Genomic DNA, 66,532 nt, shown 5'->3' on the forward strand with positions numbered 1-66,532 from the left:
GACTGAGTGAGTGGGTTCGGAAAGATCCAAACTCCAAAGTCAATTTTATTTCTACATATTAGCAGTGAACTAGGCCAGAAATAAAATTAAGGACAAAATTCCATTCATAATTTCATCAAAGAATAAAATATTTATTTAAGAATCAATTTAACAAAATAAATGCAAAACCTGTGCATTAAAATCTACAAAACGTTGCTGAGTAAATGGACCCAAAGTCTCGGTACCATGAAGCTTAAGTTTCCCAGAAGTTAATCTCTAAAGTCAGTGCGGTCTTCATCAGGTCGTAGCAGAAACCGACACGTGGATCTTAACATTTATATGTGGGGGCGCCTGGGTGGCTCAGTGGGTTGAGCCTCTGCCTTCAGCTCAGGTCATGATCTCAGGGTCCTGGGATCGAGCCCCGTGTCGGGCTCTCTGCTCCGCAGGGAGCCTGCTTCCCTCCACTTCTGCCTGCCTCTCTGCCTACTTGTGATCTCTCTCTCTCTCGTCAAATAAATAAAATCTTAAAAAAAAAAAAAGGCACAATCAAACCACAATTTAAAAAAAAGTTTTGATGAAGTCCAGGCGTACGTGGCGTGCTCAGTCCGTTAAGCATTTGCCTTTCAGCTCCGGTCATGATCCCAGGGTCCTGGAACTGAGCCCCGTGTCCACGCTGGGTGCCCTGCTCAGCAGGGAGTCTGCTTGTCCCTCACCCTCTGCCCCTCTCCCTGCTCATGCACGCTCTCTCAAATGGATAAATAAGATCTTTTTAAAAAGCTCTGATAAAGTCTAATTATCAAGGGGCTCAGCTCTTGCATCTAGGTCTAGGACACATTTTGAGTTCAATTTCTTGTGGTGTAGTATGAGACAAAGTCTAAATTTATCTGTCTGAACGTGAATATCCAACTGGCCCAGCGCCGTTTGTTAAAACAAAAAAGCTACTTTGCGGGCGCCTGGGTGGCTCAGTGGGTTAAGCCTCTGCTTTCGGCTCAGGTTATGATCCCAGGGTTCTGGGATCGAGTCCTGAATTGGGCTCTCTGCTCAGCAGGGACCCTGCTTCCTCCTCTCTCTGCCTGCTTGTGATCTCTTGTCAAATAAATAAAAATTTTTAAAAAAACCTATTTTGCTGTTGAATTGCCTGTCTGCCTTTAAAACATCAGGTGGCCTGGGCCACCTAGGGGGGCTCAGTCGGTTGAGTGTCTGGCTCTTGGTTTCAGCTTGGGTCTGATCTCAGGGTCCTGAGGTGGAGCCCCGCACACAGCAGGAGTCTGCTGGAGACTCTCCCTCTGTCGTCCTTGCCCCCCGCTCTCTCTCTCAAATAAATACATATTAGAAAGAAAAAAGAGAGACAGGAAGGAAAGGAGGGAGGCAGGCAGGGAGGAAATCAACAGGCCTGAGTGAAAAGGTTATTTCTAGAACCTCGATTCTGGAGCACTGACCTGTGTGTTCATGCCCAGACCGCAGTGTCCTCATCACACAGCTTCACTAAGTTTTGAAATCCACTAGGGTGAGGCTTCTAACAACATTCTTTTCCAAGTTTGTTTTGGGTCCTTTGTAGTCACATACCATTTTTTTTTTTAAGATTTTATTTATTTATTTGACAGAGATCACAAGTAGGCAGAGAGGCAGGCAGAGAGAGGGGGGGAGGCAGGCTCCCCGCCAAGCAGAGAGCCCGATGCCGGACTCGATCCCCGGACCCTGGGACCATGACCTGAGTGGAAGGCAGAGGCTTTAACCCACTGAGCCACAAGGCACCCCTTCACCAAAACATTTAAAACTCCTGCACTTTGGAGATGATGCTAAGAAATGAAAACACAAGAGGCTTGGAGAAAACACTTGCAAAACGTATCTAATACAAGACTTATGCAGAATGTGCGAAGAGCTCCTACAGCTCAGTACTAAGAAGAAAATTAACCCAGTTCAGAGGGGCAAAAGGCCTGAACGGACACTTCCCCAGAGAAAACCCATGTGAGGCCAGCAAGTGTGTGAGAAGGCTCAGCAGCGTGAGTGACCTGGGAGACCTAATCAGAACCCCAGTGAGACATGATTACATTTATTAGAACACTCACCCCACACAGGAAACGATCGAAGGCACACAGTTCCCACTAGTCTGTATAGAACAGTCACCAAGGGGCGCCTGGGTGGCTCAGTGGGTTAAGCCGCTGCCTTCGGCTCAGGTCATGATCCCAGGGTCCTGGGATCGAGTCCCGCATCGGGCTCTCTGCTCAGCAGGGAGCCTGCTTCCTCCTCTCTCTGCCTGCGTCTCTGCCTACTTGCGATCTCTGTCTGTCCAATAAATAAAATCTTAAAAAAAAAAAAAAGAACAGTCACCAGGAAAAACCATATTATGGACCAGAAGACAAGTCTCAGTGTGTTTGTGCTCTGGCCGCACTGAAATTACAGCAAAAATCGATACCAGGAAAATATCCAAATATTTGAAAATGAAATGACAGGCTCCCACATACGCAGTAAATCAAAGAAGAAATTGCGAGGGAAATGAGAATGGAAAAACGTCTAACTGAATGAAAATAAAAATAGCCTATCAAAATTTGGAGACTCTCTAGCAGTGCTTAGTGGAAACTTTGTAAAAATATTAAAGTCTTGATTCCTACTTCAGAGGACCTATGGACCTGCCCCTTTCCATTCTCAGTCAGCAGTACCACCATGGACAAGAACCTCATGGCCCATCCGCCTCCTCGTTCCGTGGCTGTCACCGACCCATGGGTGATCCCGTAATGTACTGGCTGGTCGCTAGTTCTCCACATAGCAGCCAAGGGATCCTTTCTAAAAAACAAGCTGAGGGGCGCCTGGGTGGCTCAGTGGGTTAAGCCTCTGCCTTTGGCTCAGGTCATGATCCCAGGGTCCTGGGATCCAGCCCCGAGTCGGGCTCCCTGCTCAGTGAGGAGCCTGCTTACCCCCTCCCCGCTCTGCCTGCCTCTCTGCCTACTTGTGATCTGTCTGTCAAATAAATAAAATCTTAAAAAAAAAAAAAAAACTGAGTTGTGTTACTCTCCTGATCTAATCTCTCCAATGGCATCTCAGCTCGCTTAAAGTAAGGCTGAAGGCTTCCTCATGGCCTACTCGGTCCCCCAGGATCTGGCCGATTGCCTGTCTGGCTCCCCACTGACTGGTGTCCCCCCCCCCCGCCATGTTTCCACCCCAGAGCCTTTGCACTTGCCATTCCCTATCCCAGGATCACTTTCCTCAGACAGTGGCCTCCATTCTCATCTCATTCAGACGTCTTCTCAGACATCTTTTAGGGGAGGAGTAACCTAGAAAAACAACCACTATTGACTAGTCATCTGTTGCTGCATAACGAATTATCCTAAAACTTGGCATCTGAAACTACAATAAACATTCATTGTTCCTTACAGTTTCTGTGGTCAGGGATTCTCGAGCAGCTGGACAGGGTAGTTCAGGCTCAAGATCTCCCGTGACATGACCGTCAGTAAGTTAACCAGGACCGTGGTCATGTGAACGCTCGGCTGGGGCCAGAGGGCCTTTGGAGTCTCCAAGTCGGGGCTGGCCATGGGCAGGAGGCTCCTGGCATGGGGTTACACTGCACGCTGGCATCTCCCAGGACTGCTGACTGTCCTCCCAGCATGCCAGTCAGCTGGCTTGCCCCGGAGCAGATGGCCAGAGACAGACAGTGCCAGATGGAAGCTCCCCTTTCTAACCCTAACCTCAGACGTCGCACACCATCCCTCCTGCCACATTCCATTCAGCAGGAAAGTCGTCAAGTCCAGTCCATAGTCAAGGGGAGAAGCATCGGGCCCCCTTGAAGGGATGCATATCAGCATGATCACAGACATGTGAAAACCAGCACATGGCACCATCACTCTCTACCTCCCCCTCTGATTTCTCCTCCTCCTCCTGCATCTCACGACCTAAGGTACCTGTCTAAGTCCTCCACTGTGGTACCCCTAGTCCTTGGGGCAGTGCCCAGAATGTAGCAGCTGCTCAGCAGACATCTGCTGCGTGAACTAAGTGCTCGGTCTCGTCCACAGTGGGGTCTGTGGGGGACTTAGTGATGTTGGGAAGGTGGTCTTTGGGGAAAGTGGGACTTGGCAAGTCAGAGAGGATGGGAACAGGGACAGGAGGGACCTTGTGGTGCCGGAGGCAGGCAGTAGAACCAGGTGGGTCAAGGTGGGCGAGGGGAAATCAGCACGAGAGCAAACAAGCTCGCATCACTGGTGTCTGAAGCAGGACTCTGTGAAGGTCCTCAGGCCTCCCCGGTCAGGGCACAGAGAGCCGGACTCCATCCGGTCCATGTCTGACAGCCGGTCCTGTTTCCCCAGTCCTAATGTGGAGGCAGGCCTTCACCGCGGGTGAACACCAGAGGCAGGCCCGTCCTCTGGGCTCTGAGTTGGCCATGGCCAAGGGGCCTGCAGAGCTTCTGCACCCTACCCCCTTGGCGTTATCGTCCTCCTCTCGGACGGGTCGCCTCTTGGCAGAATGTGTCCACAAGTGGCTCTTGACCCCAGTTCTCAGAGTGGCATCTGCAGAGAGGATGGAGATCCAGCTTCCGATCCAGCCGGAATCCCAGGCAAGAGCCTTGAGTGGTCTGCTTGGGTTTTGTGACCACCCCTCGGCCAGCCTGCCAATCGACTGAGGCTTAGGAGGACCGGGCCTGTGACTGACAGTGCCTTCTGGAGCATGGTTGGGGGGTTGGCAGTGGGGTGCAGCTCCCTCCACAGGAGCACCTCCCCAGGGGGAGGCCTGGAGGACACCCAGGCCTCCCTCTCCACCCAGGCCAGTGGCACCGCCCCAGGCCCCTGAGTCCTCCCGACAGAATTGGCTAAAGTGGATTCAGAGGGGTCCAAGTCCAGGCAGGTTCATCTGTCCTATCGGGGCACAGCAAGGCCCAGGCCCTCTATGGCTGCACCCCTCCCTTGGGAGAAGGCCACAGAGTAAAATGGAGGGCAGGTCCCAGGAGAGACACACTCAGGGGAGGGGGCCAACGTCTGGCGGGAGTCACAGCCTCCCCCCACCATCCCTGGATGCTTGGAAGGTGCACCAGGGGCTCAGGACAAAAGCAAGGGCATCGGCCACCTAGGGGAGGGGTGGTGTGCTGGCAGACTCACTCTCCACGGGGCAGAAGCAGCGCAGGTTTGCAGGCTTTGATGATGTCCTGGGCGCAGCTGCTTCCGCCGTAGCCAGCTTGAAGTTCCTAGCCTGTGAAACTAGCTCTTGGAGCTCTGAATATTTAGAAACTGCCCCTCCAGGGCTTGCAGGAGCTGCTGCAGCACCCACCTAGCGAATGGAGGGAGATGGGAGGGGCCAGGCTTTCGGGCTGCAGCCCCTGCTGAATTCTTTCCTTCCAAAGTGTTCTGGAGCTGTCTGGGCCACACGGAGCTGGCGGCCAGTCCTCATTCACCCACACAGCCTCCAAGCTCTGACCGGACACAGGCCACAGGCCACAGGCCACAGGCCACAGAAGTTTGGAGACCAGACATAGACCCTGTGGAGTGGGGCTGGCTCTGGACTCCCAAGCACCCACCAACAGATCCTTCTGCGAGCCCAGAGGGGAGTAAGCGTGTCTAAGATTGGTGCTCCTTCCACGGTGGACCTCAATCCTGGAGCGGGGTGGGGGGCCATGACAGGCTGCGGATCGGTTAGCCCCGCAGCAATGATTCCCTCACATTGAGAGAGAAGGGGTTGAGAAAGGAAGCATTCCAAGAGCCAAGCCCCTGCCTCTCAGAACCAGGGATGTCCCTGGGTGTCTGTGTTTCGCTCGGGGAAGGGGGGCGTCAGCCTGCTGGTGAGAACCACAGGGAGGCAGGGAAGGGCGTCTCCGCTTTCTACTGCTCAGAACATCACTTAGGTGTGGGGATGGCCCTGCTTTATCCCTATTGGGGGCTTTTCAGTTGGGTTTGCAGAATCCTCAGTTGCTATTGGAAACAGTGATGTCACTGGCAGGGGGCGGAGCTTCAGCCATCCTTTGAGTTAGGGAAGTGAAGCACTCTCCAGGGGTGTAGGGACAAAGAATTAGGATCCTGAGGGTGAGAGGGATGAGGGAGGTTCTGGAAAGGGGCAAGAGGAGTGGGGGCTGGGAGTGAATGAGGAGAGGTGGGGTGGGGGAAGAGTAGAAGCAGGGGTATGGGACATCTACCCTGGCACACACCTCACCAGAGCAAGCACTTTCTGATGTCTAACCTTGGTCATATCCACTACAAACACAACTCCCTCTGGCCTTGGCTTCTCCGTAACTGATTTGGGTCCAGACCCCCAGACTCTCCTGGAAGATCCAGGTCAACGTGGGGAGGCAGCCACTGTCACCCTTTCTATTCTTCTCAACCCTCTGGCGGGGGGGGAGGGTCCAAATCACATGGCCAGGCAGATGGGGTTTCTCCCTCATTTTGAGCCTTTTGGAGAGGGGAGTCTAATGGTCCCTCCCCCAGAGGCATGGCTTAGGGCCTCTCCACACCCCCAGGTCTCCAGCCAGCAGAATCAGGCCCCGAAATATGGTTGACTATGCGTGAAGTCTCGTGCACGCGCGTGGGCACACACACACACACAAACTGCCAGGACACATTTGGTCATGTTAAAAGACATGCCAGGCAGCTGCAGTGACACGAACCCCACGAACCTCTGTGAACTCATCTCCCTGCGGCCCACGTCCAGCGACCCCTCCAAACACACCTGCGCGCACACGCACGCTCGCGCCCAGCCCCCCCTCGCGTGCTCTGTTAAATGCTCGCACCAACGCAGGCGCACACTCTGGCGCGGGAGGCGCCCCTCCGTATTGGGAAGCGGGGGCGGCGGGAGGAGCAGGAGACGCCGGCCCCGCTCGCGGCTCCGCAGCTGCCGCGGTCGCCGCAGCGCCGGGACCAGGACCAGGACCAGCGAAGCCCGCGGAGGAGCCGCGGCTGCGGCGTCTTCTCCGCGCCGGGCGCCTGGAGCAGCGCCGGGACCCGCTTCAGCACCGCGGACAGCGCCAGCCGCTCCGCCCAGCGTGGGACCCACGCGCGCCCGGCACCCGGCCCCGCGGCCGCCGGCTCGGTGGCCCTCTTCCCTCCCGCAGACCCCGGGGCACTACGGCTCCGCGGGAAGACGTGGCGTCGTCCCCAGCCCGCGGGACCGGGCGCGCGCAGGACGGCCGGGACACCCCGCTGGGGATGCACACAGGGCCCCGTGTTCGCGCTGCCCAGAGCTAGGGCTCTCCCCGGAGCCCATGAGCACCATGCGTCTGCTGACACTCGCCCTGCTTTTCTCCTGCTCCTTCGCCCGCGCCGCCTGCGACCCCAAGATCGTCAACATTGGAGCTGTGCTGAGCACGCGGAAGCACGAGCAGATGTTCCGTGAGGCCGTGAACCAGGCCAACAAGCGGCATGGCTCCTGGAAGATCCAACTCAATGCCACCTCTGTCACCCACAAGCCCAACGCCATCCAGATGGCCCTGTCGGTGTGCGAGGACCTCATCTCCAGCCAGGTGCCCACCATCCCCCACCAGGGCTCCCCCCCAACCCCGCTTACCCCTCCCCCCACACCTTCCCACCTTCCTCCCTCCTCCCCCCTCCATCCCTCCTACTGTCCCAGTTTCATCCCACTCTTTCCTAGCCCTCTTAAGAGAGGACCCCTATGCCAGCTGGCTCCTGCTGGAAAGGGCTGGTCTCACTAGCAGCCAAACACCAGTGCCCCATCTTGCTCCCCGCCCCCCCCCACTGGTCACCTGCTACGTTGGTCAGTCCTCACAAGGTTCCAGGGCTCCAGGACTCCAGGTCCTGAGCCCTGTGTGCAGATGTGAGGCAAGAATTTCATGGTTTGTTTCATCACTGTGTCTGTGAGGGGTGGGTGTCCTGGGCTTATGGGCAGAAGTGCTCTCCCAGCCACAAGCACGCACTATGCGCAAGTCTTTAAGGAGGACGGGGCCTGGGGCCATCTTTGTCTCTGCTTCTAGACCTCCTTCCCTTCCTCTCCCCTTCCCCCACCCATGGGTTTGACTGAGATGGGAAATGGCCCAGGTGTTGAAGCAGGGTGTTCTGGAGGGTGGGAGTGGGGACTGTGCTTGTGGGAGGTGTCAGGGCACAGCGGGGGAGCTGCTGACAGCCAGCGCTGCGGGGGAGGACATGACTCCTAGGATTTTGCCTGTCGGAGCTGTCCGCCCCTGTGCCGTGCTGCCTGCTGAATCCCAGTGAATCCACGGGAGCACTGCAATGCAGCCTTTATGTAAGCGCCAGGCTGACGCTGGGCCGAACGAGCGCTCACCTGACAGACACCCCACATCTGTGGGCATCGGCGGGCAGGCACACTCACAGGTGCACGCATTCACGCCTGTGCTCGTGCACACAGACGCTTAGACTTGCACTAGCACACGCTCACGTACATCGGCATCACAGTGGACTGCACACGCTCACTCACACCCACCCGCCCAACACACAGGCACACCCACGGACACCCACACTCTGGGGCCACACAGTGCTCAGCACACCCAGGTGCACATGCTCACACACAGATGCCATCATGCACACGCATACACACACGCGCGGACATGTTGGGTGTACGTTTACACACACATGTAGTCCAGCACATACCTGTGAACATCTGCCTGGTCAGACGCCCACGCAGACACAGACTGGGCACTTTTGGGTGCAGACTGGAGGTGAGGGCCCGGGGAGGAAGCGCCAGTCCAGACAGCTCCCGCTGCAGAGGCTAGGGGCTGAGCTTTCTCAGGGATCTCCCCCTCCCCACCTCGCAAGCCACCTCCCTGCTCCCAGCCCCGAGCAGTAGAGATAGGACTGGGGGAAGCCTTTGCGGCCAGCAGCTTAGGTCACGTGTCCCATCTGGGATGAGGGAGAAACGTGAAGAAGTGGAGTTAGAGAATCCAGGCAGAGCCCTTTCTGGGGACCCCTCCTCCCACTCCCAGTTACCCTGTCTGTGAGCATTGTTCCCTCAGAGAACAGCCAGTGCCAGGAGCAAAGGTGAGGGCAGCAGCTGCCCCTCCGTGAGCACACCCGAAGGGCAAGGGCTCTGCTAGCGTGGCAGTGCAGGAAGAGGTAGGCCCTGGGGCTGTGATGGGAAGGCGGAGTTGGGACAGACACGGGTCCTTCTAATGTGAGGCCGGCAGGAAATTGCCAAACCCTTGGCTCCAGCCACCCCCCTTCCCCTGCCTTGGAGGACTGAGCCACTGGCTTCAAACCTGCCCGCAGGAGCTGGCCGTGGCCTGGGCAGGAAGGCTAGGCTGCACCCCTACCCCGGCACCTCCCTTCCCTTCCTTGAGGATTAGTCGGTGCTCAAAGTCAGGACTGGGTCTTGTTCAAACCAGGCTGAGCTCAGCCGGGCCCTGGAAGAAACTGCAAAAGGACTGAGGGCTCCGCGGCTCCTTGCCCGGCTTCTCCCGACAGAGCCCAGTCTACAGCACTAGACAGAGACGTTCCAGGGCAGCTCTCCGTTTCGGGAGCCCTGGCCTCCGCACCCAGGAGGAGGGACAGTGCGTGGCACGGGTGAGCTGGTCAACATGCGGCAGGACCGACCACTCTAGCCACCCCATGGGGCAATGTGCGGCTCCAGGGACATCCCAAGAACAGTCTTTGTCCTTCCTCTCAAGGTCTGAATACACACCCCAAGGCAATCCCTCCAGTGAAAGGAGGTGAAGGCAGGCCCCACCAGGGAAAGTACGGGGAGGTCCATCATCCCCTTGTGTGTCCTGTCTGCTCCCTGGAGTCTTGCTCTGCCTCTGCCTCAGCCTTCAGTCGTCCTCCTCTTTGAGGGTGGTTACAGGGTCTTGTCCCCCTGCCGGGGGTGCGTGCCCCTTGGGCAGCACGTACGCACACACAAGGCCCCTGGACTTCCCCAACCTGGCCTGCTGAGTTCAGCCTCTGCTGCTCCTGGGCAGCCAGCTCCAGGGCAGTGCCCATCCCACCTTCACCCCCACCTTGAGCTGACACTGTCCCCTGTGTCCACAGGTCTACGCCATCCTAGTTAGCCACCCACCTACCCCCAACGACCACTTCACTCCCACCCCCGTCTCCTACACAGCCGGCTTCTACCGCATCCCCGTCCTGGGGCTGACCACCCGTATGTCCATCTACTCAGACAAGGTAAGCCTGACCACTCCATGGGGACCCAGCTGGCTCTGTTCCTGTGTTCAGACCCAGTGGCTGAGTGCTGCCGCCCAGGGCCACTGGCAGCTGCCCTGGGAAGGGGGGCAGGGTGGAGGCACGGACGTGCTCAGACCATGGGCTCTGGGCTCGAGGAGCAGCAGGATGAGACGAGAGCTCATGCACTCACGCATGTTCACACACTCACACGCATACACAGAGCCGAAGACACACGCATGCACACTGATGCGCATTCTCCTAGCAGGCGAACTCGGACTCCCACAGATGCACAGCTACAAACACACCCCTACCTCCACACGAAGCCTGCGTGCACACAAACACATTCCCGGGAACGCTCAGTTGCTCTTACACACGCCCACACACACGCACACTCACACACACTCACAGCATGCACTCTTACATACCTTCACATCAGGTTCCGGCGCACACGCACGTTCCCGGGAAAGCTTGGGTGCTCTTACACATGCTCACACGTGCACACACACCCTACAGTCACAGTGACACTAATGTGTTCACCCTCCCATACTCATGTTCCATCACACACACACACACACACACACACACACACTCATAAGCACAGCCGTGCACTTATACTCATGCCCACACACGGACACACACTCCCTTTGGCAGGTGACAGGCACCAATAACGAGCCCTTGGAAGCAGCAGAGGTCCCCGCAGGCTGGGAGAAGGGACAGACGGGTGGATTTTGGAGAGCTGGAGGGGGCGCTGCCAGGGGAGGAAAAGCCTGGCAGGGGTGTACCACACAGCCATGAGGTTGTGGGTCCCAGCCCTTCCCGCTGCAGGGCACAGGTGGGAAGGATGTCCACATGGGTGCAGGGTGACAGAGGATGCCGCTCATGGCAGGAGAGGCTAGTCTGGGGTCTGCAGGTCCCGGGGCGGCCAGCATCACCACTCAGCAGCATATAGGACACTTGTGGTCCTCAGGGGGGAATGGGGGTCTGGCTGGAGCCATCCAGCCCTGGAGCAGCAGCTGGAAGAGTCAAGAGGTCACCGATTTGGTATCCCATAGAGGCGGGGAACTCGTTCTAGGTCACACAGCTCTCCCACAGCGTCTGTCCATGGTCTGGGCACAAGAGCTGGGGAAGCCGAGAGCCACCAAGAGGCTGGGAGGGCCCCAAAGCCTCCTCCAGACCTTGGGCTCCCTGCAGACAGATCAGGAAGGATCAGACGAGGCGCCATGTGCTGGGGGCTTCCCGGTCTCCCATCCTCTCCAAGTTCATCTTGCCAGGAGCTCACAGTTCTAGATAAAGCTTCCTAAGGCATGGAGGTCATCCCAGCTGGGGCCAGGGAGGTCTGGGGAGGTCAAGGATGGGTCTGTCCAGAGGCAAGGGAAAGTAAGCCCAGAGCCAAAGTTTCTCCAGGAGGCCCCCAGGGGAAGACACCCTCCTCAAGAGCCTCAAGCCTCCCGGTTGGAGGCCGGAGCAGCAGCCCCTTCCTGAGGCTCTGGAAGCCCCAGCATGTAGCTGAGGCGTCCAGACTGTTCTAGTGCACTTAGCCTTTGGCTGAAGACAAGTGGGGATCCTGTCCTGTGCCCTCCAACCTCCTTAGCTCTCTGACACCAGACCCCTCATATGCAAGAGGAAGGAACTGTGCTCTGCCCAGGAAAGCGGCTGGGAGGAGGCGCCCTGTGCCAGGGCAGAACCGTAGCCCAGATTCAGATTGCAGCCCAAGTCCCTGGTCCAGCGTGAGGTCAAACCTAATGACCTAACCTCACAAGTCCGCCCTGGCCCCACTCATGGTCCCAATCCACTGCCAGTCTGTGCCCAGCACACAGATTGCAAAGGCCTGGGTCAGAGCCAGCCCAAGACCCTGACTACAACCCCCTTGCTGCCGCACTGACAAGTGGGTGAGGGCTAGAGGCAAAGGGGCCTTCTTGTGCTCAGGTTCCAAGGCACTGCCCCCAGGCCACAAAGAGGGAGCAGGTGGGAAAATGATGTGGTCATCTCAGATGACCACAAGATCAGCATGGGACTAGCGTTTCCTGGGTAGACATGGAGGAGCAAGACCGAGGAGGGCAGAGCCTGCTGTGCGCTCCTGTCCCATCGTGCCCTGTGCTGGCTGTTTCAGGGACATACAGAGTAGGGAGCGTCAGCAGGCAACCACCTCTGGACTTGCAGACAAGAAGTAGTTAGCCCCAAATCAAGACTTCTGGCAAACACTACGGTTCTGCGGATTTGGGAAGGAGCCCCGTGAAGCCCCAGTGGGGATCTCTGAGAGGGGGAGGCCGCCAGGGAGCAGGGGAGCTCAGCCCAGGGACAGTCCCCAGGACCTCATGTCTGTCCCGGAGCTGCTGGGCAGACTGAGGAGCTGCGGTTTCTCAGACCCGAGGGCGTGGGGGGAGGCAGCAGTGGGGGCGGGGTCCCTGACTCTGACAGGTGTCCCGGGTGCTGTGAGGGTAGAGCTAGGAGGAGGCAGGATCCCCGGGGTGTGGGGTCTGCTTGGTGGGGAGAGCGCCCCCCACCCTGCGCGCTCCCCTCCCCCGCCGCGCGGCCCCTCAGCCCCGCCCCCCGTCCCGCAGAGCCCCTCAGCCCCGCCCCTGTCCCCGCAGAGCATCCACCTGAGCTTTCTCCGCACCGTGCCGCCCTACTCCCACCAGTCCAGCGTGTGGTTCGAGATGATGCGCGTGTACAGCTGGAACCACGTCATCCTCCTGGTCAGCGACGACCACGAGGGCAGGGCCGCGCAGAAGCGCCTGGAGACGCTGCTGGAGGAGCGCGAGTCCAAGGTGAGCCCGGGCGGCGGGCGGGCGGCGCAGCAGGAGCCGCCGAGGCGCCGCGGCGGCAGGAGCAGGAGCCGCCGGCCTGTGTCTGTGGCCCGTGTGTGACACCCTCTCTTTCCATCGTGCATGGTCAGCACCACCACGTCTGGCGAGCGCCCGCCCCGGCCTGTTCTCGGCTCATTTCACTCGCTTTGCCATTAGTCCGAATCTCCTTCGTGTCAGTCCCTGCGGGGCGAGGGCAGGACCACCTGGAGCTCCGCAAACACCCCACCCCGCCCGCCGCCGCACCCCTCCGCACGGGGCTGCGGGGCCCACCCCCCACAAAGTCCCCCGGCGCCGCCCGGTGTGGCCCCGCCCCCCTCCCCCGCGCAGTCCCCCGGTGCCGCCCCGCGTGGCCCCGCCCCCTACCCGCCCCTCTCCCCCCTCCCAGTCCCATTGGCCTTAGGGCCGCAGCAATCGTGCCCCTCCCCCAAAGGAGCCCGTACTCTCCCTCCCTGCATTCCACGACCTCCCCTCCCCGGCCACCCTACCCCCTCAGCCGCCCATTGTCCTCACCAGAGCTCCTTCACGGACATCTGCCGCCCCCTCCCCTCGGCCTGGGCTCTCCCCCCTTCAGGCCTCCACTCCCCCCCACTGAGCCCCGAGGCTGTCGCCCCCCCCACTCCCCTCGTGAGGCTGGGATCCCTCCCGGCTCTGGATACACTCAGCAACAGCCCCAGCCCGGCTCCCACTCCGGGGGAGCGCAGAGAGAGCAGAGGGGCAATTTATGGGGGGTCCAGGTGACCCCTGGCCCCTTCCTTGCCCGCCCCCATGGCCAGCTTGAGGAGGCCCAGGGTCCCGCCTTCACGTAGGCCGGAGCCCTGAGCGCTCAACCCCAGGGCCATGCACGGCCCTCAGTTAGTACGGCGGGGCGGGGGGAGTGGGGGAGGCCTAGGCTGCGGCGGGCGGGGAGGCCAGACCGAGGGGCTGGCGGGGAGCATGTTCTGTCTGTGAAGTCAGAGCTGGCTTCAACCAACTTAGTGCCAACCCCAGGCCCCCATAGGCCCCTGAAGGGAGTAGAGGGCACAGGCTGGGGTGGGTGAAGCCAGAGGGCAGACTCAGAGGGTCCTGGGGGGGCCCCGCGGGGGGGGGGGGGGATGGGCGGGGCCTAAAGGGGGGGGCGGGCGCCCCGGGCCAAGGGCCCCCCCCCCCCCCGCGCCTCCCAAGACACCATCTCCCAGTGCCTGGCACGCTGAGCCCCTCCTGCCAGCCCACCGGTGGCTGCACACACTCACTCACACGCTTACCAGCCATGCCCATGCGCACCCACCCATGTGCACTCGTGCTCACAGGGGTGTGCCATTCCCAAGACGATCCCCTCACACTTCACACCCTCCCCAGCCAGAGACTGCACCTGGACATGCACACAGGCCTGGAGCCCACGGACACACTCACCCACCAACTCACACATGGGCCCACACATGCCCCGGCTCACACATGCACACCCACACCCACACCCACACATGTGCCTGCATACGCGCCCACACACATGCTTGCACATGCTGACACACATGCCCGCATACACGTCTCCCTGCACACACACGTGCCCACACAAGGCCTGCACACGTGCCCCCCCACACAAGGCCTACACACATACTCGCACACCCGCATCCCCATGTACACACACACCTACACACGTGCCCACACATGCACACACACACACTGACACACATGCCTGCACACACATGTCCCTGCACACACGTGCACACACCCACACACAGGCCTACACACGTGCTCACACACCTGTGTTCCCATGCACACGCACCTACACACGTGCCCACACATGCACGCACATACTTATACACGTGCCCACAAACACATGCTTGCACATGTGCCCTCAATGCACACATGTGCCTACACACGTGCTCTCACACACGTCTCCACACACACATGCATACACACACCTACGCACGTGCCTGCACACACGCCTGCACACATGCCTATGTACGTGCCGCCGCACATGCACGCGCACACGAGTGTGCGGATGGCACTGGCCCTCATTTTCCCACCAAAAGCTTGTGTAGACTAACTTTCACACAGATGCCCACAGATGCATACCACCCTGTGCGCACAGGTGCACACACACACACACACACAACCCTGTCACACTCGCTCTCCCGTGCACATGTGGGCCGACAGGTGTACACACGCCCGTCAGTGAGAACAGGCACCCGGGCCTCTAGGGGAGACAGAGGCCAGGAGGCCAAGAGGGGAGGGACCAAGGGGACAGACTGTGAGGGAGGCACTGCTCACCCCCATGCAGCACTGCCTGGGGCTGGCCTGGCACTGCTGGGACCACAAGGCAGGTGCATGGCAGGGGCTGGGGGGGCGGCACGTGGGGCCCCAGAGGGACATGTTGGTATTGGACAGACAGGGTGCCCTTCCTCCCAAGTGTGACCTTTTCTGAGAGCACAGCTCCGCGGCCGGGAGCCCCAGCGGCCCGGCCCCCCGCCCCCAGTGCCCCGGCCCCCCAACCCCGCCCGGGCCGCGGTGTTTGCGAGCTCCAGGTACGTGCCCGTCTGCACACGCGCCGAGGAGGTGGTGTGGTTGCTTTAGCGCCGTCATTTTCAACCGTTTATAATCTTCTTCTGTGTCTGCATATTTTCTCTGTGCACATTATTCATCAGAGTAAAAAAAGGAACTATGAAAACCTCGACCAACTGTCCTATGACAACAAGCGCGGACCCAAGGTATATATGCATGGACGTGCACGCCACCCACCGACTAGGGAGCCCTGGCCTCCGGCGCCTCGGCCACGGGGCCACTGTCGGCCCAGCTGCGCCGCGCCGCGGGCCTGAGCCTTGAGGAGAGTGAGGTCGTGAGGCAGGCAGCCACAGGCAGGACAGGGCAGAAGCAGGCCGCCTGGGTGCCCGCGGCCTGCCCACCGCGGCCTCAGCCCGGGCCTGCCCCGAGAAGCAGGCACGGCCGGCCGCAGGAGGAGCTGCTCTCCGGGAAGTGCATGCGAATCTCCGGGACCCCCAGGGCTTCCTCGAGGAACCCAGGAGGGCGCCTGCCCACCCAGCCGCCCGCCTGCCCCTGTCGGTCCAGCTGCTCCCGCAGGGGCCTGCAGGGTCGGCCGAGAGGACCTCCCGTGGTTTTGGAAAAGTCGGCCCTATCTCTGCTCCCGGTTGCATTCCAAAACTCTTTTCTGTTTCTGTCCGCTGCACGCATCCTGAGTCTCGCCCACCTCCACTTGCATGCTCAGTGCAAAAGTGAGGACAGGAGAGCGCTGGCGCGAGTGCAGGAGAGCGCGCAGGCTGAAGAAGGACAGCACTCGAGGCCAGGCCAGGCCAGGCAGGAGCCGGGCAGGCAGGTGCACAGTGCGGGCGACAGGTGCGGGCCGCGGCGGCCCTAGCTAAGCTGTCTCTGGGCTCCTAGCAGCTACAGCCCGCCTCTCGCCCCTGAGGCACTAGGCCCTGCCCCAACCACCTGCTGACACTCCCGCTCACACCGCAGGCAGAGAAGGTGCTGCAGTTCGACCCGGGGACCAAGAACGTGACGGCCCTGCTGATGGAGGCACGGGAGCTGGAGGCCCGGGTCATCATCCTCTCCGCCAGGTGAGGCTGGGCTGGGCCCCGCCCACTACTTCACCCAGGCCTGGCCCTGGCCAGGGGCACTGTGGGGCTGATGCTGAGTTTCAGCTTCCCGAGTGCCATGGCCGAGGAGAGCCCCCCCGCGCCCCTCCCCCACGTACACCTGGAGACCCAGTCGATGCAATGCCCTCTACTTGTCCATCCTTTCTCTCTCCGGTCACCTGTTGCTGCTTGCTCTGAGATGGGAGATGGACGAGTCCCTGCTCTCGGAACACAAACATGGTCCAAGGGGAGAGAGATGACCCAGGACTCTGGGAGCTGGGCTCAGAGGCAAACGCCGGGGAAGGGCCATGTGGGTGTGCAGGTGAACCCAGGGGAGAAGGCCACAGCAGGGAGAGAGCCAGAGTCCTAGGACGGAAGGATTGGAGCGGCTGGAGTGGCAGTAGGAAAAGGGAACTGGTCAGGGACCTGTGGAAACCAGGCTGCAGCCGGCCAGAACCTGACCCCCAGGTTGACCTTGGAGATGAGACCCCAGCAAAAGTGTCTCTATCTGTAGATGGCTAAGTGCCCCCTGGGAAGGGGACATCCGGGCCCCTGGACTAGAAAAAGGAAGAGCCAGGAGGGCTTACAGGGACACACCACAGTCTGCCCTTTCCCAGAAGCACCACTAGACTCCCAATAGAGTGGAGAGAGAAATGGGGTCACCCGGCCCAGAGGAACATTCCCCAAATGCCGCTGTCCGCCAGGCCACAAGGAGGAAGCAGTCCTCTGAGTTGCAGCAGGTGTCCGTTCGGACATTCAGTCAACAAACCCCTGACACAGAGCCCGGTGCCCCACCTCCTGGTGCTAGGGTGGGGGGCGGGCAACGAAGGCTCCGTGGGCTAGACAGCAGGGAGTTCCATGCTTACCGCAGCTGGGAGCTCATCCCGTCTGCTCCTGGCTGACCCGTGCTCATGCCAACCATCCGACCCTGGGCACTGGGGGGAGGACTCCGGGAGAAAGGTGTAGGGACAGGCCCAGGCAAGGTCAGGGGGCTGCCCCATCCCTCCCAGGGCAAGCCCTGCCCAGAATGAGCCTACAGGGAGAGCCCCAGCAGATCCTCCCTTTTGGTTTCCCAATTGGCTTCTACCCCCTTATTCATCATGGGGTTTGAGAGAAGTTCAGGGGATTTGGCGGGATCAAAGGATGGGTGGGTGAGTGGGCCAGCAGACAGACAGATGGGCGAACGGACAGTCAGCTAACAACCAGCAGGCCCCTTCAATCAGGACAACTGACCCGAGGAGCTCATGCCAAACATAGATTTCCAGCTATTGGGCGCTTGTAAGAAGGGTGAGGTCACGTTGAACTAGACCACTCAGCCCTCCCCTTATCAGCGGAGTGGCTGCCAGGACACGGCCGGAAAGCCATGGGCAACAGCGGTCTGCAGACTCCCTGCCGCACCCAGGTCCCAGCAGCGGGCTGGCCACTTTCTCGGCTGTTTTCCTTGCTCTGTAATGTCCCATGCCACACCGCCAAGCCCCCGAGTGCGGGCTGGGAGGGGCCTGCCCTGCGTCGCCAGCCCCCAGGCTCAAGGACAGCTTTGGCAGGGGTGGACCCAGCGAAAGCTCCGTCTGGGGCAGGCCACGTGGTCCTGTGTGACAGCTGCACACACACCCTGCACACACGGAAACACACACACGGACTCTGCGTGTGCACCACATACACGATTGCACACGAGCACACACGCATCACATGCACACGACACACACACGCATCACACACATGCGGCACATACCTCACTTGCACGCGCGCGCACACGAGCACACACGCATCACATGCACACACATGCCCAAATAAACCTGCGCGCACGTGCCCAGAGGCACACAGCACACTCACACCACTCACACACACACTGCTTGTGTACACACCCACACAGTGCAAACACCATGTACACACACGCACAATACATGCCAAGCGTCCACACATGCGTACACATTGTACCGTACATATACGCACATGAGATATTCACACACACACACACACACACACACACACTATCCGTGCACATAGAGGCACAACATGGCATACACCACACACACTTCTACACAGACCAGTGCACACTTCTATACACGTGCACACACCCCATGCATATGTACATGCACGGCGCACGTGTGTAGTCACGCACACATACACACACCACATGCGCGCCACAGTCTGCGTGCACACACCTGCCCCACACGTGTACCGACATTGCCAGCAAGGCCGAGCACACACAGCAGCCGCACAGCCCCTCTTGGGTCCGCATGAGGCCCCTCCCTGGATGTTAAGACTGGAAGGGACCCTCCCCTCACAGCTGGCTCCTGGGAACAGAGGCGACAGAGGGCCCTGGGCTGCCCAGCGCGCCCAGGTCCCGGGGAGCCAGGGAGGCTAGTGGGCAGCATGCGCAGGTCTCCTTGGCCCTGGTGCTCCCCTGACACACTGGCTCCGCCTTCGTGAGGGCCATTGAGAGCACATTCTGGAGAGACCTCACAAGCCAGTCCTAATTTTTGAGCAATTTTCTACGGAGGGCAGAGAGTTCATCTCTCAAAGTTCATTCTTACCTTCCGGAGATCGTCTTTTCTGGGACTGACTGCTTCCCTCAGACAGTTGGATGGAATGATCAGGGTTTCGCCTACAGCTTTTTACCAGTGATTGCGATTCACACAGACACAAGCCCAGGCGTGCGCTCAGTCCGCTCAGCCAGATGTCGCAGACGTGAAGGTGTCGCGCAGACGGCTTCTCTGCCAGCTTCAGCGGCTGCCTGTGCGCCTGCAGACACAGCGCTGGCTTTGCTGGGCCGCCAGGCCGGAGGCTGTCCTTGGTCACGGGAGTGGTGCTGCCCGGGGCACCTCTCTGTGTGTGGCTTACATCTGACAGGAGCACGTCATGCAGAGTGAGCACGGAAGGTCTGCATTTCCTTGCTGGCTAACCCTTGAGAAAATTGGGAGCAGACCCCTTAGGGAGTCTAGAGCCGCCTCAGTTTCCAGGGTCAGTCATTGTGAAAATAACCCAGCACTCAGATGGTCTGCCCAACCCCTCTGGACCCTGCAGTAGCAAATGTCAGCTGTGTAGGCCCATCTGGGGCCGGTCCAGGCTGGCAGAGAAAGGAAGGTGGGAGCAGGGGCAGGAACCCCAGGGGCCCCCATAGCTCCACCAGACCCAGGATGCTTGTCCTGATGTCCCGACGAGGAGAGCCTACGAGGACCAGGTGCACAGGGAATCCCCTGTAAGGACACCCTGAGAGCTCAGGATCACATTTGCCTCCAAGGCCAGGCCCCGCCCTGCATCCTGCTGGCACCTGGCTCTGGGCAGCCTCCTGAGTGGGGGCAGTGGCTCTCGCTGCCCTGCGGGGGGCAGTTCCCGGGGTCCCGCCCCCATCTGACGAACCTGGAGCATGCCTGGCCCCTTGTCCTGCATGTGTGGGTGTGGGAAATCGGAGGGCGCACAGCTTGCTCAGGGGGGCGCAGGAGCATGGATTCTGGGGTGGCTGTCCACACACAGAACCCCAGGGAGAGCACTGATCATTAAATACGAGAGTCTGTAAAGTGTTCAGAGCAGGGCCTGGCACCTGGTGACTGGTGGGCAAGTGAGCAATCTGCAATGACCCCTGACCCTGCTCCCCAAGGCAGGAGGCCAGCAAGAGAGGCTGGAAACTCTGGGGGTCTGGGACCCACACCCCCTCCTCCCCACCCCCTCCCCTCCCCTTCCTGCTGTTGTGGGCGGGGTTGGGGGGGGTGTCTCCTGGCCCAGGTGTGGGCTGGCGATGCAGGCTGGTACCGGTCCCTCTGCACCATCACTGGACGCAAGGAGGCCTGGAGGTGGCGGTGGTGCTGGGCCTGTCACCTCTGCAGTGTCCCCAGGCCTATTTCCAGGCAAGGGCATAGCTGGGGGAGGGGCTGGGGGGTTGCCCAGACTCCAGAAGAGAACGTGCAAACTGAGAGCAGCCCCAGGCCCGGTGGGGAAAGGCTAGAGTCCTGGCCCGTCACCCCCCTCTGCCCCACAGCGAGGACGATGCTGCCACCGTGTACCGCGCAGCCGCGATGCTGAACATGACAGGCTCGGGGTACGTGTGGCTGGTGGGGGAGCGCGAGATCTCAGGGAACGCTCTGCGCTACGCCCCGGACGGTGAGTGCGGGTCCTCTCGGGGTCGGGTGGGCAGGGCGTCCCCACGGACTCTAAGCCCACCACACCGGCCCCAGGCATCATCGGACTGCAGCTCATCAATGGCAAGAACGAGTCCGCGCACATTAGCGACGCCGTGGGCGTGGTGGCCCAGGCAGTGCACGACCTGCTGGAGAAGGAGAACATCACCGACCCGCCCCGCGGCTGCGTGGGCAACACCAACATCTGGAAGACCGGGCCGCTCTTCAAGAGGTGGGCGGGGCCTCTTCCGGGGTGGGCGGGGCCTCTCCGGAGGCGGGAGCAGTTCTCTTGGGCAGGTGGTCCCCACGCGGACACCCGAGGGAGGCAGTCCTCTTTCTTTCTTTCTTTCTTTCTTTCTTTCTTTCTTTCTTTCTTTCTTTCTTTTGCCTTCGGCTCAGGTCATGATCCCAGGGTCCTGGGATCGAGTCCCGCATCGGGCTCTCTGCTCAGCAGGGAGCCTGCTTCCTCCTCTCTCTGCCTGCGTCTCTGCCTACTTGCGATCTCTGTCTGTCCAATAAATAAAATCTTAAAAAAAAAAAAAAGAACAGTCACCAGGAAAAACCATATTATGGACCAGAAGACAAGTCTCAGTGTGTTTGTGCTCTGGCCGCACTGAAATTACAGCAAAAATCGATACCAGGAAAATATCCAAATATTTGAAAATGAAATGACAGGCTCCCACATACGCAGTAAATCAAAGAAGAAATTGCGAGGGAAATGAGAATGGAAAAACGTCTAACTGAATGAAAATAAAAATAGCCTATCAAAATTTGGAGACTCTCTAGCAGTGCTTAGTGGAAACTTTGTAAAAATATTAAAGTCTTGATTCCTACTTCAGAGGACCTATGGACCTGCCCCTTTCCATTCTCAGTCAGCAGTACCACCATGGACAAGAACCTCATGGCCCATCCGCCTCCTCGTTCCGTGGCTGTCACCGACCCATGGGTGATCCCGTAATGTACTGGCTGGTCGCTAGTTCTCCACATAGCAGCCAAGGGATCCTTTCTAAAAAACAAGCTGAGGGGCGCCTGGGTGGCTCAGTGGGTTAAGCCTCTGCCTTTGGCTCAGGTCATGATCCCAGGGTCCTGGGATCCAGCCCCGAGTCGGGCTCCCTGCTCAGTGAGGAGCCTGCTTACCCCCTCCCCGCTCTGCCTGCCTCTCTGCCTACTTGTGATCTGTCTGTCAAATAAATAAAATCTTAAAAAAAAAAAAAAAACTGAGTTGTGTTACTCTCCTGATCTAATCTCTCCAATGGCATCTCAGCTCGCTTAAAGTAAGGCTGAAGGCTTCCTCATGGCCTACTCGGTCCCCCAGGATCTGGCCGATTGCCTGTCTGGCTCCCCACTGACTGGTGTCCCCCCCCCCCGCCATGTTTCCACCCCAGAGCCTTTGCACTTGCCATTCCCTATCCCAGGATCACTTTCCTCAGACAGTGGCCTCCATTCTCATCTCATTCAGACGTCTTCTCAGACATCTTTTAGGGGAGGAGTAACCTAGAAAAACAACCACTATTGACTAGTCATCTGTTGCTGCATAACGAATTATCCTAAAACTTGGCATCTGAAACTACAATAAACATTCATTGTTCCTTACAGTTTCTGTGGTCAGGGATTCTCGAGCAGCTGGACAGGGTAGTTCAGGCTCAAGATCTCCCGTGACATGACCGTCAGTAAGTTAACCAGGACCGTGGTCATGTGAACGCTCGGCTGGGGCCAGAGGGCCTTTGGAGTCTCCAAGTCGGGGCTGGCCATGGGCAGGAGGCTCCTGGCATGGGGTTACACTGCACGCTGGCATCTCCCAGGACTGCTGACTGTCCTCCCAGCATGCCAGTCAGCTGGCTTGCCCCGGAGCAGATGGCCAGAGACAGACAGTGCCAGATGGAAGCTCCCCTTTCTAACCCTAACCTCAGACGTCGCACACCATCCCTCCTGCCACATTCCATTCAGCAGGAAAGTCGTCAAGTCCAGTCCATAGTCAAGGGGAGAAGCATCGGGCCCCCTTGAAGGGATGCATATCAGCATGATCACAGACATGTGAAAACCAGCACATGGCACCATCACTCTCTACCTCCCCCTCTGATTTCTCCTCCTCCTCCTGCATCTCACGACCTAAGGTACCTGTCTAAGTCCTCCACTGTGGTACCCCTAGTCCTTGGGGCAGTGCCCAGAATGTAGCAGCTGCTCAGCAGACATCTGCTGCGTGAACTAAGTGCTCGGTCTCGTCCACAGTGGGGTCTGTGGGGGACTTAGTGATGTTGGGAAGGTGGTCTTTGGGGAAAGTGGGACTTGGCAAGTCAGAGAGGATGGGAACAGGGACAGGAGGGACCTTGTGGTGCCGGAGGCAGGCAGTAGAACCAGGTGGGTCAAGGTGGGCGAGGGGAAATCAGCACGAGAGCAAACAAGCTCGCATCACTGGTGTCTGAAGCAGGACTCTGTGAAGGTCCTCAGGCCTCCCCGGTCAGGGCACAGAGAGCCGGACTCCATCCGGTCCATGTCTGACAGCCGGTCCTGTTTCCCCAGTCCTAATGTGGAGGCAGGCCTTCACCGCGGGTGAACACCAGAGGCAGGCCCGTCCTCTGGGCTCTGAGTTGGCCATGGCCAAGGGGCCTGCAGAGCTTCTGCACCCTACCCCCTTGGCGTTATCGTCCTCCTCTCGGACGGGTCGCCTCTTGGCAGAATGTGTCCACAAGTGGCTCTTGACCCCAGTTCTCAGAGTGGCATCTGCAGAGAGGATGGAGATCCAGCTTCCGATCCAGCCGGAATCCCAGGCAAGAGCCTTGAGTGGTCTGCTTGGGTTTTGTGACCACCCCTCGGCCAGCCTGCCAATCGACTGAGGCTTAGGAGGACCGGGCCTGTGACTGACAGTGCCTTCTGGAGCATGGTTGGGGGGTTGGCAGTGGGGTGCAGCTCCCTCCACAGGAGCACCTCCCCAGGGGGAGGCCTGGAGGACACCCAGGCCTCCCTCTCCACCCAGGCCAGTGGCACCGCCCCAGGCCCCTGAGTCCTCCCGACAGAATTGGCTAAAGTGGATTCAGAGGGGTCCAAGTCCAGGCAGGTTCATCTGTCCTATCGGGGCACAGCAAGGCCCAGGCCCTCTATGGCTGCACCCCTCCCTTGGGAGAAGGCCACAGAGTAAAATGGAGGGCAGGTCCCAGGAGAGACACACTCAGGGGAGGGGGCCAACGTCTGGCGGGAGTCACAGCCTCCCCCCACCATCCCTGGATGCTTGGAAGGTGCACCAGGGGCTCAGGACAAAAGCAAGGGCATCGGCCACCTAGGGGAGGGGTGGTGTGCTGGCAGACTCACTCTCCACGGGGCAGAAGCAGCGCAGGTTTGCAGGCTTTGATGATGTCCTGGGCGCAGCTGCTTCCGCCGTAGCCAGCTTGAAGTTCCTAGCCTGTGAAACTAGCTCTTGGAGCTCTGAATATTTAGAAACTGCCCCTCCAGGGCTTGCAGGAGCTGCTGCAGCACCCACCTAGCGAATGGAGGGAGATGGGAGGGGCCAGGCTTTCGGGCTGCAGCCCCTGCTGAATTCTTTCCTTCCAAAGTGTTCTGGAGCTGTCTGGGCCACACGGAGCTGGCGGCCAGTCCTCATTCACCCACACAGCCTCCAAGCTCTGACCGGACACAGGCCACAGGCCACAGGCCACAGGCCACAGAAGTTTGGAGACCAGACATAGACCCTGTGGAGTGGGGCTGGCTCTGGACTCCCAAGCACCCACCAACAGATCCTTCTGCGAGCCCAGAGGGGAGTAAGCGTGTCTAAGATTGGTGCTCCTTCCACGGTGGACCTCAATCCTGGAGCGGGGTGGGGGGCCATGACAGGCTGCGGATCGGTTAGCCCCGCAGCAATGATTCCCTCACATTGAGAGAGAAGGGGTTGAGAAAGGAAGCATTCCAAGAGCCAAGCCCCTGCCTCTCAGAACCAGGGATGTCCCTGGGTGTCTGTGTTTCGCTCGGGGAAGGGGGGCGTCAGCCTGCTGGTGAGAACCACAGGGAGGCAGGGAAGGGCGTCTCCGCTTTCTACTGCTCAGAACATCACTTAGGTGTGGGGATGGCCCTGCTTTATCCCTATTGGGGGCTTTTCAGTTGGGTTTGCAGAATCCTCAGTTGCTATTGGAAACAGTGATGTCACTGGCAGGGGGCGGAGCTTCAGCCATCCTTTGAGTTAGGGAAGTGAAGCACTCTCCAGGGGTGTAGGGACAAAGAATTAGGATCCTGAGGGTGAGAGGGATGAGGGAGGTTCTGGAAAGGGGCAAGAGGAGTGGGGGCTGGGAGTGAATGAGGAGAGGTGGGGTGGGGGAAGAGTAGAAGCAGGGGTATGGGACATCTACCCTGGCACACACCTCACCAGAGCAAGCACTTTCTGATGTCTAACCTTGGTCATATCCACTACAAACACAACTCCCTCTGGCCTTGGCTTCTCCGTAACTGATTTGGGTCCAGACCCCCAGACTCTCCTGGAAGATCCAGGTCAACGTGGGGAGGCAGCCACTGTCACCCTTTCTATTCTTCTCAACCCTCTGGCGGGGGGGGAGGGTCCAAATCACATGGCCAGGCAGATGGGGTTTCTCCCTCATTTTGAGCCTTTTGGAGAGGGGAGTCTAATGGTCCCTCCCCCAGAGGCATGGCTTAGGGCCTCTCCACACCCCCAGGTCTCCAGCCAGCAGAATCAGGCCCCGAAATATGGTTGACTATGCGTGAAGTCTCGTGCACGCGCGTGGGCACACACACACACACAAACTGCCAGGACACATTTGGTCATGTTAAAAGACATGCCAGGCAGCTGCAGTGACACGAACCCCACGAACCTCTGTGAACTCATCTCCCTGCGGCCCACGTCCAGCGACCCCTCCAAACACACCTGCGCGCACACGCACGCTCGCGCCCAGCCCCCCCCTCGCGTGCTCTGTTAAATGCTCGCACCAACGCAGGCGCACACTCTGGCGCGGGAGGCGCCCCTCCGTATTGGGAAGCGGGGGCGGCGGGAGGAGCAGGAGACGCCGGCCCCGCTCGCGGCTCCGCAGCTGCCGCGGTCGCCGCAGCGCCGGGACCAGGACCAGGACCAGCGAAGCCCGCGGAGGAGCCGCGGCTGCGGCGTCTTCTCCGCGCCGGGCGCCTGGAGCAGCGCCGGGACCCGCTTCAGCACCGCGGACAGCGCCAGCCGCTCCGCCCAGCGTGGGACCCACGCGCGCCCGGCACCCGGCCCCGCGGCCGCCGGCTCGGTGGCCCTCTTCCCTCCCGCAGACCCCGGGGCACTACGGCTCCGCGGGAAGACGTGGCGTCGTCCCCAGCCCGCGGGACCGGGCGCGCGCAGGACGGCCGGGACACCCCGCTGGGGATGCACACAGGGCCCCGTGTTCGCGCTGCCCAGAGCTAGGGCTCTCCCCGGAGCCCATGAGCACCATGCGTCTGCTGACACTCGCCCTGCTTTTCTCCTGCTCCTTCGCCCGCGCCGCCTGCGACCCCAAGATCGTCAACATTGGAGCTGTGCTGAGCACGCGGAAGCACGAGCAGATGTTCCGTGAGGCCGTGAACCAGGCCAACAAGCGGCATGGCTCCTGGAAGATCCAACTCAATGCCACCTCTGTCACCCACAAGCCCAACGCCATCCAGATGGCCCTGTCGGTGTGCGAGGACCTCATCTCCAGCCAGGTGCCCACCATCCCCCACCAGGGCTCCCCCCCAACCCCGCTTACCCCTCCCCCCACACCTTCCCACCTTCCTCCCTCCTCCCCCCTCCATCCCTCCTACTGTCCCAGTTTCATCCCACTCTTTCCTAGCCCTCTTAAGAGAGGACCCCTATGCCAGCTGGCTCCTGCTGGAAAGGGCTGGTCTCACTAGCAGCCAAACACCAGTGCCCCATCTTGCTCCCCGCCCCCCCCCACTGGTCACCTGCTACGTTGGTCAGTCCTCACAAGGTTCCAGGGCTCCAGGACTCCAGGTCCTGAGCCCTGTGTGCAGATGTGAGGCAAGAATTTCATGGTTTGTTTCATCACTGTGTCTGTGAGGGGTGGGTGTCCTGGGCTTATGGGCAGAAGTGCTCTCCCAGCCACAAGCACGCACTATGCGCAAGTCTTTAAGGAGGACGGGGCCTGGGGCCATCTTTGTCTCTGCTTCTAGACCTCCTTCCCTTCCTCTCCCCTTCCCCCACCCATGGGTTTGACTGAGATGGGAAATGGCCCAGGTGTTGAAGCAGGGTGTTCTGGAGGGTGGGAGTGGGGACTGTGCTTGTGGGAGGTGTCAGGGCACAGCGGGGGAGCTGCTGACAGCCAGCGCTGCGGGGGAGGACATGACTCCTAGGATTTTGCCTGTCGGAGCTGTCCGCCCCTGTGCCGTGCTGCCTGCTGAATCCCAGTGAATCCACGGGAGCACTGCAATGCAGCCTTTATGTAAGCGCCAGGCTGACGCTGGGCCGAACGAGCGCTCACCTGACAGACACCCCACATCTGTGGGCATCGGCGGGCAGGCACACTCACAGGTGCACGCATTCACGCCTGTGCTCGTGCACACAGACGCTTAGACTTGCACTAGCACACGCTCACGTACATCGGCATCACAGTGGACTGCACACGCTCACTCACACCCACCCGCCCAACACACAGGCACACCCACGGACACCCACACTCTGGGGCCACACAGTGCTCAGCACACCCAGGTGCACATGCTCACACACAGATGCCATCATGCACACGCATACACACACGCGCGGACATGTTGGGTGTACGTTTACACACACATGTAGTCCAGCACATACCTGTGAACATCTGCCTGGTCAGACGCCCACGCAGACACAGACTGGGCACTTTTGGGTGCAGACTGGAGGTGAGGGCCCGGGGAGGAAGCGCCAGTCCAGACAGCTCCCGCTGCAGAGGCTAGGGGCTGAGCTTTCTCAGGGATCTCCCCCTCCCCACCTCGCAAGCCACCTCCCTGCTCCCAGCCCCGAGCAGTAGAGATAGGACTGGGGGAAGCCTTTGCGGCCAGCAGCTTAGGTCACGTGTCCCATCTGGGATGAGGGAGAAACGTGAAGAAGTGGAGTTAGAGAATCCAGGCAGAGCCCTTTCTGGGGACCCCTCCTCCCACTCCCAGTTACCCTGTCTGTGAGCATTGTTCCCTCAGAGAACAGCCAGTGCCAGGAGCAAAGGTGAGGGCAGCAGCTGCCCCTCCGTGAGCACACCCGAAGGGCAAGGGCTCTGCTAGCGTGGCAGTGCAGGAAGAGGTAGGCCCTGGGGCTGTGATGGGAAGGCGGAGTTGGGACAGACACGGGTCCTTCTAATGTGAGGCCGGCAGGAAATTGCCAAACCCTTGGCTCCAGCCACCCCCCTTCCCCTGCCTTGGAGGACTGAGCCACTGGCTTCAAACCTGCCCGCAGGAGCTGGCCGTGGCCTGGGCAGGAAGGCTAGGCTGCACCCCTACCCCGGCACCTCCCTTCCCTTCCTTGAGGATTAGTCGGTGCTCAAAGTCAGGACTGGGTCTTGTTCAAACCAGGCTGAGCTCAGCCGGGCCCTGGAAGAAACTGCAAAAGGACTGAGGGCTCCGCGGCTCCTTGCCCGGCTTCTCCCGACAGAGCCCAGTCTACAGCACTAGACAGAGACGTTCCAGGGCAGCTCTCCGTTTCGGGAGCCCTGGCCTCCGCACCCAGGAGGAGGGACAGTGCGTGGCACGGGTGAGCTGGTCAACATGCGGCAGGACCGACCACTCTAGCCACCCCATGGGGCAATGTGCGGCTCCAGGGACATCCCAAGAACAGTCTTTGTCCTTCCTCTCAAGGTCTGAATACACACCCCAAGGCAATCCCTCCAGTGAAAGGAGGTGAAGGCAGGCCCCACCAGGGAAAGTACGGGGAGGTCCATCATCCCCTTGTGTGTCCTGTCTGCTCCCTGGAGTCTTGCTCTGCCTCTGCCTCAGCCTTCAGTCGTCCTCCTCTTTGAGGGTGGTTACAGGGTCTTGTCCCCCTGCCGGGGGTGCGTGCCCCTTGGGCAGCACGTACGCACACACAAGGCCCCTGGACTTCCCCAACCTGGCCTGCTGAGTTCAGCCTCTGCTGCTCCTGGGCAGCCAGCTCCAGGGCAGTGCCCATCCCACCTTCACCCCCACCTTGAGCTGACACTGTCCCCTGTGTCCACAGGTCTACGCCATCCTAGTTAGCCACCCACCTACCCCCAACGACCACTTCACTCCCACCCCCGTCTCCTACACAGCCGGCTTCTACCGCATCCCCGTCCTGGGGCTGACCACCCGTATGTCCATCTACTCAGACAAGGTAAGCCTGACCACTCCATGGGGACCCAGCTGGCTCTGTTCCTGTGTTCAGACCCAGTGGCTGAGTGCTGCCGCCCAGGGCCACTGGCAGCTGCCCTGGGAAGGGGGGCAGGGTGGAGGCACGGACGTGCTCAGACCATGGGCTCTGGGCTCGAGGAGCAGCAGGATGAGACGAGAGCTCATGCACTCACGCATGTTCACACACTCACACGCATACACAGAGCCGAAGACACACGCATGCACACTGATGCGCATTCTCCTAGCAGGCGAACTCGGACTCCCACAGATGCACAGCTACAAACACACCCCTACCTCCACACGAAGCCTGCGTGCACACAAACACATTCCCGGGAACGCTCAGTTGCTCTTACACACGCCCACACACACGCACACTCACACACACTCACAGCATGCACTCTTACATACCTTCACATCAGGTTCCGGCGCACACGCACGTTCCCGGGAAAGCTTGGGTGCTCTTACACATGCTCACACGTGCACACACACCCTACAGTCACAGTGACACTAATGTGTTCACCCTCCCATACTCATGTTCCATCACACACACACACACACACACACACACACACTCATAAGCACAGCCGTGCACTTATACTCATGCCCACACACGGACACACACTCCCTTTGGCAGGTGACAGGCACCAATAACGAGCCCTTGGAAGCAGCAGAGGTCCCCGCAGGCTGGGAGAAGGGACAGACGGGTGGATTTTGGAGAGCTGGAGGGGGCGCTGCCAGGGGAGGAAAAGCCTGGCAGGGGTGTACCACACAGCCATGAGGTTGTGGGTCCCAGCCCTTCCCGCTGCAGGGCACAGGTGGGAAGGATGTCCACATGGGTGCAGGGTGACAGAGGATGCCGCTCATGGCAGGAGAGGCTAGTCTGGGGTCTGCAGGTCCCGGGGCGGCCAGCATCACCACTCAGCAGCATATAGGACACTTGTGGTCCTCAGGGGGGAATGGGGGTCTGGCTGGAGCCATCCAGCCCTGGAGCAGCAGCTGGAAGAGTCAAGAGGTCACCGATTTGGTATCCCATAGAGGCGGGGAACTCGTTCTAGGTCACACAGCTCTCCCACAGCGTCTGTCCATGGTCTGGGCACAAGAGCTGGGGAAGCCGAGAGCCACCAAGAGGCTGGGAGGGCCCCAAAGCCTCCTCCAGACCTTGGGCTCCCTGCAGACAGATCAGGAAGGATCAGACGAGGCGCCATGTGCTGGGGGCTTCCCGGTCTCCCATCCTCTCCAAGTTCATCTTGCCAGGAGCTCACAGTTCTAGATAAAGCTTCCTAAGGCATGGAGGTCATCCCAGCTGGGGCCAGGGAGGTCTGGGGAGGTCAAGGATGGGTCTGTCCAGAGGCAAGGGAAAGTAAGCCCAGAGCCAAAGTTTCTCCAGGAGGCCCCCAGGGGAAGACACCCTCCTCAAGAGCCTCAAGCCTCCCGGTTGGAGGCCGGAGCAGCAGCCCCTTCCTGAGGCTCTGGAAGCCCCAGCATGTAGCTGAGGCGTCCAGACTGTTCTAGTGCACTTAGCCTTTGGCTGAAGACAAGTGGGGATCCTGTCCTGTGCCCTCCAACCTCCTTAGCTCTCTGACACCAGACCCCTCATATGCAAGAGGAAGGAACTGTGCTCTGCCCAGGAAAGCGGCTGGGAGGAGGCGCCCTGTGCCAGGGCAGAACCGTAGCCCAGATTCAGATTGCAGCCCAAGTCCCTGGTCCAGCGTGAGGTCAAACCTAATGACCTAACCTCACAAGTCCGCCCTGGCCCCACTCATGGTCCCAATCCACTGCCAGTCTGTGCCCAGCACACAGATTGCAAAGGCCTGGGTCAGAGCCAGCCCAAGACCCTGACTACAACCCCCTTGCTGCCGCACTGACAAGTGGGTGAGGGCTAGAGGCAAAGGGGCCTTCTTGTGCTCAGGTTCCAAGGCACTGCCCCCAGGCCACAAAGAGGGAGCAGGTGGGAAAATGATGTGGTCATCTCAGATGACCACAAGATCAGCATGGGACTAGCGTTTCCTGGGTAGACATGGAGGAGCAAGACCGAGGAGGGCAGAGCCTGCTGTGCGCTCCTGTCCCATCGTGCCCTGTGCTGGCTGTTTCAGGGACATACAGAGTAGGGAGCGTCAGCAGGCAACCACCTCTGGACTTGCAGACAAGAAGTAGTTAGCCCCAAATCAAGACTTCTGGCAAACACTACGGTTCTGCGGATTTGGGAAGGAGCCCCGTGAAGCCCCAGTGGGGATCTCTGAGAGGGGGAGGCCGCCAGGGAGCAGGGGAGCTCAGCCCAGGGACAGTCCCCAGGACCTCATGTCTGTCCCGGAGCTGCTGGGCAGACTGAGGAGCTGCGGTTTCTCAGACCCGAGGGCGTGGGGGGAGGCAGCAGTGGGGGCGGGGTCCCTGACTCTGACAGGTGTCCCGGGTGCTGTGAGGGTAGAGCTAGGAGGAGGCAGGATCCCCGGGGTGTGGGGTCTGCTTGGTGGGGAGAGCGCCCCCCACCCTGCGCGCTCCCCTCCCCCGCCGCGCGGCCCCTCAGCCCCGCCCCCCGTCCCGCAGAGCCCCTCAGCCCCGCCCCTGTCCCCGCAGAGCATCCACCTGAGCTTTCTCCGCACCGTGCCGCCCTACTCCCACCAGTCCAGCGTGTGGTTCGAGATGATGCGCGTGTACAGCTGGAACCACGTCATCCTCCTGGTCAGCGACGACCACGAGGGCAGGGCCGCGCAGAAGCGCCTGGAGACGCTGCTGGAGGAGCGCGAGTCCAAGGTGAGCCCGGGCGGCGGGCGGGCGGCGCAGCAGGAGCCGCCGAGGCGCCGCGGCGGCAGGAGCAGGAGCCGCCGGCCTGTGTCTGTGGCCCGTGTGTGACACCCTCTCTTTCCATCGTGCATGGTCAGCACCACCACGTCTGGCGAGCGCCCGCCCCGGCCTGTTCTCGGCTCATTTCACTCGCTTTGCCATTAGTCCGAATCTCCTTCGTGTCAGTCCCTGCGGGGCGAGGGCAGGACCACCTGGAGCTCCGCAAACACCCCACCCCGCCCGCCGCCGCACCCCTCCGCACGGGGCTGCGGGGCCCACCCCCCACAAAGTCCCCCGGCGCCGCCCGGTGTGGCCCCGCCCCCCTCCCCCGCGCAGTCCCCCGGTGCCGCCCCGCGTGGCCCCGCCCCCTACCCGCCCCTCTCCCCCCTCCCAGTCCCATTGGCCTTAGGGCCGCAGCAATCGTGCCCCTCCCCCAAAGGAGCCCGTACTCTCCCTCCCTGCATTCCACGACCTCCCCTCCCCGGCCACCCTACCCCCTCAGCCGCCCATTGTCCTCACCAGAGCTCCTTCACGGACATCTGCCGCCCCCTCCCCTCGGCCTGGGCTCTCCCCCCTTCAGGCCTCCACTCCCCCCCACTGAGCCCCGAGGCTGTCGCCCCCCCACTCCCCTCGTGAGGCTGGGATCCCTCCCGGCTCTGGATACACTCAGCAACAGCCCCAGCCCGGCTCCCACTCCGGGGGAGCGCAGAGAGAGCAGAGGGGCAATTTATGGGGGGTCCAGGTGACCCCTGGCCCCTTCCTTGCCCGCCCCCATGGCCAGCTTGAGGAGGCCCAGGGTCCCGCCTTCACGTAGGCCGGAGCCCTGAGCGCTCAACCCCAGGGCCATGCACGGCCCTCAGTTAGTACGGCGGGGCGGGGGGAGTGGGGGAGGCCTAGGCTGCGGCGGGCGGGGAGGCCAGACCGAGGGGCTGGCGGGGAGCATGTTCTGTCTGTGAAGTCAGAGCTGGCTTCAACCAACTTAGTGCCAACCCCAGGCCCCCATAGGCCCCTGAAGGGAGTAGAGGGCACAGGCTGGGGTGGGTGAAGCCAGAGGGCAGACTCAGAGGGTCCTGGGGGGGCCCCGCGGGGGGGGGGGAGATTGGCTGAGTCTAAGAGGGAGGGCTGGCTACCAGTGCCAAGGGCCCCCCCCCCCCGCGCCTCCCAAGACACCATCTCCCAGTGCCTGGCACGCTGAGCCCCTCCTGCCAGCCCACCGGTGGCTGCACACACTCACTCACACGCTTACCAGCCATGCCCATGCGCACCCACCCATGTGCACTCGTGCTCACAGGGGTGTGCCATTCCCAAGACGATCCCCTCACACTTCACACCCTCCCCAGCCAGAGACTGCACCTGGACATGCACACAGGCCTGGAGCCCACGGACACACTCACCCACCAACTCACACATGGGCCCACACATGCCCCGGCTCACACATGCACACCCACACCCACACCCACACATGTGCCTGCATACGCGCCCACACACATGCTTGCACATGCTGACACACATGCCCGCATACACGTCTCCCTGCACACACACGTGCCCACACAAGGCCTGCACACGTGCCCCCCCCACACAAGGCCTACACACATACTCGCACACCCGCATCCCCATGTACACACACACCTACACACGTGCCCACACATGCACACACACACACTGACACACATGCCTGCACACACATGTCCCTGCACACACGTGCACACACCCACACACAGGCCTACACACGTGCTCACACACCTGTGTTCCCATGCACACGCACCTACACACGTGCCCACACATGCACGCACATACTTATACACGTGCCCACAAACACATGCTTGCACATGTGCCCTCAATGCACACATGTGCCTACACACGTGCTCTCACACACGTCTCCACACACACATGCATACACACACCTACGCACGTGCCTGCACACACGCCTGCACACATGCCTATGTACGTGCCGCCGCACATGCACGCGCACACGAGTGTGCGGATGGCACTGGCCCTCATTTTCCCACCAAAAGCTTGTGTAGACTAACTTTCACACAGATGCCCACAGATGCATACCACCCTGTGCGCACAGGTGCACACACACACACACACACAACCCTGTCACACTCGCTCTCCCGTGCACATGTGGGCCGACAGGTGTACACACGCCCGTCAGTGAGAACAGGCACCCGGGCCTCTAGGGGAGACAGAGGCCAGGAGGCCAAGAGGGGAGGGACCAAGGGGACAGACTGTGAGGGAGGCACTGCTCACCCCCATGCAGCACTGCCTGGGGCTGGCCTGGCACTGCTGGGACCACAAGGCAGGTGCATGGCAGGGGCTGGGGGGGCGGCACGTGGGGCCCCAGAGGGACATGTTGGTATTGGACAGACAGGGTGCCCTTCCTCCCAAGTGTGACCTTTTCTGAGAGCACAGCTCCGCGGCCGGGAGCCCCAGCGGCCCGGCCCCCCGCCCCCAGTGCCCCGGCCCCCCAACCCCGCCCGGGCCGCGGTGTTTGCGAGCTCCAGGTACGTGCCCGTCTGCACACGCGCCGAGGAGGTGGTGTGGTTGCTTTAGCGCCGTCATTTTCAACCGTTTATAATCTTCTTCTGTGTCTGCATATTTTCTCTGTGCACATTATTCATCAGAGTAAAAAAAGGAACTATGAAAACCTCGACCAACTGTCCTATGACAACAAGCGCGGACCCAAGGTATATATGCATGGACGTGCACGCCACCCACCGACTAGGGAGCCCTGGCCTCCGGCGCCTCGGCCACGGGGCCACTGTCGGCCCAGCTGCGCCGCGCCGCGGGCCTGAGCCTTGAGGAGAGTGAGGTCGTGAGGCAGGCAGCCACAGGCAGGACAGGGCAGAAGCAGGCCGCCTGGGTGCCCGCGGCCTGCCCACCGCGGCCTCAGCCCGGGCCTGCCCCGAGAAGCAGGCACGGCCGGCCGCAGGAGGAGCTGCTCTCCGGGAAGTGCATGCGAATCTCCGGGACCCCCAGGGCTTCCTCGAGGAACCCAGGAGGGCGCCTGCCCACCCAGCCGCCCGCCTGCCCCTGTCGGTCCAGCTGCTCCCGCAGGGGCCTGCAGGGTCGGCCGAGAGGACCTCCCGTGGTTTTGGAAAAGTCGGCCCTATCTCTGCTCCCGGTTGCATTCCAAAACTCTTTTCTGTTTCTGTCCGCTGCACGCATCCTGAGTCTCGCCCACCTCCACTTGCATGCTCAGTGCAAAAGTGAGGACAGGAGAGCGCTGGCGCGAGTGCAGGAGAGCGCGCAGGCTGAAGAAGGACAGCACTCGAGGCCAGGCCAGGCCAGGCAGGAGCCGGGCAGGCAGGTGCACAGTGCGGGCGACAGGTGCGGGCCGCGGCGGCCCTAGCTAAGCTGTCTCTGGGCTCCTAGCAGCTACAGCCCGCCTCTCGCCCCTGAGGCACTAGGCCCTGCCCCAACCACCTGCTGACACTCCCGCTCACACCGCAGGCAGAGAAGGTGCTGCAGTTCGACCCGGGGACCAAGAACGTGACGGCCCTGCTGATGGAGGCACGGGAGCTGGAGGCCCGGGTCATCATCCTCTCCGCCAGGTGAGGCTGGGCTGGGCCCCGCCCACTACTTCACCCAGGCCTGGCCCTGGCCAGGGGCACTGTGGGGCTGATGCTGAGTTTCAGCTTCCCGAGTGCCATGGCCGAGGAGAGCCCCCCCGCGCCCCTCCCCCACGTACACCTGGAGACCCAGTCGATGCAATGCCCTCTACTTGTCCATCCTTTCTCTCTCCGGTCACCTGTTGCTGCTTGCTCTGAGATGGGAGATGGACGAGTCCCTGCTCTCGGAACACAAACATGGTCCAAGGGGAGAGAGATGACCCAGGACTCTGGGAGCTGGGCTCAGAGGCAAACGCCGGGGAAGGGCCATGTGGGTGTGCAGGTGAACCCAGGGGAGAAGGCCACAGCAGGGAGAGAGCCAGAGTCCTAGGACGGAAGGATTGGAGCGGCTGGAGTGGCAGTAGGAAAAGGGAACTGGTCAGGGACCTGTGGAAACCAGGCTGCAGCCGGCCAGAACCTGACCCCCAGGTTGACCTTGGAGATGAGACCCCAGCAAAAGTGTCTCTATCTGTAGATGGCTAAGTGCCCCCTGGGAAGGGGACATCCGGGCCCCTGGACTAGAAAAAGGAAGAGCCAGGAGGGCTTACAGGGACACACCACAGTCTGCCCTTTCCCAGAAGCACCACTAGACTCCCAATAGAGTGGAGAGAGAAATGGGGTCACCCGGCCCAGAGGAACATTCCCCAAATGCCGCTGTCCGCCAGGCCACAAGGAGGAAGCAGTCCTCTGAGTTGCAGCAGGTGTCCGTTCGGACATTCAGTCAACAAACCCCTGACACAGAGCCCGGTGCCCCACCTCCTGGTGCTAGGGTGGGGGGCGGGCAACGAAGGCTCCGTGGGCTAGACAGCAGGGAGTTCCATGCTTACCGCAGCTGGGAGCTCATCCCGTCTGCTCCTGGCTGACCCGTGCTCATGCCAACCATCCGACCCTGGGCACTGGGGGGAGGACTCCGGGAGAAAGGTGTAGGGACAGGCCCAGGCAAGGTCAGGGGGCTGCCCCATCCCTCCCAGGGCAAGCCCTGCCCAGAATGAGCCTACAGGGAGAGCCCCAGCAGATCCTCCCTTTTGGTTTCCCAATTGGCTTCTACCCCCTTATTCATCATGGGGTTTGAGAGAAGTTCAGGGGATTTGGCGGGATCAAAGGATGGGTGGGTGAGTGGGCCAGCAGACAGACAGATGGGCGAACGGACAGTCAGCTAACAACCAGCAGGCCCCTTCAATCAGGACAACTGACCCGAGGAGCTCATGCCAAACATAGATTTCCAGCTATTGGGCGCTTGTAAGAAGGGTGAGGTCACGTTGAACTAGACCACTCAGCCCTCCCCTTATCAGCGGAGTGGCTGCCAGGACACGGCCGGAAAGCCATGGGCAACAGCGGTCTGCAGACTCCCTGCCGCACCCAGGTCCCAGCAGCGGGCTGGCCACTTTCTCGGCTGTTTTCCTTGCTCTGTAATGTCCCATGCCACACCGCCAAGCCCCCGAGTGCGGGCTGGGAGGGGCCTGCCCTGCGTCGCCAGCCCCCAGGCTCAAGGACAGCTTTGGCAGGGGTGGACCCAGCGAAAGCTCCGTCTGGGGCAGGCCACGTGGTCCTGTGTGACAGCTGCACACACACCCTGCACACACGGAAACACACACACGGACTCTGCGTGTGCACCACATACACGATTGCACACGAGCACACACGCATCACATGCACACGACACACACACGCATCACACACATGCGGCACATACCTCACTTGCACGCGCGCGCACACGAGCACACACGCATCACATGCACACACATGCCCAAATAAACCTGCGCGCACGTGCCCAGAGGCACACAGCACACTCACACCACTCACACACACACTGCTTGTGTACACACCCACACAGTGCAAACACCATGTACACACACGCACAATACATGCCAAGCGTCCACACATGCGTACACATTGTACCGTACATATACGCACATGAGATATTCACACACACACACACACACACACACACACTATCCGTGCACATAGAGGCACAACATGGCATACACCACACACACTTCTACACAGACCAGTGCACACTTCTATACACGTGCACACACCCCATGCATATGTACATGCACGGCGCACGTGTGTAGTCACGCACACATACACACACCACATGCGCGCCACAGTCTGCGTGCACACACCTGCCCCACACGTGTACCGACATTGCCAGCAAGGCCGAGCACACACAGCAGCCGCACAGCCCCTCTTGGGTCCGCATGAGGCCCCTCCCTGGATGTTAAGACTGGAAGGGACCCTCCCCTCACAGCTGGCTCCTGGGAACAGAGGCGACAGAGGGCCCTGGGCTGCCCAGCGCGCCCAGGTCCCGGGGAGCCAGGGAGGCTAGTGGGCAGCATGCGCAGGTCTCCTTGGCCCTGGTGCTCCCCTGACACACTGGCTCCGCCTTCGTGAGGGCCATTGAGAGCACATTCTGGAGAGACCTCACAAGCCAGTCCTAATTTTTGAGCAATTTTCTACGGAGGGCAGAGAGTTCATCTCTCAAAGTTCATTCTTACCTTCCGGAGATCGTCTTTTCTGGGACTGACTGCTTCCCTCAGACAGTTGGATGGAATGATCAGGGTTTCGCCTACAGCTTTTTACCAGTGATTGCGATTCACACAGACACAAGCCCAGGCGTGCGCTCAGTCCGCTCAGCCAGATGTCGCAGACGTGAAGGTGTCGCGCAGACGGCTTCTCTGCCAGCTTCAGCGGCTGCCTGTGCGCCTGCAGACACAGCGCTGGCTTTGCTGGGCCGCCAGGCCGGAGGCTGTCCTTGGTCACGGGAGTGGTGCTGCCCGGGGCACCTCTCTGTGTGTGGCTTACATCTGACAGGAGCACGTCATGCAGAGTGAGCACGGAAGGTCTGCATTTCCTTGCTGGCTAACCCTTGAGAAAATTGGGAGCAGACCCCTTAGGGAGTCTAGAGCCGCCTCAGTTTCCAGGGTCAGTCATTGTGAAAATAACCCAGCACTCAGATGGTCTGCCCAACCCCTCTGGACCCTGCAGTAGCAAATGTCAGCTGTGTAGGCCCATCTGGGGCCGGTCCAGGCTGGCAGAGAAAGGAAGGTGGGAGCAGGGGCAGGAACCCCAGGGGCCCCCATAGCTCCACCAGACCCAGGATGCTTGTCCTGATGTCCCGACGAGGAGAGCCTACGAGGACCAGGTGCACAGGGAATCCCCTGTAAGGACACCCTGAGAGCTCAGGATCACATTTGCCTCCAAGGCCAGGCCCCGCCCTGCATCCTGCTGGCACCTGGCTCTGGGCAGCCTCCTGAGTGGGGGCAGTGGCTCTCGCTGCCCTGCGGGGGGCAGTTCCCGGGGTCCCGCCCCCATCTGACGAACCTGGAGCATGCCTGGCCCCTTGTCCTGCATGTGTGGGTGTGGGAAATCGGAGGGCGCACAGCTTGCTCAGGGGGGCGCAGGAGCATGGATTCTGGGGTGGCTGTCCACACACAGAACCCCAGGGAGAGCACTGATCATTAAATACGAGAGTCTGTAAAGTGTTCAGAGCAGGGCCTGGCACCTGGTGACTGGTGGGCAAGTGAGCAATCTGCAATGACCCCTGACCCTGCTCCCCAAGGCAGGAGGCCAGCAAGAGAGGCTGGAAACTCTGGGGGTCTGGGACCCACACCCCCTCCTCCCCACCCCCTCCCCTCCCCTTCCTGCTGTTGTGGGCGGGGTTGGGGGGGGTGTCTCCTGGCCCAGGTGTGGGCTGGCGATGCAGGCTGGTACCGGTCCCTCTGCACCATCACTGGACGCAAGGAGGCCTGGAGGTGGCGGTGGTGCTGGGCCTGTCACCTCTGCAGTGTCCCCAGGCCTATTTCCAGGCAAGGGCATAGCTGGGGGAGGGGCTGGGGGGTTGCCCAGACTCCAGAAGAGAACGTGCAAACTGAGAGCAGCCCCAGGCCCGGTGGGGAAAGGCTAGAGTCCTGGCCCGTCACCCCCCTCTGCCCCACAGCGAGGACGATGCTGCCACCGTGTACCGCGCAGCCGCGATGCTGAACATGACAGGCTCGGGGTACGTGTGGCTGGTGGGGGAGCGCGAGATCTCAGGGAACGCTCTGCGCTACGCCCCGGACGGTGAGTGCGGGTCCTCTCGGGGTCGGGTGGGCAGGGCGTCCCCACGGACTCTAAGCCCACCACACCGGCCCCAGGCATCATCGGACTGCAGCTCATCAATGGCAAGAACGAGTCCGCGCACATTAGCGACGCCGTGGGCGTGGTGGCCCAGGCAGTGCACGACCTGCTGGAGAAGGAGAACATCACCGACCCGCCCCGCGGCTGCGTGGGCAACACCAACATCTGGAAGACCGGGCCGCTCTTCAAGAGGTGGGCGGGGCCTCTTCCGGGGTGGGCGGGGCCTCTCCGGAGGCGGGAGCAGTTCTCTTGGGCAGGTGGTCCCCACGCGGACACCCGAGGGAGGCAGTCCTCTTTCTTTCTTTCTTTCTTTCTTTCTTTCTTTCTTTCTTTCTTTCTTTCTTTTTTTTTTTTTTTAAGATTTTATTTATTCATTTGACAGAGCACAAGCAGGCAGAGAGGCAGGCAAAGAGAGGGGGAAGCAGGCTCCGCGCTGAACAGAGAGCCCGATGCGGGGCTCGATCCCCGGACTCTGGGATCATGACCCGAGCGGAAGGCAGAGGCTTAACCCACTGAGCCACCCAGGCGCCCCAGTTGTCTTCCTCACTTCCCTCCTCTTCCCCCAACTCTCTCCCACCCCCGCCTCCACTGTGCTAATCGCCCACCTCACTTCCGACACTGACATGAACGCCTCGAGGTCAGTGCAGTCGCGGTTGCCTCCACTGCTCCTGGCCCCGCCTTTTAACGCTGCAGCCAAGCCTGCGACCCACCCCAGCTGACAACCCTTGGGAGGAAGCTCCTGCTCCAGATGGGGACAGGGGGCTTCCAGGGGCCCAGCAGATCAGACAAAAGAGGCCCCCAGGATGGAACCCAAGCCTGTAGAGAGCCAGGGTTGGCCAGATGCCCAAGTGGATGGCCACAGGGGGCAGGAATTAACTCGCGGCGTCCTGGACACTATGCCGCTCTGCCCATCACCAGACGCCGCCACCACCACCACCACCCCACTGGCTGCAAACACTGAGCAGCATGTGCAGAACACAGTTCTGAGGCCCACAACAGGAGCGCACAAGCAACCGCAGGTCTCTGAAGCATGTGATGTGTGCACAGACTCAGAGGCGTGTGGCACACACACAAGACAGGACCTCAGCCCTTCCTCCCCCACTTGCTGGTGAACAGGCTACTGGCTCCTACCTGGGCTTACTCCTCCTCATTTGAGAAGCAAGGGTGGCTGCTGGGAGGGAACGTCCCAACCTGCAGAAAGCCCTCCAGTAGGGTCTGGTGCTCAGGAGTCGCTGGGCGACCATAGCTGTGTTATCCATCGGTGCTGGCAGCCGGGCATGCCGTCCACCAGATGCCCAGCGTGAGGGTCTGACGCCTGCTGATCTTTTCTTCCTGGGATTGAGGCAGAAGAAGGGGCTCGGGCTTGGAAGGCCAGGGAGAGGAGCTTTGCTGATAAGTCTGCCCACGCCGCCCCCCTGCAGAGTGCTGATGTCTTCCAAGTATGCTGACGGGGTGACCGGCCGAGTGGAGTTCAACGAGGACGGGGACCGGAAGTTCGCTAACTACAGCATCATGAACCTGCAGAACCGCAAGCTGGTGCAAGTGGGCGTCTACAACGGCACCCATGTAGGTGGGGGTCATGAGGGGGTGGGGGCTGGGGCCTTAGGGTCCTGGGGCCAAGACCCCTGCGTGGCCACCCTCCATCTCATACTCCCACCCCCAGGTCATCCCCAACGACAGGAAGATCATCTGGCCGGGTGGAGAGACAGAGAAGCCCCGAGGGTACCAGATGTCCACCAGGTTGAAGGTGGGCAGCCTGCTGCTCTGTGCCAGTGTCCACAGCCCGACTCTCCAGCTAGCTCCTCGGGCCCAGAGGAGGGGACAGTGAGGCCAGCGACAGTGACTGAAGGAAGTGGGGAATGGCAAGCACCTGGCTGCTGTGGCCCACGCCCGGCACCACAGAGGAACAGGGAGAGCAGGTGCAGGGAGGAGAGGGAGGAGAGAGCCCCATGGGTTCTCCACTTAAGTCGGGGAGGCCTGTGGGACAGGGCTTTCCTGGGGAGGCGCTGGTGGAGACAGAGGCCACCCGGTGGCTCTTCAGGGGACTCCGGCTCCCGCACTCTCCGTCCTGAGTCCTGGGTCTTGAGATGCTACTTCCGTGCCCCTCATCACTCCTGTGGGTGGCCCTTGCCACCTCAGTCCCCAGGCTTCACAGCCTCCTGTTGTGACCCAGTCGAACTATCCTTTTGGCCCTGTCCCCCACTGCCTGGCCATTCCCCATAGCAGGCTGTTCCCTCCTTGGCTCTCTCCCTGGGCCTCTGGGAGCCCCTCCTTGGCTGGCCTTTCCCCTCAAGATTTCCCTTCCTTGCTCCTGTGGCCTCATCCCTCCTCCATGGTCGTCCTCCTTCAGGGCAGGCAGAGTTGTCTTCTCCAAAGCAGGTGGATACTTCATATTGAAAAGTCTGAGAGTAGGAGCCCAGTGATGGCCGGATGGGCCCGTTCAGCCTGCCAGATGCCGATGGCTTTACACACACCAGTTTTTTAAAACCACAAACATGTACTGCTTTTATGATAGAAAAACAAATTTTTAAAGAAAAACATGATGAAAGTTTAAAAGCAATAAGCTCCTCCCAGTGCTCCCAATCCCCGGAAGGGGAATGTCAAATGCTGCCCTTGCAGCAGAGACTGTGAACAGCCCCTCCCTGCAGACCCGCCCTCCCCCGTGTGCCACGAGACCGTCCCCCTCAAGCTGACCCCGCCTACTCTATATGCCCAATTCCAACATCACCTCCTCTGGGGCCCTCGTCAGCCCCCCGTGTCCCCACCTCCAGAGTCTGGGCCCATGAAAGACAGGAAGAGAGAACCCCAGCATGAGCCTCAAGGGGGCCCTGGGTTGAGACAATCTACAGGAGAGAGCACAGTGACCGCAGACGAAAGAGGAAAGAGCAAAGGTGCTTCTCCCTCCCTCCCTCTGCTGTGGAGGCTGAGGGCCAGGAGAGGCCAGGTGATCCTTGTAGGGCCTGGGGTCCTGTGCAGATTCGGAGTGGATGCCACACATGGCCCCTGTCCTCATGGTGGGCAGTAGGGGGAGGATGGGTGCCCTGGGTTGGGACAGGGAGTTTTTCATCTCTGAGAAATCAGAGAAGGTGCTGGGCAGGCTGGGCATTCCATCAGAGTCTGATAGAGGGATTGATGCCTAAGCCAATACCCCAAAGACAAGAGGCCAAGAGGAGGGGACAGTGTTTCAGGAGGCCATGTGCCTCCCCCTCCTGGGGACCCTCCCGGGGACAGCAGGCAGGTGTTGCTGATGGTGACCAGGGAAGACAAGGGGCAGGAGGGGCAGCGGCTGGAGGTGGGGGGATGTCAGGGATTTGGAGAGCATCCAGGGCAGTCTGGGAGCTTAGGGTGAGTGGTCCAGGCTGGGTCTTCTCCCCTCCCCACCGCCCCCCAGATTGTGACGATCCACCAGGAGCCTTTCGTGTACGTCAAGCCCACGCTGAGCGATGGCACATGCAAGGAGGAGTTCACCGTCAATGGGGACCCGGTCAAGAAAGTGATCTGCACCGGGCCCAACGACACGTCGCCCGGCAGCCGTGAGCGCGGGGCTCGGGCTCGGGCGCGGGGGCGGGGCGGGGCGGGGCGGAGGAGCCGGGAGCCCAGCGATGATGGCCTCTGTTGGCCCCCCTAGCTCGCCACACTGTGCCTCAGTGCTGCTACGGCTTCTGCATCGATCTGCTCATCAAGCTGGCGCGGACCATGAACTTCACCTACGAGGTGCACCTGGTGGCTGACGGCAAGTTCGGCACGCAAGAGCGGGTACGAGTGGATTGCTGGGTGCCACGAGGGACGGGTCCGAGGGGACGCAGTCTGGCTAGGGACGTGGCCTGGGGTGGGGCGGGGATGGGCGGGGCCCGGGACGGGGTGGGGTCTGGAGCGGGTGGGCCCAAGAGCCGAGCTGGGGCGGGTGCCGGTCGCTGGAGCGGGGCTGATGGCGGCCGCGGCCCACCGGCGGTACCGCCCCACAGGTGAACAACAGTAATAAGAAGGAGTGGAATGGGATGATGGGCGAGCTGCTCAGCGGGCAGGCGGACATGATCGTGGCGCCGCTGACCATCAACAACGAGCGTGCACAGTACATCGAGTTCTCCAAGCCCTTCAAGTACCAGGGCCTGACCATTCTGGTGAAGAAGGTGGGCAGGACCCGGCGGGGCTGGGCGGCGCGGGGCGAGAGGAGGTCCTAGGTGAGCTGGGGGTGGGGGGCGCTGACAGCCTGTCCACCTGCAGGAGATCCCCCGCAGCACGCTGGACTCGTTCATGCAGCCCTTTCAGAGCACGCTGTGGCTGCTGGTGGGGTTGTCGGTGCACGTGGTGGCCGTGATGCTGTACCTGCTGGACCGCTTCAGGTGAGCGCGGCCCGGGGGCCGGACACCTCCAACTGGGGGGGCGGGCGGAGCGGGGCGAGGGGGCGGGGCAGGGCTGGCCCTGCCGCCCTCTCCCGCCCGCCCTCTGTGCCCCGCAGCCCCTTTGGCCGGTTCAAGGTGAATAGTGAAGAGGAGGAGGAAGACGCGCTGACCCTGTCTTCGGCCATGTGGTTCTCCTGGGGCGTTCTGCTCAACTCGGGTATTGGGGAAGGTGAGGCCACGCACCGGCCGGCTCCGGCTCTGCCCCTTCCCGCCGGCCAGGAGCTGACTGTCCTCTGCCGGCAGGCGCCCCACGAAGCTTCTCAGCGCGCATCCTGGGCATGGTGTGGGCCGGCTTTGCCATGATCATCGTGGCCTCCTACACCGCCAACCTGGCGGCCTTCCTGGTGCTGGACCGGCCAGAGGAGCGCATCACGGGCATCAACGACCCACGGGTGAGGCCTGGCCCACAGCGGGCGGGGAGTGTGAGGTCAGCGGACCTCTGCCTTGGGTGGGCCCCAGGAGCAGCCCTGAAGCCTGCCCTCGAACCCTGCAGCTGAGGAACCCGTCGGACAAGTTCATCTACGCCACCGTGAAGCAGAGCTCGGTGGACATCTACTTCCGGAGGCAGGTGGAGCTGAGCACCATGTACCGGCACATGGAGAAGCACAACTACGAGAGCGCGGCGGAGGCCATCCAGGCTGTGCGGGACAAGTGAGGGGCGATGGGCAGGACGCGGGGCGGGACAAGGGAGGGGGACAGACAGGCATCACAATCTGGGGGATGGGTGTGTGGGATAAGTGAGGGGGGAGGGACAGGGGAGGGGCAGGGGCGTGGCAGGGGAGGGGCATCCACCCCTACTGGGAAGTGGAGTGTCCAGGCGGGATGGGAAGCACCGGATGGAGATAGAGGTGAGGTTTCCAGGTGGGCAGGACAAAGGAAGGCAAGGTGCAGAGGCGAGGGCAACCCGATCGTGTGGGGCCCCTGTGACCCCCAGCCCCACCCACAGCAAGCTTCATGCCTTCATCTGGGACTCGGCGGTGCTGGAGTTCGAGGCCTCACAGAAGTGCGACCTAGTGACCACTGGCGAGCTGTTCTTCCGCTCGGGCTTTGGCATTGGCATGCGCAAGGACAGCCCCTGGAAGCAGAACGTCTCCCTGTCCATCCTCAAGTGAGTGCCTTACCCGCAGCCTACTGCCCTTCCCCCTTCCCCAAGAGGCTCCCATCAGAGGCTAAACCTCCCCAGAGCCAGACCCTACCACCGGGGCACACAGACACTGCCTCCCGCACCAGGGTCCAGGCCCCAGCCCCGGTGCGTGGCCCACTCCAGGACGCTCCCTCCCAGGTCCCACGAGAACGGCTTCATGGAGGATCTGGACAAGACGTGGGTGCGGTACCAGGAGTGTGACTCTCGCAGCAATGCCCCTGCCACCCTCACCTTTGAGAACATGGCAGGTGGGTTTCTCCCCATTTCCCTCAGCGCCCCTGCTGGCACTGGCAGGGCTCTCCAAGGGGCCCACAGACCGGCCGGCCAACGGCTGAGGTGCTGGCTCCTGGCCCACAGGGGTCTTCATGCTGGTGGCTGGGGGCATCGTGGCTGGGATCTTTCTGATCTTCATTGAGATCGCCTACAAGCGACACAAGGATGCTCGCCGGAAGCAGATGCAGCTGGCCTTTGCAGCCGTGAACGTGTGGAGGAAGAACCTGCAGGTAGGACAGGCCACCCTCCGAGGCCTGGTGCCCATGGCCCGGCCCGGCCCCGGCCCTCCTCCATTCCCACAGGCCGGAGCACTGGCTCAGGCTCCCCGGAGCCCGTACGGGCAGGACCGGAGCCACAGCCCGGGGCAGCGTTGCTGGGGGGCACCCACAGGTGGCGGCCCCCTGCACAGCCCTGCGCCGAGCCTCCGCCTGGCCCCTCTGTCTCCAGAGTCGCCCGCCGGCACCCATTCTAGGAAGGCAAACTGAGGCAGGGTAAGACAGGGACCCACCTGGGTGTAGCACGTGAGTCCAAGACATATTCTGCCCTCGCCGCCCCATGCTTCTCCTCGGCACCCGCCAGGGACCCCTTTCCCTGCTGCCCTGCTGTGTTCTGTGCTCCATGACTCCAGCCTGAATCGGGCCAGCTGGCCCTGCCTGGCACCCCAGGCCGTGTCTGAGGGAACTTGCCACCAGCAGGAAACAGGTTGCCCGTGGGGCAGCCACAGCCCCTCCGGGATACGGCAGGCACTGGGGCCTGTGCGGGCCTGTGGGCTCATGCCGCACAGCCCAGTTCTGGCTTCCTTCATCTCTTCTCTTTCTCTGGGCGCCTCCCCAGAGCCTGTGTCCGGGGATGAAGTTGATGTTCAGAGAGGGAGGGCCACAGGGGGACGGGTTGCTGGAGCCTCAAACCTCTCATCTGCCAACTCTTGCTCTTGGGACCTGGTCACGGCTCTCACCAGCTGGCACAGGGCCATCCTGGCCATCATACCCCAGGCCAGGGTCGGAAGCCACCTCCATCTGTCTCTCCAGTTCATCTTGCCACCTGCCTTGGCCCCCTAGCCCCTTCCTAAATCTTGGTGTCCCCCTCAGGGGACAGGACGGCTGGCAGGGCCCAAGGGGTGACTCCTCCAGTGCTTGGGGGGACCCTCCTCCTTGGGACACCTGTAATCCAGGGTCACCCAAGAGCCAGGGAGCCCGGCCGACCTCCTAGGAAGAGAGCCAGACGGGACTCCCCGCCCCCGCTCCCTGGCCCCCGAAGCCCAGCCCCAGCACAAGTGAGGTCAGGCCCGAGAGCCGGCAGGAGCAGAGGCTGCCTGCGTGTGTTCGGCTGCTGGTCCGTCTGTCCAGCACAGGGAGGCAGGCAGGAGCGAGGGCCTGAGTGGCCGGCCAGGCTGGGCAGCAGCCCCCGAGGAGCAGGCGAGGGCAGGTGTGGCCGCCAGCCTTAGCTGTCTAATCACTTATACATATTCATTTTAGGATAGAAAGAGTGGTAGAGCAGAGCCCGACCCTAAAAAGAAAGCCACATTTAGGGCTATCACCTCCACCCTGGCTTCCAGCTTCAAGAGACGTAGGTCCTCCAAAGACACGGTAAGGGGAAGAACGCCCAGTCCCACGTCTCCGACTCTGATCTCGCCCCGCCCCCGTGTCTGTGTCCCGTGCATCAGGCGTGCCCGCTCCCCGTCCCTCACCATCCCATCCACCCCCACCTCTGACCGCTGTGGCCCTTCTGCCTTCATCTCTACTTGCCCAGCACATGAGGTCTTCACTCTCTCTCTAGACCTTTCTGGGTCCTTTCTCCCGCTGGCCCTCACTGGGTCCTCGTTCCCCATGTGTCTCTGCGTTGGTCCGCCCCCATGCCATGACGCCATGCGCCATCTTGAAGCTGTGTCATGTCGTTGGTCAGCCAGTCGGCCTCTGAGCCCAGGGCCCCTGGGAGCCCAGAGCCAGTCGGTCCTGGACTCCTCACCTGTCGGGAGGCCATGCCACCTCTGTTACACCCGTTTCTCCAGCCTCGCCCAGGGGAGCCCACTGCCCTCTCTACCCCCTTGCGACCTCCAGGGAGGGGTGGCTGTGCTGTCCCATCTGCCCATCTGTCTGGCCGCCAGCCCCGCCACCCAGACACCTGTCTCACGTGTCTCACCAGAGCCATGCCTGTTGCATCCCCTTCATGTGGTCTCTGTGTGGGCCGGGGCTGGGGGCCGGGCCCGGCTCCATCTGGGTGGACGGCTGGGGTCTGGAAGTGGAACAGGCCCCCAGCCGCAGGGGACCGTCAGGCGGGGACTGGGAAGCACCAGAGGGGGTGGAGCCCACCCCAGGCTGAGCCGCGGCCTGCAGAGCCGGTCACTGAGGCTCCCCCCGGGCAGGAGGGCCCTCCAGGGAGACAAGCTCCTGACCCTCTAGCCCCTCCCCACAGGGCGTCAGAGGCGGCCTCCTACGTTGGGCAGCTTGTGACCGCACCAGCTGTGCACACTTGGAATAAAGCCCTTAAAATGGACCCAGGCTTTCTAGGGGCACCCTGGTCCAAGGTGGGGAGGGGGCGGCCCAGACTTAGCACTGCCCTTGGCCTCCCTGCAGTCCAGGGCCCGGCTTGGCCTCCATCCTGCAGCGGCTTATGCTCTGAGGTGGAAATGGGATTTGCACCCACCCACCCAGCCACACACACACAGTGCACTGGAAAGGGGGCAGATCTCCAGGACACAGACAGGGCTTGGCACAGAATGATCCCAGGCCAGGGCTAAGCTGCAGGGGGCCCCGCGAGGGGTCCGTGAGGCCTGGCTGCTCTGCTTCCCAGGAGGGGCTTGGCACTGGGAGGGCAGGTGAAGAGGGAGGAGCGGGGAGCTGGGAGCACAGCCTGGGGCTTCACAGGCCCGAGAAAGTGGACAGAGCCTGAGCCGGGGCCCTGCCAAGGGGTTCAGGAAGAGACCCAAGACCAGAGAGGGGAGGTGTGGGCAGGCCTGGGGAGAGGGTACCCTCATAGACAGCACTTCCAGGGAGGAGCACAGAAGTCACACAGGCCGTAGGCTATTTTGTGAGGGCATCCTTGATTCTCCCCAATCCCCCACCCAAAGAAAACCCTCATGCCCCTTAGCTGGTCCAGGTGCAACTCCGAGACCTTTGAGGTGCCTTTCCGGGGACACAAACCCAGCAGACTCTGTCCGAGCCTCTGCAGGCACCGGGGACCATCTCCCAGGCTGGCCCTGATACCACGGGGCATGTGGGGCTGGACCTGGCCTGTCGGGGTGACTGGGGGTGCTGCCAGCTGGAGGGGCCGGGCGGGGGAGGGCAACCCAGTTCCCATCCTGTTTCGGGCTGGGCACCTGCTTGGAGGGAGGCCTGGGTGGGGGGCTCTGCTGGGAGGGGTGGGGTCGGTCCGGCCGCTACGATCCTCTGGCCCTGTCCTGTGGCCGGTCTGGGCCAGGGCAGCACTGGGCGCTCAGGGCTGGGGCCCCTGGCGGCCAGCGGGGCCAGCGGGTATTGATTGTTGGTTCTTATTTATAGAGCACCGGGGGTGGACGCGGCGCTTTGCAAAACCAAAAAGACACAGTGCTGCCGCGACGCGCTATTGAGAGGGAGGAGGGCCAGCTGCAGATGTGTGCCCGTCATAGGGAGAGCTGAGACGCCCTGCCCGCCCTCCTCTGCCCCCCTCCCCCGCAGACAGACAGACAGATGGACGGGACAGCGGCCCGGCCCACGCAGAGTCCCGGAGCACGACGGGTCAGGGGGAGGAGCGCCCCCCAGCCTCCCCCAGGCCGCGCCCGCCCGCCCGCCGGTCGGCCGGCTGGCCGGCCCACCCGTCCCGGCCCTGCGCGAGCCCCCGGGCGTGGGGGCTAACGGGCTGCCTTGTCTGTGTATTTCTATTTTGCAGCAGTACCATCCCACTGATATCACGGGCACGCTCAACCTCTCAGATCCCTCGGTCAGCACCGTGGTGTGAGGCCCCCGGAGGCGCCCACCTGCCCAGTTAGCCCGGCCAAGGACACTGATGGGTCCTGCTGCTCGGGAAGGCCTGAGGGAAGCCCGCCTGCCCAAGACTGCCCACCCTGGGCCTCCCGTCTGTCTGTCCGCCCTGCTGCCTGGCGGGCAGCCCCTGCTGGACCGAGGCTCGGACCAGAGCGGCTGAGGACAGGCCAGAGCTGAGCTGGCTGGGCAGGGCCACAGGGCACTCCGGCAGAGGCAGGGGCCCTGGGGTCTCTAAGTAGTGGGGTAGAGGGGCTACCTTGGCCCCGGAGGGGCTTGGAGCAGAGACTGTAAGCCCCGACCTTCCCCAGCCACTACCAGAGCCACAGTGGGGGGTGCAAGGCCCCACCTGGCTGGGTCACCCCGTCCTCCAGCGCCTGCTCTGGGCAGCCTCGGCTCCACCCCTCTCCTTTTCTTACCCTTCTCGCCTCCGGCCCCGCATCCATCCAGCTGGCCCTGCCCCTCCCCAAGGGCTGACCCGGACCCTCAGCAGGCAGCTGCCTCCCAGCGGTGCGCTGGGGTTCTCCGCTGCCTCTGACCCTTTCCTCCGGTGTCCACGAGGGCCGAGCCAGCTCTCCGCCTCCTCCAGCCTGCAGCCCAGGATAGGCTTCCCCACACGCGCTGGCTCGGGACCATCCTCAGCCCTGCCCTCCGACTTGTACAGGCCCAGCCCTTCCAGTGCCGAGCGCGTGCCTTCCCCGTGCGGCCCGTGCGCAGCCGCGCGCTGCCCCTCCGCCCAGGGGCCCGGCGCGCGCTGCCCCCGACCCGGTTTGTGCAGTGGTGATGTCTAAAGGAATGTCACGAAAATTTCTGTGTCGCTTGTTGACGCCTTCAGGGACCGAGAAGAAGGGCAGGGGACGGGGTAAGATTCGAGAACAGCCAAGGCCCGCTCAGGCCCGAGCAGAGGCGGCGGGGGCCCCCGGGTTCCGGGCGCGCGGTCTCAGGCGGCTGAGGACACCCGCGCGGGAGCGCCGCGTGCGGCAGGCGGTAAGCGCGGAGCCCAGCGCCAGGCAGGTGGCGAGGCTGGCGAGGAAGGAGACGGGCCCGAGCACGTAGACCACGGCCAGGTCCCACGGGCCGAGGGGCTGCGAGCAGTGGCTGAAGGCGGCGTCCGTGAAGGCGGCGAAGGCGCTGAGCGACTGGCGCCCCGGCAACACGCAGAGCAGCGTCTCGGCCTCTGCGGGACAACGGGCACCGAGTCAGACGACGGCGGCGACTGTGGCCGCGAGTGCCGGCCCCCTCCCCCGGTCGCCCCGAGGCCTCACCTGGCGCGGGCCGCGGGTGCCTGCGCAGCCAGGAGCAGAGCGGGCGCAGCGCGCAGCCGCAGGTCCAGGGGTTGCCGCGCAGGTGGAGCGCGTGGAGAGCGGGCAGGCCGGCCAGCAGGCCCGGCGCGAGCGCGGACAGCTGGTTGTCCCGCAGGCTGAGCGCGCGCAGCAGCGGGAGCGCGCCCAGCGCCGCGGGCTCCAGGCGCGCCAGCCGATTGCCTGCCAGCGACAGGGAGCGCAGCGCGCGCAGGGGCGAGAAGGTGCCGGGCGCCAGCGCCTCCAGCAAGTTGTCGCTGAGGTCGAGCTGCTGCAGCGCGCCCAAGCTCCAGAAGGCCCGCGCGTGCACCCAGCGCAGCCCGTTCTCGCGCAGGTCCAGGCGCAGCAGCGTGCCGGCGCCCACGAAGGCGCCGGGCGGCAGCGCGCGCACACGGTTGTGGTCCAGCATCAGCGCGCGCACGCCCCGGCTCAGGCCCGGGGGCACGGCGGGCAGAGCGCGCCCCGAGCAGTTGACTAGGCCGCCCGGCGCGCGCGTGCACGCCTCGGGGCAGTCCGGGGTGCCTGGGGTTCCCGAGGTGGCCGCCGCGGTGGACGACTCGGCCCAGACTGGCCACGGCGACAGCAGCAACAGCAGCATCGGCGGCGGCGGCCGCCGCGAGGGGAAAGAGGGCCTCCGCATGGGGCAGCGCGAGGAGCCCGCTGCTTGTGCGTCCGCGGAGCCAGCGGGTCTCCACCGCGCCTGCACAAATACTAAATCTCCGGCCGAGTGCCGGCAGTTCCTGTTCCAAGGCCAGTCCCGCACCTAGGGCGGGGGCGGGGCAGACAGCTAGCGCCCTGCAACGCCAGCCACCTGTCCCGGAGCTGGGCTCCTCTTGGCTCTGTGCCAGCTGCAGCGCTGACAAGACGCCTTTCCCTCCTGCCCTGGGGTACCCACCACCCTGCGCCCCACTGAGGCCTGAGCCACTGGATGACACCCACACCCACCAAACTGATTGATGCCACACGTGGAATGGGACCCCGTGAGCCCTGCTGCTCTCCCCAGTCTCAGCCCATTTCCTGCCCAGCCAAGCGACCCCAGCACACACAGTGCTGTCCCCCCAGTATAGGGGTGGTCCCATCCCCATAGTGGATGACTTGGTGGGGTCAGGAGCACAGGATGGGGGCTTGAGCCCAGGGGATAGGCTGGAGGGTGGACGGGGTACGAGGCAGGGGGACAGGCATGTCTGCCCCACCTGGCTCTCTAAGGACTGACCTAGAACCTCAAGGAGACAGCTTGGGTAGGGCACAGGCACCCGGCCAAGTTCTCCTGTCGAACACTGCTCCCTCTGGAGTCATCGGAGTTGCACATCCTGTCCTGAGGTTCCCGGTGTGGGGGTGGGGTGGACAGGGGCCCCCGGAGGCCGTGTGCTAGCTTCACAGGACACAGCAGCAGGAAGATGTGGGGAGGAGCTAGGCTGAGGCCAGGGCAAGGAGAGGTGGAAATACCAGGGCTGTGCTTCCCTGCCCTGGGGGGTGGACAGTGGGTGCCTTGTGCAGGCCCTGGGCATCCTTCCCCACCCGGGATGCGGAAGATGACCCGGGTGTATGCTAACCCCCCCCCACCGTGGCGCAGCTGCACAGCCGCTGGAGGAGAAGCCCGCAGGGAGGACAGGGCAGAAGCACTCAATACTGTTTAATTCCCCTCCCCCAGGCTGCCTGCAGCCCTGCTCAGGTTGGGGGGGGCGAGAGGGGGCGGCTCCTCTACTACAGTCACGTTTGGGGACATGGGGTCCATGGGGATGGTGATGAGGCCTTGCTCCTCCAGAGGTGGCATCATAGAGACCTCCAGGTCAGGGTCCATGACGTGAGGCCCCACTTGCACGGTGTGTAGATCCATGCGATCTTCCTGGACCCCGTAGTGCCCCACTAGCCTGCACGACAGGGGCCGGGCCAGGCTGGCAGCAGGCAGCCACCATCACAGGCCTCACGAGGCCTTGACTCCCCTCCCAGGGCAGTCCTGGGCTTCCTGTCAGTGCTCCTTCATGCTCCCAAGGCACGTGACACACAACCCCGCCCTGGGGCAGGAAGCAGGAGCCGGGCTCACCTGTGGGGTCCTCCCCTGAGGTTACTCACCTGCTATTCATGTGTCTGGGGCATGGTTCACTGGAGGGACAAAGGGAGGAGTGAATCCTGGAACAGTGGGGCTGGCCTCCAGAGGCCCGGAAGTACGTCCCCCCACCTCTCCACAACCTGGCCTGGGAAATGGCGTTCCCCAGCTCCTGGTGACATCCCACCCAGGGCCAGACGCCCCTCCCCCAGCACGGCCCTGTGGCCCTCACCCACCATCCCGGCCCCGGGGCTCATGCACCTCTTGGCTTTCATGACACCAACTGCCACGATGACGAGGGCACAGAAGCAGCTGGCCCCGATGCCCGCCAGCACCACGAGCAGGGCGATGAGGGCCTCGCGGCTGAGGCCGAGGCTGCACTCACAGTATGTTCCAGCTGCAGAGACAGGGCCCGTGCGGCCGAGGGGCCCTCGTCACCTGCCGGTGGAGGACCCCCAGGGCCGCCCCTCCCCCTGGCGGCCACCGGAAGGCTGCAGGAGGGGCCCTCGCAGGGACAGGGCTGGGGGCAGGAGAAGGCACCTGCAGCAGGGTTGAGCAAAAGGGACAAACATATCCGGCCAAGGGGGCTGCCAACCAGGCAGGAGTCAGGCTGGGGACAGGGGGCCATGTCCAGCCCCCAGCCCCACCACACACCTCTGGACGGAACCCATCGGAAGGCGCTGACCTCACAGTGGGGCTCTGAAGCGGAGGGGTGGGGGCAGGGCCTCAGCTGGCGCGTCACTTGAGCTTGGAGGCCGGAGTGGAGGAGTTCTGGGCAGGCTGCTCTGGGGTGGGGCAGGTAGGGTGGACAGGGGCCTGGGAGCCACTTCAGAGTGCCCTGCTGGATCCAGGACCAAGGCAAGGATGGGGCTGCCCTGGCCTTGGGGGATGGTGCTTCTTGGGAAAGGGGATGACACCCATGCTCAGGCCCCTGGGAAGGCAGAGACAGTGACCTAGAAAACCTGTGGGGGGAGGGGAGGGCCTGGTTCTGTCTCGGGATCCCTGGAGGCTGGGACAAGCAGGGGTCGAGGGGGACACCTGTGCTCACTGCCCTCCCTCACACTGGCTGTCCTGAGGAGGATCTCGCCTACAGCCCACCAGCGCTCAGGTCCGGGGGAACCTCCAGGGTCCTTCCACCCCCCAGGGAGGTGGGGGGCACTGCCCACAGGTCTTTCCAGAGCCACCTCCCCTGGGGGCAGCTGGCTCAGACACAGCGCATCTTCCGTCAAGCGGCCAAGCGCTGCCCGAAGGGCCCACCTGCAGGCTGGCATCTTCAGGGTTAACCCCAGCCGCCTCCCTGGCCGCCTGCACCCCCTCCCTCTTCCCCTAAGGACTTGGCCAAGCAAACCACCCAGGCAGCAGGAGGAACTGCCCCCCTCAAATGGCTGACCCCACAGGGCACCACGGGCAAGGTTGCAGAGGGGCCCCAGGTGACCCCTGCCCACCGGGGACCTCCCTGACTCCTGACACAAGTGACCCCTCCTAGGGGAGCGGTCAGGGACCAGCCAGCAGTTTCTGGCACACCTCTGTACCTGTTCATGCTGTAACCCAAGACAGCTTTTTAACCACATTTGTTCACAAACCATGTCCAAAGGCACAGGAAGCAGGAGCGCCGCGCCCGGGAGTGGACGCCGCCCCCTGCCGGGCCAGCCTAGCAGGTTTGCATCCCGGTTAGGACGACAAAGGTACACTCAGCCTGGTGCCCGGTGCCCTTCCGTGTGGGGGGATGGCGGGTGTCAGAGGCCCCAGGGCACCCACCCAGAATTTGGAGGAAAGAGGGAGGCCCCTTCTTCTAAGTGACCACAGCACAGCAGCCTTGGTGGTGGACAGAGACCAAGGGAGGGAGACACTGCCTGCTAAGACCACATGCCTAGTTTCCACCACTTTGTCCTCCAAACCCGTGGCAAACAGAATGCTCTGGGGTAAGAAGGGGAAGTCCCAGAAGAGGGTTGACCTCAGGGCCCCTGTGCAACAGGCCCAAGGAGAGGTGGCGTAGGCACTGGAAGACAGCCGGGGGGGGGTACCCCAAGGGTGTGCAGGGGCAGCAGGCATGGCTCCAGGCCTGGGCGGGCACGAGCAGGAGAGTGGAGACCCCTTCCCAGGGGCCTCTGTCGCCTGGGAGGACAGCGGCCCCAGCTAGAGCGGAGCTCCCAGCACCAGAGGCCGCGGCACTAGCCCAGGTGGGGCCAACACCCTTCTCCACCTTCTGGGACCTCTGGGGCAGGGGCAGAGACAGGCCCCCCTGTGTGTTCTGGACACAACTGGCCTCCCAGCTGCACTAGAGGCTTGACTCACAGAAGTCTTCCCCGGTTCTCCTGACCACGTGTCTGAGGGCACAGAAACTAACTTTATTGTGAACCACAAACAGCCAGCCCCTCCTGCTGAAGACGTGAGGAGATGCCCAGCTGCGCCCATGCGTCCCAGCAACACCCCTAGACCTTCAGGCCAAGAAAAGGGCTGGGGACCCAAGGGCTCCTTCCAAAGGCCAGAGTGCAGCTCGGGGCCGGAACTCTCCAGTGTGGGTGCTCCCGCCTGAGCTTCAGGCTCAGAGGTGAGCTGTCACCAGCTGGTGTGGCCTAGGGACACTTGTGTGCTGGGGCTCTGGGTCTGGAGCCCAACCCAGGTGTATAGGCCAGGACGGGGGCCTGGCCACCCATGTGTTTCCCCTCGCCTGCTCCCAGGGAGCCAGGTCCTGCGAAGCGGGGGTGGAGAGGTCAGTCTGGAGGGAGAGCCTGGACTACAGGATCGTGATGGGCCCACAAAGCCACCAGGACAGGGAGAGGACAGAGAACCATCTGCTTTACTCCGCGCTGCGGGGGCCCCGGCAGGCCCGGGGGGCATCAGCTGCAGCTCTTGGGCAGGCGGTAGACACCAGCCGAGTAGACGAGCTGCTGGTCGCGCACCTTCTTCTGCAGGAAGCCCTGCAGCTCCTGTAGATCGATCTCGGCCAGCGCGGGCCCCGTGACCACGAACATGCGCAGCATGCTGTAGATGCGCTCCAGCGAGAGGCTCTCCAGGTTGGTCAGCATGGCCTGGATGTACGTCCAGAAGAGCTGCGCGGACAGATGCCCGCCGGCCGTCAGGCCCCCCCGACCCCTGCCCAGCCGGACCGCCGCCCCCCACCGCAGCCGGCCCCCAGCCCCGCAGCCGCACCAGCAGCTCCTCCTCCTTCTGGTCAGCCTGGGAGGCCATGCCCGAGTCACTCTCCTCATCGCTGTCGATGAGCACCATGCTGTCCCGGTCCTGCGGCCGCTCCTCCTCCACGACAGAGAAGGTCCCAGCCGGCTCCTCCCGCAGCACACCCTGCTGTAGCCACACCGACATCCGCCGCCGCAGCAGCGCCACGGGCATCTTGACCACCTTGCTCAGCTCGTCCAGGGTCCAGCTGGCTGTGCGGGGAAGCCGGGGCCACTGTGCCCACGGGGCAAGGCCAAGCTTCCCCGCCCTCCACCCCTGCTGCGTGGGCCCCACCCAGCTTCCCAGAGGTCAGTAGGTGCTTAGCAGGTGGGTGGCACAGGCCCCTGGGGAGGCATGGCGGGGGCAGGCTGGCTAGAAGTCCGGGGCTCACCTTGGTCCTGGAAGTACAGCAAGACCACCGCCTGCACAGGAGTCACGGCCACAGACAGGGTGCGGTCGGCCAGCTCCACGTCCATGGTCACCAGGCCCAGGGTGTGCTTCCAGCTGAGGGTCCGCATGGCCTGGGGAGGGCCGGAGTTAGCATGGGAGGCCCGGCGGAACCGTGAGGGAAGGGCTCCCTGACCTGCCCCTACCAGGCTATCAGCAGCAGCGGCAGGAGAGGACGGGGCTCTGGCTCCCACTCCCACCTGCTCAACCAGCTTGTCTAACACTGAGCACGGGAGGTGCAGCGAGCACTGCGGACAGATTTGTCTCTTAGAAACATGTCCGCATCCTGACCCCTTCCCCCGAGTGTGACCGGAGCTGGAGAGGGGGTCATCGCAGGTGGGGCCAGTGACACGAGGTCATCTGAAGTACAAGGGGCCCCGACCGAACATGACCAGCGTCCCCTGGGGGGGGGGGGGGTGGACAGGGAGGACGGAGGCAGAGGCCACAAGGACACGGCCACACGCCAAGACCCCAAGTAAGGCCTGCAAAGCCCCTCCCCCAATGCCGGGAGGGGCAGGAGGGGCCACCCCACAGCCGTGCTGACACCCTGGTCTCCGCGCTGCCCTGCAGGACGGACGCTTTTGTATGGCAGCCAGTGGGAAGGGACGCTGCTGCAGCAAACGCCCAGGAATGGGGGTGTCCATGGAGCCGGGTGGGGGGCACACGCTTGTGAAGCCCGGACTGCCCTGAAGGGACTACTGGCAGGAACGTGGGAAGGAATGCCATGCCAAGGAGCTGTCAAACTGGAGGACGTGCGACCCCACCACGCGGTGGCTGAAGCCCATGTGCACAGGCCGGGCTGAGGGAAGCGTGGGAGGGCGGCCTCATGGTGGCCGCAAACCTGCTCCGTGCAGGAGACGGAGCCCAGAGGGCACCAGAGACCGGCGCTCTAACCCCAGAGCCCACTGACAGCTGCAGAAGAGCCCGGACGGAGATGAGCTGGCAGGGAGGGAGTGCGTGAGGGTGGACGGGGCCCCAGAGAATCAGGCAACAGCCTGCACTGAAGGAGGGGAGCCACCTGAGGCTGGCTCTGCGCGTAGTGGGGAGGTGTAGAGGCCTGGCCGGCAGGCTGGGAACACAACCATGAGGTGACCCAAGTTCTTCTACTGGCTTTCGACTGACTTGGGGCCTGCGACCCCTTCCTTCGTTCAGAAGTCTTCCCTTGGAATGCAATCGGCCCTACACCTTCCCAGATGCCCTTTGGAAGCACCAACTCCCTGTCCGCTCCCCCAAGTTTGCAGCTAGAGGGGAGCCCTGCCCAGAATGAGCTGCACCATCACGCTCTCCCCCAATTCAGATGCTACTCAACACTGGACTTTGGGGTTGCTGTGAACTTGAAGTCAGTGCTGGAAAGGTAAGGACTTCTGCGGACCTTGCTTGAATGTGTTTTGCACGGAGGAAGGACAGGAGTATCAGGGAGGGCTGGACAGTGGAGTGTAGTATGTTGTGTCCCTCAACAAGATGCTGAAGTCCTACCCCCAGTGACTCAGGACACAAGCTTATTCGGAAACGAGACCGTCACACATCCAGTTTGTCCCAGTGAGCTCATTCTGACAGAGCGGGCCCTGACCCAGCACGGCTGGTGCCCTCCAAGGAGGAATCTGGACAGAGAGAGCTGCGGGGAGAACGCCACGTGACAACACAGGCAGAAGCTGACGGATACGCCACAAGTCACGTGACGCCTGGAGCCACCACAAGCTGGAAGAGGCAGGAAAGGAGCCTCCCCTGGAGCCTCTGCAGAGAGAACAGCCCCGCTACCGACCACGCGATGTTGGACTTTTAGCTGCCCCAGAACTGAGACAATAAATTTGCACTGTCTTAAGCCCTGTTTGTGGTACTTTGTTTCAGCAGCCCTGAGACACTGACTCAGCCACTCTGGGCCAAGTGCTAAGAGTCTCTCAACAGCAACTCAGCTCTAAAGGGGGGGACAATAGCGAACCCCACTTTGCAGAGAGAAAATGGAAGCAGAACCCCCAGCTTGCCCACGTCACAACCAGCAGAGCCACGGACAGGCTCTCTGGCTCCAAGGCTGGGACCTTAGAGCCACCACTCCAGCCCACAGCAGGGCAGACGCGAGGCCCAGCAGCAGAAGGCACGGCTAAGGGTACTCTGTGGCTGCCCGGCCACCCACACGTGTCCAGCATGATCCTCGGGCCCAGAGTTCAGTTGGTGGGAGGCAGAGACACTGTGGCCACAGGCCTGACCTCCAACATGGCCCTGGGGTCCGCCCCCGCTCCCCTAGTACCCAGCTGGTCTTAAGGACAAGCAGGCTGAAACATGGCCATCAGTCAGGTACATCAGGCCTGAGCAGAAGGACACGGCTGAGCCATCCTGGGACCCACGGCCAGACCTCGGCCAGAGGTCGGGGGCTGCTCCCGGCAATGGCTCCTTGCCAACAAGGCAGCCAGAAGGGGCAGGGAGAAGGCGGTGAGCACAAGCTGTCCTCAACCAGGGTGAGGTGGGGTGCGCTGTGGGCAGGCTCCGGAGCGAGCACCTCACCACAGTCCGCAGCAGAAACCACAGGGCGCTCCAGTGGCCCAGCGGGAGCCGGTGAGAGCCACACAGACCCTCACAGCCGTGTGCAGTGCTGCCCTGAACACGGCCCCGCCCCCGTTCGGCCTCCCCACTCCAGAACCTCCTACCTTGCTCCTGCCCTTGCCAGTCTCTGGATGGGAACCCTCCTCCCTCCAGAACTAGCTTCCTTGGCCTAGAACTTGGAGAATCCACCATCTCTCCCACTACCCGGCTCTGCTGTCCCCTCTCTCCCAGCTCCTCCATCCCCCCACCCACTGGTCTCCCTCCCAGGGCTCGGTCCTAAGGGCTGCTGGTCCGTCTCTGGAGTGTTCCAGATGCCCCCAGGGCTCCGGCTCTGCTCCCCAGACACCTACTGTGTCCTCTGCTCGGGAGCCCAGGGGCCCCTCACAACTCAGACCAAGTGCCCCAGAACCTGCTTTACCAGTCCCCAGAAACCTAGGACAGTCACCCTAGCCCCCACTCTCTCTAGACATGGGTCCACCTGCCACCTGCACTCCCAAGCCTGGACCAACCCACATGGCCTGCAGCCCACCCCTCTCTCCTCCTGCCCGATCCTAGGCCCTCAGGGCCCCAACAGCAGACAGCACCATCCTGGTCCTCTAGCGCCCTGGGGCCTGGGAAGGCAGCTTCTAGGGAAGCAAGCTAGACAGTGGCAGGGACAGAGCAGGGTCCTGGAAGTCAAATCCCTCACAGGTAACTGGAGAGGTCCCAGAGACAAATAGCCACAGAGCAGACAGGGCTCCCTGACTCTCCCTGGGACGACCCCGGCACCCAGCCGCTGGTTCGGAGACACCAGAGCGTAGACAGTGGAAGAGGAAGCCCAGAAGGGTGGGAGGGCATGAGCCACGCAGCCCCTTGGTCAGTACTGGGTGGGGAGGCCTCCACGCACACAGGTGCACGGGTCCCAGAGGGAGCAGGACACGGGCCCCACCCCACGCCCCACCGCCGCCCAACACAGAGGCAGGGGGCTCCAGAGAGGACCACAGGGAGGGGCCGCACCCAGCTGCTGCTGCACAGCAGGGCTGGAAGAATCACCTGCCCCTGGTTCCCGACCCAGGGAGGTGTGCACGGTACCTTCAGCTTCTCATACTTCTTGCAGTAAACCTCAAGGGCCTCCCGGATGTCCTCGGGGACCTCCAGCTTCTCGTCCTTGAAGGGCGGCCAGAACTCGCTGGACAGGATGACGGCATAGACCCCAAAAGGCGGCTGCTCCTCTGCGGGACGCTTCTCATCCTCCTCACGGATGTTGGCATTAATGCGACGGGAATCTGCCATGTCCTGGGGGAAGAGAGAGGGGTCTCAGAGGCCCCAGGACTGGGCTGGGGGTGAGGCCGGGCCAGCCGGGTGGGGAGCCCCAGGAGCCCACCTTCAGCATGACCTCACAGAAGTGCATCGGGGCCTCACCGAACCGCAGCTTCAGCAGCTCCACGTTGCGGATCTCCCTGAAAAGATGCACCTCTGGGGGGCTGCGGTGTGCCCCCCACACGGAGATGCTGCACAGGCACCCCCCCACACACCGTGCAAGGGCACCCCCGGGCCAGGAGGAGCGGGGGAAGTGCAGGTGCTACCATCCAGACCCTGAGCCTGCTCCATCCCAGCAGAGGCCTGGGGGTACCCAGGCACCTGGCTCCCCAAGCTCCTGGGCCGCCCCCCACCTCCCCGCCAGCATCCGGGACCACAGCTGAGCGCAGGCCCGTCCTCGCTTATCAGCAGGAGGCAGCTTCCTTCCGAGCAGGGCAGCTGCGCCGTGGCCGCTGTGAGCCTCACCGCTCGGGGCTGAAGCTGAACTGGTGCAGGAGGCGGTCGGCCAGCAGCGAGCGGTACTCGTTGATGAAGAGGTCCTTGCTGCCGTAGATGCTGACCAGCAAGCTGATGATGTCCGAGGAGCGCCGCTTGGAGCTGGACTTGCCTGCACGGCACAGGGGTGGCAGCGCTGAGGAAGTACCATCCGCACCCAGAAGGGGCCCACCCCACCAAGCCCATGAGGTCCAGGCTCAGATCCCAGGATGGGGCGGGCTGGTAGTGCGCACGCCACCTACGAATCTGTTCTCCAAGCAACTGGGATGGGGACACAGGCCGCTGTGGGTCCACTCAGGCCAGCGGAAGCACCGTGGGCAAGGGGCTGGTTTAGGCGGGGACAGCTGACGCCCTCAAGCCTCAGGGCTCGTGAGTACACAAACCAGACCAGAGCGTCTGCCTTACTGGAGCCTTCCCCGCAATCCGGAGCCGGGCAGGTTTGGTGGGCACTGACCTGGATCAGCATCCACGGGGTCGGGGACCCAGTCTTCTGGCTCGCCAGAGTCATCCTCGCTGTCCTGACCGGTCTCTAGGCTCGCTGGATCCGTCTTGGACAGCTCAACAGCCAAGTCCCCTGTCCCGTCGGAGTCCCCCGTCAGCCCAGCCACAATCTGCCGCACTGTGTCCTCCCGCGTCCTGCCGAACGTGAGTATTGCTGGCCCTCTCAGCGCCTGTCCCTGCTCACCGCACTAGCCCGCACCACCTCACCTCACCCGTGGCAGCCACATCCGTTAGCCACGCGCTTCAGGTAAGTCTACCAAACTGTGTCCCGAAAGGTAACAGCGGTAACGGACGTAACTAGGACAAAAACCACTGTTTTCTGGGAACACCGAGAACTGAAACAGTAAGACAAAACCAGTCGGTGAAGCGCCTGCCTTCGGCTCAGGTCACAATCCTGGAGTCCTGGGATCGAGCCTTTCGTTGGGCTCCCTGCTCAGCAGGGGGGTCTGCTTCTCCCTCTCCCACTCCCCCTCCCCACTGCTGGTGTGTGCACTTTCCCTCCTTTTCTTTCAAAATAAATAAGATCATTAAAAAAAGAAAGACAGAAACAAGACCAGGCCCTTCCCACCAAGACCCTGGAGCTTCTACCACCCCAAGGTGTTTCTGGGCAGCTGGGCCACAGCACCCGCTCAGACACGTTCTTAAGCAGTGCACTGGACAGTCCCTGCTCCTCACCGCAGGCAAGGCTGAGCCCAGGATCCCTCCTTCTCCTCAGCCTGGGGGCCTGGCCAGCCAGGCAAAGCTGAGCTGGGGTCTCTCTGTGCTGGGAGGAGGGGCAGGGACAGAGGGCAGGGGTACACAGTGGGGCCCCCAGTGTCTGCACACTGGGTGACAGCTACAGCAGCAGGCACCAGCAACAGGAAGGGCCTCAACCAGGCCTTGTGGCCCAACAGGAAGGACAGAGTGTCCCTAGTGTCCTGGTGGCCACCAAGACCCAGGGGGAACTTGGCTGTACACACGGAGCTAGGAGACAAGGGCCTCACGTCGGAGCTGCTCCCTGGGGCCTGCCTGCGACACTCACCTCAGGTAGCGGCGAACAGGCTCGCAGGCCACCTCCAGGATGACCATGGATGGGTCCAGCACACGCAGGGCCTTGATGGCGGATATGTAGAGGGTGATGATGTCGCACGTGTTCACGCCTACGGCGAGGAAGGAGGATGGTGGTCCGCGCAGCACCTGGGAGCGCTGGCCCGACAGCACACAGCTGCACCCCAGCCAGATGGGCTTCCGGCTGCCCATGACCTCACTCCCCAGGGTACCAGCGTGACGTGCGGGAAGCGGCCCCCTTCTCCCCCAATTCTCGGGGGCTTTCCCCAGAACGTCCCTGGATCCCAAACCCCCTCCCTCGGTGGCCAGTTCTGTGGGGATCACGCACCCCTCTGCCCGCAGGCCACAGCCCTCCCTTCCTGCGAGTCCTTCAAGGAAGGATCAAGCCGAGCATCCTGGCCCCCCCAAGGACTGCACAAACCCACTCCCCACACATGCCCTGGCACAGGGAGGCCGGACCCTTGGTCGCAGCTTCGGCACCTGGATGGAGGAGACGTGTCTCCAGGGCAGCCTTGAGGGACAGGAGCAGCTGCTGCCTCTGGTCAGTCCTCTCCAGGCAGTACTTGAGGTCCTCGACGGCTGGCCGGGAGTCCGGAAAATCTGCAGAAGGGCACCAGGCCTTGCATATGTACGCCAGCACGCACGCGCCGTGCACACAAGCGAGGACGCAAGTGGGCAGGCCCCGAGGCTGAGCTGCTGGACCTCTGCTCAGCAACACTGCGGGACACCTGCTAGGGGCTCCAGGTCACCCCTGCAGCCTCCTAAGCCCACAACCCCCCATGGTGCAGAAGGACGACACAGGGACATGAAGCCGGAAGGATGAGCGTGGACACCCAGAAGCAGTGTCCGCTGCCCTGTCACCCCTGCCCTGACCCAGACACTGAGCTGGGGCAGCCCACGCTGACGGGCCCCGGTCTGCTCAAGAGGCCCCAGCCCCAAGGACCCCTCACTGCCTGCCAGATCTGAAGGGCTAGGGCCCAGGGAAGGGGGCTCCTCCAGTGCGCAGGGGCCGACCTCGGATGATGCTGAAGAGCTCCTCGATGCGCAGGCTGGCGTAGATCCGATAGAAGAACCGCTGCACATGGCAGCGCCAGCGACGCAGTGTGTTGCCAGCTTCAGGGGACGCAGGCCGGGCCGGGCCATCCTGCAGGAATACCTTGCCCAGCCAGCCCACCACCCTCTCGATCCACTGTTGGAAGAGCACAAGGATGGGGAGGTAAGGAGCTGAGCCCCAGCCTGACGAGCAGTGGCCGGGAGAGGCTGCACAGCTAGCTAGCCACCCTGCGGCCAGTCCTGGGGAGTCCCCAAGGCCACCTGCTACGCAGTAGGACACATCAAAATCAGCAGGATAATGGGCCCAAAGGGGCACCCCAGGCCTTCTCTCACTGTGCCCCACACCTTCAGAGCATCAGTGCCCAGACATCTCTGGCAACAGTGGCTCTGACACAGGGCATGGAGAGCGCGCTCCCCTGACTCAGTGGACAGACACCACTGGGAACCATGTACCCAACTAGCCACGTGCACACAAGCCCAAGGACCCTTCTGAGCACACGGGCACTTGGCAACATGGCCACGTGGACTCCAGAATGTATACGTTCCCCCACCAAGTACACAGCCACTGATGAGAGTATCTGGATGTCCTGCCACCGGGGGAAACCCAGGTGTCCCAGCCAGGCCTCCGGGCTCACGCCCATCCGAGACCACGGCTGCAGGGGCACTGGCTCTGATTCCCCATCACGGCTGATCTGTGTTCTCAGGAGACAGTGGAAGAGGATAGGCAAAAAAAAAAGAGCAGGCTGGACAGTCCCCTGTAGTGGGACCCAGCACCTCCACAACCCTGCGGCATCCAGAGCAGAGCCTCAGACCATGTCCCCGACAGCATGGGTACCCTGAGAGCTGTCCCTGGCACACCCCAGACCTAGACACTGCTTCTAGCCAAGGGATTCCGCACAGACCTCGCTGCACACGTCACGGGCTCTTTCTCGTTGTCACCAGAGCAGAATGGGAAGGGTCAGCCTTCACCCAGCACCAAGACAGCTTCACCCACCAACCAGGCCCTAGTTCACCCAAGTCTCCATGCTCCCACTGCTTCTAAAACCAGGGGTCGGGTCTGCCAGAAACCTTGTCTACAACCTCTGAGGGAAAGGGCCCATGGGGCTGTCCTTACCTTGTGGAACTCACGCAGAAAGGAGCGCTCATACTCGCCCCGGCATCGGTCCTCCATCCTCTCCCTGGTCACCTGGTGCAGGGTGCTGGTCACAGCCTCGGCACTGACCCGCTCCAGCAGACTGAGCCTGTGCCTGGAGGAGAGTCCTGCCTGTGGGGCACGCAGACCACACTCCTTTCCCCCCTGGTGCCCTCAGTAACAAAGCCTTCCAGAAAGGCTGCTGGGAGGACAGAGCCCTGCCGCCCCCGCTGACTTCTCTGCACAGGCTAAGACACCGGCCTTCCCCTTGTGAGCAGTGGGTGTGGCTCTCAGGGCCAAAGCCTCAACTCCTCAACACGGCTCTGGAACGGCAGGTAAACGTGCCCCATGGACGCAGCCATCCCCAGGCTGGCCTTTTGCTGCGGGCCCTGGTCAGCAAGGGGGGCGGCACTCACGAGGACGAAGCACGGTGCTGTGCGCCCTGCATCTGGGACGAACCCAGCAGAAGCCGTGCGGGGCCTCCCCGCCCCTACCAGCGACAGGACCACCCTCCCTAATCGCTGTCTGCTGCTGCCTCACTTGAAATGACAAGACCGTTACAAACAACCACGAGCGACGAAAGGCCCACAGGTCAGAACGCGGCTTTAACAACAACAATGTCCCTTCCACTTCAAAAGGCTGGAAAGGCCGTCTGCTTGCCCAGCATGCTGGCCTAGTCCCCAGCATGTACTGGAAAGAACAAAACCAGCAAGCCCACTGTTGGCAATTACAGGGAAGACAGAGGCCATCCCTTTCCTGGAGAACCTACGCAAGGCACAGCAGACATCTGTGTGGCCCAGGGCACGTGGAATCCCGTAGGCTCTCAGGGTACGCAGAGCGTGAAACCTGGCGCTGGCGTGAGCAGCAGAGACACACCGGTGTCCGGGACAGGACGCACAGGCTCCCAGCACAGAGATCCCGGGGACCCTCCCTGTGCCACGGCCAGCCAGCCGGACCCAGGGCGGTAAGGGAGAGTCCGGAAGAACAGAGGCGCGAGTACTCACAGGACCTGGCTGAGCTGGTGAAACTGCTCCAGCGCCTGGCGGCACCAGCACCGCTGCTTGTCACTGCCACAGCCGGCGCACAGCGGGCTCTGCAGAAGCCGGTAGTACCGCCGCCGCGCGTACCTGCTGTCCAGGTCCCCCTCCAGCTCCGGGTCCGTGCCCCCCTCCCCCTTCCTCTTACTCTGCATGTACACTTTCAAAAACCGGCCGTAGAGGCGCTGAATCATGTCCTGAAAGGTCCTGGGAGTGGAAAAGAACAGGACACCGCGCAGTGTGGTGTGGACCTTTTCCCGCAGCCCCTGAGCGCCAGCGCCCATCAGCAAGCCCAGGCGCGTCCACTTCTCCAGGAGCTCCAGACTACGCAGGTAGGGGTCCAGCCGGCTCTCCAAGAGGCCGAAAGCGTCCAGGAGAAGCAGAAGGCACTGCGGCTCGTCTGCGCAGTTCTCGCGCTGGGAGATGGTGTTCCAGAACTCCAGGGAGATGTTGGCCTGCAGGTCGTTCTGCAGCACCTCCACGAACCACTCCTCCAGGACCGAATGCAGCCCATGGCCCCGCAAGACCTCCACCGCCGCCCGCAGCTCCTCCTCCTTGGGCGGCACCGCTCCGCTGGTCCGGGAGGACGCCTGGAGTGCACAAGGCCGTGAGGACCGAATACAGGGTGGGGGCCGGGGGTGGGAAGGGCGGAGACAGGCGGGAACCAGCGGGGAAGGCACAGAGCGCAGGGGGAGCTGCGGCCGACGCAGGGGAAGGGATGCCCGGGGCGCCTAACGGACCCCTGGCTGGACGTCCCGGGAACCCCGCGCGGGCCCGCTGCCCTCTTCCGGGGCCTCACCAGTCCCAGAGCGGCCGGCGGCACCAGCCCGGTGCTCACGGTGTTCCAGGCCACCAACAGCTCCTGTGCAGGCCCGGGGTCGCCGTCGCATCCCGCCGCCGCCATCTGTGCGCCCACCCGCTTCCCGGAGCCGACGGGCGCGGCGCGCGGCGATGATGCACACGAGAGGCGCGCGGCGGTGACGTAGCGGAGGGCGCGCGGTCGGAAGGCAGCGCGCAGGCGCGAGCGCGGGGCGGGGTGGGGCGGTAGCGGCCGTTGGAGTGGTCGTGGCCGCGGCGGCGACCATGACCCAGCAGGGCGCGGCGCTGCAGAATTACAACAACGAGCTGGTCAAGTGTGAGCGGCCGCGCGGCGGGGTTCGCCGGGCGGGCTGGGAGGGCGCGGGGCTGGCCGGCTTGCAGGCCTAGGTGGCAGCGGGCCCGCCGTGCGGGGCCGAGCCGGGTGCACGGTCCGTGCGTGGGGGTCTCGGCTCGGACGGCGCCGGAGGCCGTGCGGGGCCGCAGCCGCCTGGCGCTAGGTGTGTGCTCGGCGAGCGCGGGAACGCACGGCTGGAGCGCGCACTGCCTCCCAAGCGCT

General features: G+C 62.4%; 6 protein-coding genes across 11 annotated transcripts in view; 3 read left to right on the forward strand and 3 right to left on the reverse strand.

Moving 5' to 3' along the window:
• The first annotated feature begins 7,153 nt into the window (after nucleotides 1-7,153).
• Nucleotides 7,154-25,893, forward strand: LOC111145480 (glutamate receptor ionotropic, NMDA 1-like). Its single transcript, XM_022500376.1, has 10 exons — nucleotides 7,154-7,411; nucleotides 9,885-10,019; nucleotides 12,611-12,787; nucleotides 15,448-15,510; nucleotides 16,277-16,377; nucleotides 20,375-20,496; nucleotides 20,571-20,745; nucleotides 21,390-21,459; nucleotides 25,448-25,689; nucleotides 25,761-25,893. The coding sequence occupies exons 1-10, from the start codon at nucleotides 7,154-7,156 to the stop codon at nucleotides 25,891-25,893; spliced, it is 1,476 nt and encodes a 491-aa protein (XP_022356084.1).
• Nucleotides 25,894-25,910: 17 nt separating this feature from the next.
• Nucleotides 25,911-49,060, forward strand: LOC111145775 (glutamate receptor ionotropic, NMDA 1). 6 transcript variants are annotated; one of them, XM_022500968.1, is made up of 21 exons: nucleotides 25,911-26,168; nucleotides 28,642-28,776; nucleotides 31,368-31,544; nucleotides 34,202-34,264; nucleotides 35,031-35,131; nucleotides 39,129-39,250; nucleotides 39,325-39,499; nucleotides 40,729-40,873; nucleotides 40,971-41,054; nucleotides 42,699-42,840; nucleotides 42,936-43,063; nucleotides 43,273-43,437; nucleotides 43,532-43,650; nucleotides 43,767-43,879; nucleotides 43,954-44,102; nucleotides 44,204-44,361; nucleotides 44,657-44,818; nucleotides 44,993-45,102; nucleotides 45,212-45,357; nucleotides 46,603-46,713; nucleotides 48,992-49,060. In XM_022500968.1, exons 1-21 carry the CDS (start codon nucleotides 25,911-25,913, stop codon nucleotides 49,058-49,060), a joined length of 2,832 nt encoding a protein of 943 aa, XP_022356676.1. The 6 variants fall into 6 exon arrangements, with proteins under 6 accessions (XP_022356676.1, XP_022356679.1, XP_022356678.1 ...); XM_022500971.1 differs by lacking the exon at nucleotides 46,603-46,713; XM_022500970.1 differs by lacking the exon at nucleotides 34,202-34,264.
• Nucleotides 49,061-49,973: 913 nt separating this feature from the next.
• LOC111145533 (leucine rich repeat containing 26) lies at nucleotides 49,974-51,566 on the reverse strand. Its single transcript, XM_022500446.1, is given in 6 exon segments — nucleotides 49,974-50,260; nucleotides 50,349-51,107; nucleotides 51,110-51,444; nucleotides 51,446-51,480; nucleotides 51,482-51,526; nucleotides 51,528-51,566. Coding segments are annotated over 6 exon segments (1,500 nt in total).
• A 451-nt stretch (nucleotides 51,567-52,017) lies between these two features.
• On the reverse strand, nucleotides 52,018-53,059 carry LOC111145532 (transmembrane protein 210). Its single transcript, XM_022500445.1, has 4 exons — nucleotides 52,972-53,059; nucleotides 52,693-52,828; nucleotides 52,458-52,487; nucleotides 52,018-52,255 (listed from the first exon to the last, which is right to left on the reverse strand). The coding sequence occupies exons 1-4, from the start codon at nucleotides 53,057-53,059 to the stop codon at nucleotides 52,018-52,020; spliced, it is 492 nt and encodes a 163-aa protein (XP_022356153.1).
• Nucleotides 53,060-54,759: 1,700 nt separating this feature from the next.
• Nucleotides 54,760-66,086, reverse strand: LOC111145950 (anaphase promoting complex subunit 2). The gene is made up of 13 exons (XM_022501270.1): nucleotides 65,957-66,086; nucleotides 65,125-65,747; nucleotides 64,103-64,235; nucleotides 62,950-63,124; nucleotides 62,416-62,535; nucleotides 61,910-62,027; nucleotides 60,842-61,023; nucleotides 60,358-60,499; nucleotides 59,957-60,032; nucleotides 59,665-59,868; nucleotides 56,000-56,129; nucleotides 55,585-55,820; nucleotides 54,760-55,484 (listed from the first exon to the last, which is right to left on the reverse strand). Exons 1-13 carry the CDS (start codon nucleotides 66,059-66,061, stop codon nucleotides 55,272-55,274), a joined length of 2,457 nt encoding a protein of 818 aa, XP_022356978.1. The 5' UTR covers nucleotides 66,062-66,086; the 3' UTR covers nucleotides 54,760-55,271.
• Nucleotides 66,087-66,177: 91 nt separating this feature from the next.
• The window catches only part of LOC111146054 (SS nuclear autoantigen 1), a 1,488-nt gene continuing 1,133 nt past the window's right edge, over nucleotides 66,178-66,532 (forward strand). Inside the window, exon 1 of the mRNA XM_022501431.1 lies at nucleotides 66,178-66,292. Within this exon, the coding sequence (XP_022357139.1) occupies nucleotides 66,241-66,292 (52 nt within the window). The 5' untranslated portion in view covers nucleotides 66,178-66,240. The remainder of the gene's footprint in view (nucleotides 66,293-66,532) is intronic.

The sequence above is a fragment of the Enhydra lutris genome, unplaced genomic scaffold (assembly GCF_002288905.1).
Source record: "Enhydra lutris kenyoni isolate GAN:26980312 unplaced genomic scaffold, ASM228890v2 scaffoldscaffold13, whole genome shotgun sequence".
Classification (NCBI taxonomy): domain Eukaryota; kingdom Metazoa; phylum Chordata; class Mammalia; order Carnivora; family Mustelidae; genus Enhydra; species Enhydra lutris.

Excerpts from the sequence above, each read along its gene's own strand:
- LOC111145775 (XM_022500968.1), top strand. The coding sequence starts at position 25,911 with ATGAGCACCATGCGTCTGCTGACACTCGCCCTGCTTTTCTCCTGCTCC. Across the intron at positions 31,545-34,201 it reads TGGAGGAGCGCGAGTCCAAG|AGTAAAAAAAGGAACTATGA; the intron begins GTGAGCCCGGGC and ends ATTATTCATCAG. Across the intron at positions 39,500-40,728 it reads ACCGGGCCGCTCTTCAAGAG|AGTGCTGATGTCTTCCAAGT; the intron begins GTGGGCGGGGCC and ends GCCCCCCTGCAG.
- LOC111145532 (XM_022500445.1), bottom strand. The coding sequence starts at position 53,059 with ATGGCCCCCTGTCCCCAGCCTGACTCCTGCCTGGTTGGCAGCCCCCTT. Across the intron at positions 52,488-52,692 it reads GGTGTCATGAAAGCCAAGAG|TGAACCATGCCCCAGACACA; the intron begins GTGCATGAGCCC and ends TTGTCCCTCCAG. Across the intron at positions 52,256-52,457 it reads CCCAGACACATGAATAGCAG|GCTAGTGGGGCACTACGGGG; the intron begins GTGAGTAACCTC and ends CCTGTCGTGCAG.
- LOC111145950 (XM_022501270.1), bottom strand. The coding sequence starts at position 66,061 with ATGGCGGCGGCGGGATGCGACGGCGACCCCGGGCCTGCACAGGAGCTG. Across the intron at positions 62,028-62,415 it reads GACACGTCTCCTCCATCCAG|GCGTGAACACGTGCGACATC; the intron begins GTGCCGAAGCTG and ends TCCTCGCCGTAG. Across the intron at positions 56,130-59,664 it reads AGAAGTATGAGAAGCTGAAG|GCCATGCGGACCCTCAGCTG; the intron begins GTACCGTGCACA and ends GGCCCTCCCCAG.
- LOC111145480 (XM_022500376.1), top strand. The coding sequence starts at position 7,154 with ATGAGCACCATGCGTCTGCTGACACTCGCCCTGCTTTTCTCCTGCTCC. Across the intron at positions 10,020-12,610 it reads TGTCCATCTACTCAGACAAG|AGCATCCACCTGAGCTTTCT; the intron begins GTAAGCCTGACC and ends CTGTCCCCGCAG. Across the intron at positions 20,497-20,570 it reads TCTGCGCTACGCCCCGGACG|GCATCATCGGACTGCAGCTC; the intron begins GTGAGTGCGGGT and ends CACCGGCCCCAG.